Raw genomic sequence first — 72,089 nt, forward strand, 5'->3', positions numbered from 1 at the left:
CATTTCCCACCATACCAAATATCCTGGCGCCACAAAACCTGTCCCTATTGGTCAGAGGCGATGGGGGAAGTTGTTTGAGGAGCCACATGAACCCCTTTCCAGCACTTCATTGGGGGGCTCCTTTTCCCACCATACCAAATATCCTGGTGCCACAAAACCCCTTCCTATTGGTTGTTGGCGAAGGGGGAAAGTTGTTTGAGGGGTCACATGAACCCCCTCAAGGGGCGAGATTTCTTGAAAAAAGGCTGAACTTCCACTGTCAAGATAGTTTTGAGAAGAAATATGTACCATTACTACTACCTCTGTTTCAATTATATGGAAACACATGAATTTTTTTCTGCAGGGATTTACCCCATTCTGGAGCTTCCCTGTAAATGGTGTGGTTGGTTGGTTGTACTGGGACTGCACAAAGAAATCTGTGGTTGGAAATGAGTTGTAGGTGAAGATACTTCTTGCTATAAAGCACTCAGAAAACCTTTTACTGTTGCTGGATTATGGGACTATTTAATTAGTTGTTGGACATGGATGCAAAAAATGGCAGGAAAACTTACCATAGATACTCAGGTATAGTATGTGAAATTTTTGTCAAGTAATCAAGCTCCAATTCTCACTTCACCTTATCTCCAGGTCAATCAGAGGGCAGAGCCTTTCAACTCTGAACAGATTCTTTCTCTGCTAAGCTTAGGCAGGCAGCTGGTTAGTTGCTATAGTTAATTTCCTGGGAGGTTTCAGCCAAAGTTAACCTTTTATTCCCCTCTGTTCCCTTTTGCTGCTTCAACCCGATTTCCTTTTGCAAAGGCTTTGCATTTGGCAGAGGTCTTTTTTTTCAACACCAGGATGGGATCCCCTTTCCATTTGAAGCAACAATTCCCAGGCTACAATTCAATGCAGCATTACTTAAGAATAACACCCATGGAAAGCAGTGGGTCTACTTCTGAGTAAAAAGTACTGCAAATATATGCAGCTGCATCTCTCTGCTATGAATTGAATTGCACACTCTCAGTTATGTGTTATGGGTTGTATGTTGTATGTAGAGCTTCTGGTTTAACACACCAGACACCTTAAAGGTGGATTTGATTCATGTTTCTCCTGCAGTAGTTGCCAAAATCTTTCACTTGCATATGCCTTGGCAATAATAAATTGTACCCTTCATATTAGCAAAATGTTTGTAATAATACAAGCCCTCATCTCCTCTCTATGAAAACCCAGACTTCATGTATTCATCACTGTGTTTTCTCTTTTTATCTGTTTGAGGAAAAGAAGACTTGCAAGAGTTTGCACTGTTTTGCACCAGAAGTGTGCTGAGAAATTCTGGGTGATTGATCACTTTTCATATTATGTTTCAGCTTTTTTACTGTGCTGGTTCTCAATCACTCATTCATACATGAATTGATGACCAAAAACTAGCTGTTGGTGGGGCTTTCAAAGCCAACTAGCTACCTCCCTTGCTGGTCCTTGCAAGGCATTCTGGAGCATGACCTGCCTTTTTCTACCATTATTCCATTCTTTTTCAAGTACTCCTAAAGGTCCTGTTGAGTGCCCCTGGGAGTACATGAATACCAGGTTAGGAACCACTGATTTACTGGTATGTTGTTTACAGTGCACTTACTCTGATAGTGCTTACAAAAAGGTGATGAAGACCAGAATTTAAAAAGAATAAAAATGTATCTTATGATCTTCTACTATGTTTTTTAATAAATTAGAGGCTACAGTTCTTAGGTAACAATTAGTAGTAGGTTATTTTTCAGGATCTGGCCTGGGGTAAAATCAGACAAAACTATAGTCAGACACACCTCTAAGTTTAACCCCCGACTAATCCGAGGGTCATAGAAAATTCCATGATTTTTGGCTCAAAACCTGCCCTTGACTTATCTGTGTGATTGACTTATAGAAGAGTATTTACAGTGCATTAATTCAAGCTTTTCATGAGTTGACCTGCTTTCATAAACTGGAAGGGCTGTGTTGCAATTTCTTTTTGGTAATTTGGTAATTTGGAAAAATCATGACACAAGACTTATCAGGCCCCCAATACAAGTCCTGCTTCTGTCATGCCAGCTGTAAAAGATGATTTCTAACACTTGGGCTTGAAGAAGCACCAAGTTGAATGTGCAATGAGAAGATTTAGGAGATGAGCTTGTTAATTGATAACTGAAAATCAGATGGGATTTGTAAGATCTCATGTTATAATTATTCCATGAAATCAAACAACTTTCCCAACTTTAGCTCTTTAATTTCTACTTCTGGTATATCAAGAATCCACAGATTACAAGAATAAGCTATAAGTAACAGCTGTGAAATTCTAGTGAATAAAACATTATGAGTGATGATCATAGTAACCTGCTCCTCCTTTACTCAGTCCTGTAAACCAGCTACCTTATTATCCATCACTGAAACATTAGGTGTCAGACTATTAACAGAGTTCTGTACCTGATGAATCAATCCTTCAGAGTCTTTCCCATTGGCAAAGCTACAATAGTTGCTCAGACTGCTGACAAAATTGTGGAGATTGTGAAGTTGATCCAAATCTCAGTGAGAGAGTTTAACAGCCATAGGCGAAGGAGTAGCAGGCTGATCCTTTTTAGTTGCTTAAAACAAGCCAAAGACAAATCAACACGCAAGAGCAAGCTAATTAGAGTCAAAAACAAAACAAAGCCAGTATACCCTTTTTGGGAGAAGGGTCCCTTTTTAGGTCCCTTTTTGGGAGAAGGGCGGGATAAAAATAAAGTTTTATTATTATTATTATTATTACCCATTAATCAGATGAAAGAAAGTCTAAATTCAAGCAATTCAAGCACTTAAACAGCTTCAACCATGCAATCCTATTAACCAAAACCTACATCAGTTTTAAAATTTGTTTGAAAACATTTATTTCCTGCCTTATGGCCAGACTCAATGTAGGTAGCAACAGAAGTTTAACAAAAAAAATAAAAATAAAAAGACAACAAGCAGCAATGGGAAGGAAATCTGCACCAAAGAAATTCCCAGGTAGCTACTTTTTCTGAACTGTCAAACAGTTCCCACAGCATCAAAACTTGGCATGAACTTGACCCCAGGTTGCCTCATCTTTGTATCAAACACACACTTCAGGTCCTTTGTAATGTTCTCAGTTTCAGGAGGAGCAGCAACATGATCATCATCATAATTATAGTTTTCTTTTAAATATATATCCTGCCCTTTCCCCTCCAATCAGGCAGGTGCCAAAGATAGTTGTAATATTACTGCTCCATAACTACAGAGGTCTAATATTCTGTAATTATTCTTTAGTAATTAGTGTTTAATATCATTGGTGCATATTTATATGATTCAAAACTAAATGTACTTTATTAGCAACAGGTTATTCTACTGAAGACTTTGCAGCATCAGAGATCCAAACTCTGCTGGAGAAGAGAGGCAAGTTAAGAAAGAAGGCTTTTCCGTGATTCATCTCTTAATTTAAATAGGTAATGTTTAGTTTTCTTTTGGAATACTTTTTTAACAGCTTTGAGTTATTTAAATTTAGGTTGCATGTTAACTGGTTTTCATTTGGTCTATTCCACCATTATGGCAACACAGGAGTGCCCTGGTATCCACGGGGATTCTGTTCTGGAACATGTGTGAATGTTGGGGATCTGAGGATACTGGGGACACCCCTTGAAAAGATAGGGAAAGTAAAGGGGAATGTTAAAAATATTTTTGTTTATCTTAGTGTAGTGAAACCACTATGTTTTCTGGGTTGCAGGCAAACTTTTGAGCACCTGTAGCATCATCCTGGTCTGTACTAGGTTCCTCCTATCCCCAATGTCACCCAGGAATTCATTGCAACTAGTTATTTTTTTTAATTAAATTTAATTTTTAAAAATTTAATTCACCAAACAAATTGTGTTGTATATCATATGAAAGCTCATTAAATGTGCTTTAAAATGAGATAAAACCTAACTCTATGTCTTAACTGCTATCTGATTTGCAGCTCATTAAAAAATCTCTAGCATGTCATTTTTTTTATAAAGTGAAAATTTACATAGCTATAAAATGTCACATAAAAAACACAGACTGCTAAAAATTGGTGTTTTTGCATTACACCATAGGATAAATAAGCATCCAGATTTCATAAACATCTAAGAAGATCAGTCCAAAACAGTGTGATGATTTGATAAGGAATGACCCACAAAACAGTGACATTTTTTTGTGGGAAAAGTCAGTTTTGATGGCAGTCAACAAGAGGCACTTGATGAGGCTGCTGTAAATATAGAACTTTAAGGTGATCCTGATCTGAAGTTGACAGATTGATGGATGTGTCCAGGAGCATCTTTTATCAGTTTTGCTGATGCTTATTCCATCAGTTGCAGCCCACTCTGAAGTCAGGCCACGCATCAATTATCCATGTTCTGAACATGTCCAGACTAAGCTAGTCTAATGCACTTTCTATTGGGCTGTCATTGAAGTTAGTTTAGAAATTTCAGCTGGTATAAAATGCAGCAGCCAAGTCATTGATGGATGTTAGGTGCTTGGAGCGTATCACACAGTCTTGGACCAGCTGTTCTTGCTGGTGGTTCATTTCGGGGCCCAGTTCAAGATTCAGGTTATCATCTTTAAAGCTCATCGTGTTCTATTTGAAGGAATCACATATCCCTCTTTGTTAGAGTGGCCAGTCTGGTAGACCGTGTCAATGCTGAGAACATAGTGTACCTAGATTTCAGCAAAGCATTGTCCCGTATTGTTCTAAGCAAAATGGTACATTTGGGCTAGATGGTGCCACTGGCAGGTGTGTTCACAGCTGGTTGAACAATCTTTCTCAACAAGTGCTAATAAATGGCTCCATGTAAGAGAGAGATTGAATGGGATGCCACAGGGCTCTGTCATTTTTGTAAATGGCCTAGAGCAGGGGTGTCAAACGCAAGGCCTGGGGGCCGGACACGGTTGTTTACTACGGTAATTAACTATGAACTATGAGTAAATTATTCCTTATGAAAAACCTTACCATTTGCAAGGTCTCAATGCATATGGATCTCATTTGGTTTGAATCTGGAAGTGAAATAGCATGTTGTTCCCTAATGGTTAAAAAACATTTTTAAAAAGCAACATTGTTTTTTCAGCCTCCTTTCATTGTGAATGAAAATGAAAACAACAAAATAAAAAAGGAAAAAGAAATAAAAGGGAAATTACATAATACTATGAATAAAAGAAATGCAGACTACAAAACCTACCAAAAATCTTAAAATATTAATAAGCCATCTATAAATAAATCTTTAAGAAAGCTGCCAAATGCCCACAACACATGTCCATCGATAATTGCCTTCTATAGGCCATACGTTCAAGTGTTCATAATGTCAAAAGGTCTTCAGTCCTTAGAAGAATAGTGTGTGTGTGGGGGGCACTTATGCTAACTGGGCACAGGCACTTTCTTCAAATGGGTGCTCCTCTTTTTAGCAGGGGGAGAGTAAACTGGCCCGCCTCACCCCAGCAGTGTCTTTTCTAGTGGCTGTCTGCTGGTGTTCTTTTGCATCTTTTTAGATTGTGAGCCCTTTTGGAACAGGGAGCCATTAGTTATTTCATTTTCTTTTTTGTTCACAACAACAACAACAACAACATCTTTGCCTTCGTTGTTATAAGGGCACAAAGAGTCAATTTCCACTATTCTATAGATAACTTCCATCAGTTAGACAGTTGAAAATGACATCACCTCAAATATTAATGTTTGATATAATACAAACTTAATACAGCTAATAACCTCTTCTTAGAAGAATTATATCTCTATACAAAACCACATCATCTGCCTCACCATAGTTACACACCACAACGATGGAATTTGAACTGGGGAAACTAAGGACTATCCCCTCCCTCATGGCTTTTTAGTGAGGACTCAAAATGTTTCTGTTTCATTTTGTGTGTGTGTGTGTGTGTGTGTGTGTGCATGCATGAGGTATTGTCTATCTGAACCCTGGGGTGTATGGGGTGTTCAGGGAGGGGTAGCACCTCTGGTGTAGGGGCATGTTGTGTCCTTTCTGGGCAGCTTGTCCACCTTTGGTCCCCACCTGTCACTCAGCTCTCACCTGTGGCCTCCAGTAGCTGTAGCATGCGCAGCCGCCACACCCCAGCAACAGCTTTGACAGGCTGGCCAAACCAGGTTGAGCGCCTGCTGAGCTCCCCAGCTGGTTTGAAGTGAAAGTAGAGTGATCACGCTCCACGTCCGCAAAACCAATCCTGGGGATTGCATCATTACCTTTCCCCTGCCCCCGCAGCCTCCCCCCGCCCCCGCAAGGACTTACTGCACTTTTCAAACTCCTGGAGAGTTTGAAAACCGCAGCCTTAACATATGTATAAGTGTCATCAATCCAGTCTTTAAAGAGATAACTCTTAGCTGCCATTAAGAGGGTTTCTTGCAAGTAAACTATTTCAGCATTAAGTCTTACAAGTTATAGAAACCTTTTTAATGTTTGCTAGAATCTTGAAGCCCTTTACATTCCATAAAATCAAACATTTTACATAAATCACAATAGAATAATAAATGATGACACCTACTCCCACTAGAAAAATATAGCCCAATCCAGTTGATACATTAGAAAAAAGAAAAATTAAAAAGAAAATTTTAGGGAAGTGAATGGAGGCCTTTAGACCCTTCCCATTGGCAAAAGTTGCAACAATTGCTCAGACTGCTGTCAGAATTATAGAGATTGTGAAGGTGCTCCAAAAGCTGTTAACAAAACCAAGCGTTTATCCAAACCTCGAATGGGAGAGTCTAGTTTTAATAGCCACAGGAGAAGAAGAAGCAGGCGGCAGCCCAATCCTGAGCTGCCTAGGGTGCGCAACTGCGGCGGTGCTAAAAATGGCTGACGCCACATCCTGCACACCCAAGGCAGCTGCTGGCAGCACTACGGCAGAAGGGGACTTTTGTCTCCTTGCCCCGGGGAAGCGCAGTAGCCCTGCAATGGAGCTACTCGATTCACCACCAACCCAAAGGTTGGTCTTCCTGTCGGGTGGTGAGCCCAACACAGAGGCTTTGGATTCGGTGGAGCGAAGCTCCACAGGTCCCGCCTCCATCCCTCCCTGCTCCTTCCCTCCCCTGGCATGCCTCCCCGCACCCTCTCCCTGCCTCCTGCCTCCCCGTAATGCCTCCTCCCTGTTGAAGGAAATTAAAAATAGTTTCCTCTTTGGGTGGGGGGGGGGAGCAGAGTAGCTTAAGTAGTGGACCCCCCCTTTGGGTATTACCCAAGGGAACCTCCCTCACCTGGCTGACTGCTAATCAATAAAAAAAGACAAAGAGGCAATGGCTTGTTAAAGTTGCAAAAAAGAAGTTATTAACTTACAGTTCCACTGAGTGTGTATTTACCACATCTGATTAGGATCAGAGGTTCAGCTATTAGAGATAGCAAGGCCCTGGAGCTGCCTCGCCCTGCATGCCTTGTGCTCAAGATGGCCTGGGCATGAGACCCCTGTTGTGCACCATCTTAACAGGTTGGTGGTCAGAGGACAAGAGGAAGTGCTCAGAGCAGAAGGGAAGGATAAAGGGTTAGGGCCACACCCCACAAGGATCACAGAGAGAACAGGTAGAAAGGTCAGATTCACTGGGCCATAGCTTGACCCCTTCTGGACAGCATCCTGCCCCCTCTGGACAGCAGACAGAGTTGCACCAACTCCAACACCCCTTCTCAACTCTGGATGCACAAGTCCAGCAGACTTATACTTTCTCGTAGACTCTGGAATTTATCTCTTGCTAGTGGTTTAGTCAGGATGTCTGCTATCATTTCTTGGGTTGGACAGTAGTCCATCCTGACAAGTCCTTTCTTGATCATATCATGCACAAAGTGATTTCTGATATCTATGTGCTTTGTGTGTGCATTTTGGCTTTCTGATTGTGCCAATCTGATACAACTCTGGTTGCCTTCAAACACTTGGATTGGCTTTTGTTCATCTATGCCCAAATCACTTAACAACTGACAAAGCCACATTACTTCTCTGCATGTTTCTGATGCAGACATGTACTCGGCCTCTGTAGAAGAAAGAGAGGTTTGTTTCCTGCTTGCCCATCTTATTGCTCCACCCCCATACAGAGCCACATGTCCACTGGTTGACTTTCGTTCAGCTCTGTCTTCTCCCCAATCTGAGTCAGTGTAGACTACTAATTTAGGCTTTTCACTGGCTGGCAACTTCAGTCTGAAGTCTTGGGTGCCTTCCAGGTACCTTGCAACCCTTTTAACTCCAAGCTAGTCCCATTTTGTAGAAGAATTAGTTTTTCTGCTCAAAAACCCTACAGCAGTAGCAATGTCTGACCTGGTTGTGTTGGACAGGTAAAGCAACTGGCCTATTGCTTCTCTGTATTGTGTATTGTTTGGGAGAGATTCACTTTCATCCTTTTGTTTAAGAAAGTTGGTCTCCATTGGTGTAGCTGTTGGGTGTGCATCTTTGAGTCCTAGTGACTCCAGCAAGTCCAAAATCTTTGTTTTCTGACTGAAAAGAAAACTTCCAACTTACTCTCTGTCCACTTGCATACCCAAGTAATAAGTGACATCTCCTAGCTCCTTAATTTCCATCTCTTTGGGACTTTGTTTCACATGGAAAGGAGGATGACATCCTGGTGTCTTAGAAAACACACCTCTGACAAGCATTGGCAAATTGGACCAAGGTTGCAGCAGCATTTGCAAAATGGAACAAGGCTTGCTCCTCTATTTTGCTCTCACCACCTGGAATGGCTCCAAAGGGAAGGAGGATGGGCTGCTTGTATGGCATGTTTAGGCGCCTGCAAAAACTTAGTGCTGTGATCCCCCTCCTGCTATGCTACTGCCCAGCACCACCAGCTTGGGGGGTACTACCAATGTCACTGCCAAGCTCAGGCAAGGAGACCGGGGGCAGCAAGGCAGGTAGTAAATATACCAGCGGAATCCCTGGCAGAGGCTTACATGCCTGCAAGGAAGGCAATGGACAAATCAGGCTTCTCTCTGCAGTCCCTCTCAGCTTTCAAACCTTTCTTTGATTCTCTAAACAGATATTTTCAGAGGCTAGACACTATAAATATTGAAATTACTGATATTATCTTATACAGGTCTACAATGTGGCTGTTTATGGTGTTCGCATGCTGGATCCCACAGTCTGCAAATATGGAGGAATTAAAAAGAAAGAGACACCTGAATCCTCAAGGATTTATGAATATTGTAAGTTACTTATTCAGATGCATTTTGAAATACTGGTAGTACGTTGCGCTATCATGGGAGAATCTCATGCTTTTCATTCGAACCAATTTTCAGGATGTTTCTCAGAAGGAACTTCATCCCTGCTCAGGTTATTCCAAAGGGGCACATCATTCATAAAGTGTTTGACTCAAGCATCCTTCCACATTCCAGGATCCGGATAACTCACAGAGCTTGAATTCATCGGTGGTACCATAGACAGGGGGCTTAGCTGCATGGACCATACGTTTTGTTTCTCACATCCATCCATTCCTGTGCAGTGGTTCACCATAATGATGAACTAGGCAGTATGCCTTTCACTACAATTGACCGTTTTTCCTTTGGTTGTTTATTGTGGTCTGGACAAGACCAGCATCTCCTAGCAGGGCAATGGCTATTCTCAGCAATCAAAGGGTGATGGTCATTCGACAAGTGGCTTCCTTTTGGTGGCTGTAAATGTAAACTGGGCCTTTGACTTGGCTTTTTCTTTGGAAATAACTTTAGCCCATTCCAACTCCAATAGCTGACCTGAGGCTATTCAGGAAGTGAGGCATTACTCAGTGGAGTTACACTGACTTCTGAAGAAGCCTGCCACAGAGAGTGGGCAAAATGTCAAGGTAGTTCTCATTTTTAGTTGACCTTGACTTTTAACTTGATAAATGTTTGTTTACTTTTGATCTGAAGCTAATTTGGGAGCATTGGAACTGCAGTGGAGATCCTCAGGTTTGAAGTCAGCATAAATGCTCATGGCCTTCAGGTTACACTAATGTTAAAAGAGGTAAAACTGACTTGGGGCCCAATCCTATCCCCCACCAGCACATGTATTGGCAACCTTCAGTCTCGAAAGACTATGGTATTGCGCTCTGAAAGGTGGTTCTGGCACAGCGTCTAGTGTGGCTGAAAAGGCCCACCAGCACAGCACATGCAGTAATGCTGACGGAGCATGTGCTGCGTACTATGGCTGATTGGAGGGCACCAGAAACCCAAGAGAAGTAAGTAAAAAACTATTTACTTACCTCTCCATAGGCTGCCTGGTCTCTAGTGGGTCTCCTTGGACATACATCAACTCTTTTGCTGGTGTACGTCTGATTCCGGAAGGCAGGTCCAGGTCAGGAAGGAAGTTAGGATCTGTGCAGCTACTGCCAAGATTGTTCTCCTCCAGCACAAAACCTCCTCCTCCCACCGTCTGCCCAACCTGCTTCATACCCTGATCTGTCAATGATCTTCCCCTGATTTCCGCATACCACCAACTTGCCAGGAGTGAACAGGGACAAAAGAGGTTCAAATGGCCACTGTAACCACAAGTAGCTTCCATCTGTTTGTTCTGGTGCTGTGGCCCACCAAACAGTGGCCTTCTAGTGGTAAACCCAGAACTTATGCTGATGGATCAAGAGAACTGTCAACATTAGGCCCTATTAAGATTAGGCTGTAAGATATTTTATTAATGTATCTGTCTGCTTTGAATATTCCAACTCCCTTCTAATGCCCACTTTTGGCTAATTAACACCCTCCTTTTCCAAGAACAGCTGTGGTGTGTAAAGAAATGAACAGAACTCTTTATCAGTTGAGTAATTAACAAGCATTTATTGCTACAAACACAGACACTCCTGCAAGTCCTCTTGTCCAGAGGCTTTCCCTCCCCAAAACTCAACATAACTCAGTGGGTGAAGGTCCAAAGTGTCCAGCCCATGTCCAATCCGGTCTAATCTCCAAATCACAGTCCAGTCTTCCTAATTCAGTCTTCTGCAGCAGTCTCTCCTCTCCAGCAGTGTCCTCTCCAGCAGAGTGTCTCCTCCAGCAGGGTCCTGGCAGTTCTCTCTTCTGTGTCCTCCAGCAGAGTCCTGGCAATCCCCTTCTCTCATAGGTATGGGTCGGGTAGCTCTGGGTCAGGGTAGCTCTGTCTGGGTAGTTTTGCTCCTTCTGAAGCTGCCTTTTATCCTTGTATGTCCCATTAAGTCCAAATGCAGCTCAGCTGTGAGCTACCTCCTTAGCTCCTTGTTCAGTCCAAAATAGGCTCAGGTGAGCCATCTCTTCAGTCCATGTCCATTCAAAGTCCCATCAAGGTCAAATGAAGCCCAGGCGTCCATCCAGGTCTCCATTGGCCTTGATTGATTACAGCTGTGGAGCCAGCCCTGCCCTTCCCAGAGCTGTCAAACAGCTGTCAAAACATGGAATTGCTGTCAACACCACATCATCCACCTGATGATCTTCTGATCTTCCATTAAAGTATCAATGCTCTCAAATTTAAGAATTCTATTTTTGTAGGGCATTAATGCTCCATTCAGATACTAACTGCAGCTTAGCAGGGAGAAGGCATGAGGAAATGCATTAGTACTAGTAGACAGTTCTGATAGATAACTTGTTACTATTTCATGATACTTCATAAAAAAATATGAGAACCCTGGGCCAGTCAAGTTGCTTAGCAGTACTCCTGGATACTTTTAGAATCAACGACATTTTTTCCCCCTGCAGAATGAAATTATTAACTATTGGGGATACCCCAGTGAAGAGTATCAAATCGTGACAGCCGATGGCTACTACCTACAAGTAAACAGAATTCCTTATGGAGTGCACAGTCCTGGACAGACAGGTATTTTATGAGGAGGTGAGAGTGTTTGTACAACTGTTTGAGTGTACTATTCATATGATTGATCTACTCTTATTTCAGGGCAGGAAGGGCTGCAGTGTCACTTCTCTTCATCCCAGCCCGCAGGGGTGTGAATGTGTGTTTGCATTGAATGAGAGGAGTGATTGGGAGGCTTTTTTCATTCAAGAGAGAATTGTGAGGAAAGGATTTCAGTTTGTGAACCACTGTGGGTTCCCCTTCTCCTCCTGTGATTCTCTTATTGGGCCAGCCTGGCATATAATTTGTGTTCAGGGAAATGAAAAACCCATTCAGAGTCATCAGAGTAACTACAGGACAGTTGCTTCCCTCTGTAAGATTCTGAATGTCCACATGAACAGGACCACATGAGCGTACATGAAGTTAGCCTTAGCTGTGCTTGTGCTGCAGTGATGTCGTCAGGGGAGGCAGGAGTGGCAGAGCCACACTGAACCCAACAAGAAAGAAAAAGCCCAAGGACCAAGCAAGTAAATAGAAAAAATGCCTTGCCTTTCTGCTCCACTCCTTTCTTTTTGAGCCTAGTCAATGAGTTAAGCAGCACGTATGCACACATTACAATACAAAGGGAAGCAGCCAGCAGTTTTGCTACAATCATGGCTGGCTTCCAATGAAAAAAAGGCAGCCTGCAGGGGTGTGTGTGTGTGTGTGTGTGTGTGTGTGTGTGTGTGTGTCTGTCTGTCTGTCTGTCTTGGTTTCATTGTGGCTGAATGAGAGGGGAGGGGAGTGACTGAGAGAAGTTTCTTCACGCAAAAGAGAACTGTGAGAAAAGGATTGCAGTCTTGTGAACCACTGTTGGTTCCCCTACTCCTGTGATTTTTTTTATTGGGGCAGCTGGGCATATGATCTATGTTCACTAAAATGAAAAGCCCATTCAAAATTATCAGAGCATTCTGATATATAGTCTTTATATATAAGAATACCCCCCCTCAAAATTGGATCACACGATGCAATTAACTGCATGTCTAGTATGGTTTTTAGATTTAATGGCAGCATTCTGTTGTGAAATATTTTTGAGTGCTGCTGCAAGAGGAAGTGGCACCGTTGTCTCCCTGCCCGAGCATGCTGTCCCTGTTGGGGACGATTGTCAGGTAGTCAGGGTGGAATGCGCGTGGGTTGTGAGAGGAACAGTGGAGTGTTTGGGAGGGGCTGGAGAAGAATGCTGGGCAGAACAGTGCTGTCTGTATCAACAAGGTGGATATAGACAGCAAGGGGTTATGCTGCTGTCGTCATTCCCCCCCCCCCAGCAATGTAGCTGGTGCAGATCCAAGGTGACCCATTGGCTGAATGGACGCTTACCCCAGGATAAGGGATCCTCCAATATTTCTATGACTGGCCCCCACAGAGGATGCAGCACGTTGTATTGGCAGTGGGGTGTGGGGGTAATTTAGGATTGTGCTGCCGAAGATGTACAGGTCCAGAATACACCTCCCAGGTGCCACCTTGTTGTCAAGGCAAAATGACTAACCTCAGATTCCACAGTTTCTGTTTCTCTTCCAGGGAATCGGCCAGCTGTATTATTGGTACATGGTGCGCTGAATGAGGGCAGGTGGTTGATTGCAAATCTCCCCAGCAACAGTCTGGCCTTTTTCCTAGCAGATGCTGGCTATGATGTCTGGATTCTAAATTGCAGAGGGACCACCTGGTCTAGAAGGAACCGGTATCTGTCTATTGATCAGGAACAATTTTGGAATTTCAGGTAAGCCCAGGAAACAGTTCACAGTTTGAATAGATGGGAAACAAATTTTGATGAAGGGGCACCTTTGCCTTCTACCCCTCTGCAGTTTTATTCCATGAGTCCAGTAACTATTAACTCATTGCAGTGAGGTTTTCATAAACATAGAGACTCACTTCATAAAGTGAACTTCAAATCAAAAACTTTTCAGAGCTTCCAAATAAATGGCCATCAAGAAGGTCAAGTGCGCCTTTACTGATTACAAAAAGAGAAAATGGCAAATGTGTTAGTCATTTGAAAAAGATTTACAATGTTGATTGCCTACCTAGTGTGAATCCTGAATTGTTGTTATCCATACTTACTGATAAACCCATTCCAGCATTCTTCTTAGTTGGTAACTTTCAGTCTCGAAATACTATGGTATCGCGCTCTGAATGGTGGTTCTGGCACAGCATCTAGTGTGGCTGAAAAGGCCGATTCGGGAGTGACAATCCCTTCCACACCGGGAGCAACTGCAGTCTGTCCCTGGTCTGTCTCCCTGGCCTTCCTTCTTTGCCTCATTGCCTCAGTCTGTTGGCCAAGTGTCTCTTCAAACTGGAAGAGGCCATGCTGTACAGCCTGCCTCCAAGCGGGCCGCTCAGAGGCCAGGGTTTCCCACCTGTTGAGGTCCATTCCTAAGGCCTTCAGATCCCTCTTGCAGATGTCCTTGTATCACAGTTGTGGTCTACCTGTAGGGCGCTTTCCCTGCATGAATTCTCCATAGAGGAGATCCTTTGGGATCTGGCCATCATCCATTCTCACGACATGACCGAGCCAACGCAGGTGTCACTGTTTCAGCAGTGCATACATGCTAGGGATTCCAGCTCGTTTCAGGACTGAGTTGTTTGGAACTTTGTCCTGCCAGGTGATGCCGAGGATGCGTCGGAAGCAGCGCATGTGGAAAGCGTTCTGTTTCCTCTCCTGTTGTGAGCGAAGAGTCCATGACTCGCTGCAGTACAGAAGTGTAGTCAGAATGCAAGCTCTGTAGACCTGGATCTTGGTATGTTCTGTCAGCTTCTTGTTGGACCAGACTCTCTTTGTGAGTCTGGAAAACATGGTAGCTGCTTTACTGATGCATTTGTTTAGCTCGGTATCGAGAGAAAGAGTGTCGGAGATCATTGAACCAAGGTACACAAAGTCATGGACAACCTCCAGTTCATGTGCAGAGATTGTAATGCAGGGAGGTGAGTCCACATCCTGAACCATGACCTGTGTTTTCTTTAGGCTGATAGTCAGTCCAAAATCTTGGCAGGCCTTGCTAAAACGAATCATGAGCTGCTGGAGATCTTTGGCAGAGTGGGTAGTGATTGCTGCATCGTCGGCAAAGAGGAAGTCACGAAGACATTTCAGCTGGAATTTGGACTTTGCTCTCAGTCTGGAGAGGTTGAAGAGCTTTCCATCTGATCTGGTCCGGAGATAGATGCCTTCTGTTGCAGTTCCAAAGGCCTGCTTCAGCAGGACAGCGAAGAAAATCCCAAACAAGGTTGGCGCAAGAACACAGCCCTGCTTCACTCCGCTTCAGATGTCAAAGGGGTCTGATGTGGAGCCATCGAAGAAAACAGTGCCCTTCGTGTCCTTGTGGAAAGATCTGATGATGCTGAGGAGCCTGGGTGGACATCCGATCTTGGGGAGAATCTTGAAGAGGCTGTCCCTGCTGACCAGGTCGAAAGCCTTCGTGAGATCTATGAAGGCTATAAAGAGTGGCTGTCGTTGTTCCCTGCATTTCTCTTGCAGTTGTCTAAGGGAGAATACCATATCAGTGGTGGACCTATTGGCTTGGAATCCACACTGCGATTCTGGATAAATGCTCTCTGCAAGTACCTGGAGCCTCTTTAGTGCAACTTGGGCAAACAGCTTTCCTACAACGCTAAGGAGAGAGATGCCGGAGTAGTTGTTGCAGTCACCCCTGTCGCCTTTGTTCTTGTACAGCGTGATGCTGTTTGCATCCCTCATGTCCTGTGGTACTCCACCTTCTCACCAGCAGAGGATTTCATGCAGCTCATTGGTGATGATCTCTTTGCAGCACTTTAGGACTTCAGCAGGGATGCTGTCTTTCCTAGGTGCCTTGCCAAAGGCGAGGGAGTCCAGGGCCACATGACGTTCCTCTAGGGTTGGTTCACTGTCAAGCTCCTCCAACACAGGCAGGCAGTCGATGTTGTTCAGCGCTTCCTCGGTCACTGCATTTTCTTGGGAATATAGCTCAGAGTAGTGCTGCACCCAGCGTTCCATCTGCTGCGCCTGATCCTGGATGACCTCGCCTGCGGCAGACTTCAGAGGGGCAATTTTCTTCTGTGTTGGATCTAGGGCCTGCTTGATACCATCATACATCTCCTTGATGTTGCCCGTGTCAGCTGCTATCTGTGTCTGGGATCAGAGCTGGAGCCAGTAGTCGTTAGCACATCTCCTGGCAGTCTGCTGGACTTTGCTGCGAGCAGCTCGGAGGACCTGCAGGTTGCGCTCACTGGGACAGGCCTTGTGTGCTGCTTGAGCTCTCCTCTTTTCCTCAATGACTGGTGTCAACTCCTCAGAGTAGGCTTCAAACCAGTCTGCCATCTTGTTGCTCTTCTTGCCAAATATGGACAAGGCGGTGTTATAAAAAGCATTCTTGAAATGTTCCCATCTATTGGATGCATCTGCATCGGCCAGGCCTGGAAGAGATTCCTCAAGCGCTTGTGCAAATTCCTCCACTTTTCTCTGATCCCGGATCTTGCTGGGATCAGTGCAAGGTCTTCCTTCCTTTTTCGTGTGATACAGTCGCTTTGTTTGCAGTTTCACTCTGCTGCACACCAGGGAGTGGTCAGTGTCGCAGGCAGCACCCTGATAACTGCGTGTGATCTTGATGCTGGGAAGGCTGTAGCATCTGGTGAGAATCAGGTCGAGCTGGTGCCAGTGCTTTGATCTTGGGTATCTCCAAGAGACTCTATGTTGGGGCTTCGTGTTGAAGAACGTGTTGCTGACACAGAGATCATGATGACAAATTCCAGCATTATAGACAAAATTAATAATTCAAAAACCTGGTTGAACAATCAGATCAAATAATATGACTTCAAATTCATGTTTCTTGCTTTGGAGGTTAAAATTGTGGATATTAGGAAAAGAGTCTTAAGCAAGCAAGTGCTCATTCATAAGTAGCAATGGTGCAAAGTTTCTGAGTGGGAGAAAGTGGAGTGGAATTCTATCATGATACCTACATTCCAAGCCTGGACAAAGCTTCTGCTTTCCCTTTTCTTTCCTCTTAAACCTGGTGGTTGAAGTTCTGCATGACAGCCACAAGGTGGAGGTGAACTACAACCTTTCCCATTTCTTTCCATATTCACTGTCACATGGTGTTGCAGAATTACTGCTCCTCCCTCCCCCCCCCCGGTAAAAAAAATCCCCCTCCTTACCACAATAATATTTTTACACACACAGGGTAAACTGTCAAAGTATCAGGTGTCCTCTTTCCCACCAATCCGCATATGTCATAACATTTCGGTTCCATAGTTTTTTCCCCCCATCTCTTTGGTTACTATCATTTAAAAAACAAATTTTCTGAAAATTGTGTTTGGTTTCACGTGTGCTTGTAGGAAAGATATCCAATATTGCACACTCAAATAAATGAATTTTCCCCAATCTACATGGCTTGCTAAGAAGACATGAGGTGATCTCAAGGAAGAGGTGGTATTCCCCCGCAGGATACCGGGCCTTTCCCCGCAGGATACAGCAGGTACCACATTGACGCCATTGCATAGCCGTATGGGGAGTTAGGTAGGATTGGTCTGTGTGTTAGTCTGCATTCAACAGATCTAATGGGTGAAGGTGAACTAACCAATCTTTTGATGGTTGCGAAGAGGTAGGCAGGTCAGGCGCTAGAACAGTCCTGTGCTAGATGCTCACACACTTCAGACATGTAGCAGAACATTTTTTCAAGTGTTATGGCTGCCAGGAGGCAGCCTTAAAATGCTATACGTCTGTAGGCTAATAGCACTCTGTTTAAGGGAGAAGAATTTCACCCTGATAAGCTTTAAAACTTGTAAATGGGTGCAGGAGCGTGGGGCTGTGTAGGGGATTCCCTGGTTTATGCTATCCGTGGAGGGGGATTTCCAAGTGGAAACATTATCAAGCCCTGTTCCAAGTACTCTTATACCAGTGCTACTCAAAGTTGTGGTCTGTAAGCCATTGGCTACAAGTTTGCTGCAAATTTCCAAGAAAGACACAATAGTAATAATAGAGCCAGTGGCGTAGCTAATGAACATGTAGCCTGGTGCAGAGCTCAAAATGATGCCCCGGAAGTGATGTCACAACTGGAAGTGACATAACATTAGGACCTTTTAAAAAGTGCAAGTTGGGGGGAAACCTGCCTCCTCCGCCCCAGCAGTTCACCACACACTTGATCTGCTGGGATCAAAGAAGATTTTGTAGCCCCCCTCCATGACAAAATCAAATTTAATTAAGTAAATAAATAAAAAGTGTGCCCCCTAGTGGTTAGAGACACTGTGTTGGGTTGAAGAGAGATTGTTATTCTTCCACTGCTAAATATAAGAGGAGCAACACTTGAAAAAGTGCCTCTTTACCAGTTAGCAGGAGTAGCTGTGTTATGATACATGGAAATGAGAGCTGCCTCATATTAACACCTTAGTGGTTCCATGCAGTATCATAACAACATCTCATTTGGTCTCAGAACAATCAGTTTCATGAGTCAGTTTTGAGTCAAGAAAATCCACTTTTTGTTCCATAAGGCAGTTGCGTTTTCATTTTCTGGTTAATTGGCCATAACTTTTGATAGAATACATATATTCAAATGGGGTTTATTTCATTGTGCTCTGCTTTAAATTACCTTTCCAATGATGTATAACGTAATGGTATTATTCATACATACCAAATTTTTTCACAATTTTGGCCACTGGTGTCAAGCTGAGCTTGTCTCCCCTCCTAAATCTTGTTGCCTGGTGTGACTGCTATCCCCTGCACCCCCTTAGCTACACCATGGAATAGAGTACAGATCTGTTTCTGCAACTTTGGAACAGAGCAACTATCGAGCAACTTTGGGGGGGGCAAACGTTGCTTGTCTCTTTCACATTAAGAGAAAAAATTGCTGGCCCCCCACATCAGATAGTGGGGGAAGCACTGCCCTATACTGTGGTATTTGTGTAGGAAACCCAAATATGGTATTTGCTAGGAAATATCTTGATTCTGTTTTGTTTGTTTGTGTATGGCAGTTTTCATGAAATGGGGATATATGATGTTCCAGCAACAATCAACTTTATTCTGCAGAAAACTAAGCAAGATGCATTATATTATGTGGGCCACTCCCAGGGTGCTACAATAGGTAAGTTGACAGGAACAGAATGAAATGTGCTTCACTTTTAAATCCTTTCTGAAGTCTCGGGGCCAATCCTAAGCTTTGCACGCCAGCTCACTGAAAGGCACATTTGCAGGCCCTAGTGCCAGTGCTCCACTGGTGCTAGCCCAATGCTGGCCGACGCTGGACTAGCACTGGTAGAGCACTGGAGCTCCAGCGCTTGGCAGTTGCACAGACCTCTGAGCATCAGAGAGGTAGGTAGGGGCATGGGAAAAGGCAGGGAGGAGGCATTCCTGGATGGGGGGAGGCAGAGGGAGGGCGATGATAGGGTGGGAGGAGGAGTTCCAGGGGAGGGAGCAGGGCGGGACAGGAGGAGCTTTGCTCCACTGAATCCACAGCCTCCGTGTTTGGCTGGCTGCCCGACACAGAGGCTGTGAATTCTACGCCGACCTTCGGGTTGACGTAGAATTGAGTAGCCCCATTGTGGGGCTACTCGCTTTACCTGGGGTAAGGGGACAAAAGTCCTTTTGTCTCAAGGAGGAGGCAGCAGCTGCCTGGAGCATGCTGGATGTGACAGCAGCCATTTTTGGCACCGCTGCAGTCCCACGTGCCGGGTAGCTCAGGATTCAGCTGCTCATCTCTGGGCCGGAGGGCAGAACAGATCTTTGGAAAAATAGGCTGAAAATGAGTTCATAGAGCATGTCACAAGTGGAGCACAAAAGGAAAGTACAGGGCTTGGCTGCATCCAGGGCTGCATCTTGGCCGAACGTGATCCACCTCCTCCCCTTGCTCTGGAGAGGGAGAAGGAAGCCCAAGGTCTGAAATCTCTGAGAGAGGAACTCTCCCCACAGCTAGCACTTGACCCTGGAGACAAAAGCCAGGGCTTCAAGGGGAGCACAACAGGATTGGGCAGAGCTTCCTTCCCCCCCATGTTCTGCCTATACACTTTGTTAAGATCTGAATAGGTCTGCAGTGAGAAGAATGCTCAGCAGCCATTTTAGGACAGCCTCGCCTTATTTATCTCTGTACAGCAATGCCTTGACTTTCATCCAGTAGACTTTCATGGCTTTGCTTTTCCAGCCCTTTTCAATTATAACCACATTTACAATTTCATCCACATGCTTTCCTCTTTTGTATGATTTCATCCAACCTTCCACACTGTTTATCAACATCTTAGATTTGTTTTTATTTTATCTCTGTTTATTTAGGATTTGCATGCATTAGCATGTGTCATATGGGTAGTTAGTTACATTTTTTTGCCAGCCAAGATAAATTTGCATCCTTAATAAGGCTATGCTCTGATATTCATCCAGCTTTGACTTTCATCTATACTCTGGTCTCTAACCAGATGAGAATGCCAGTTCCTGGTGTAGTCCTGGTGAACTTAGGGTTCTGTGAGTTCCCTTCATAGAACGATATTGTAAAAGTCCCATTCAAAATTGGTGTTTACTGTGAGTCTGCTCATGTAAACTGCCTTGAATGCTGTGTAAAAAACAGAAGGACGTATAAAAATACTTTTAAAAAATAAGTGAATGAGGTTTAGCTCTATCTATTTACTCTTAGTTATCATGTGGAATGTGACCTAGCCTAGATTTTTATCCTCTTCAAGACATGAGAACCATCAAACTCTTCTTGCTCTTTGACTCACGGCCATGTGTTATTTGGGCAGCCGAATCCTAAAGGCACATTGTGCCAGAGCACCCCCCCCCCGCACACACACACACACCGGCTGTCAAGTATTGCAAATGTGCTGTAAGGCACATTTGCGCTGATCAAGAGCCAGCAGTGACAGCACAATGATGTGCACTGGCCTGCTGGCATCAGGTCTAGTCTCTGCACTGGCCAGCACAGAGGGTGGGAGAGGGTGGAGGGAGGGTGGAACAGAGGTGGAGAGGGGTGTTTCTGGGCCAGGGTAGAGCGAAACTGGGGGAAGATCGGGCCCAGGAAGGGGGTGGGATCAGCAGTATATGCCATATCCTAACCCCCATCCCTGGTCCAAACAGAACTACAGGGCTCCTTGGATAAACAGCTGGTCTGACTAGCCCCATAAGGCAGGCTGTGGTATTATAGGGGGTAAGGGGAAAAATATCCTCTTACCCTGAAGTGATTTCCCACTGCTTTTAACCTATGTTGGATGCAGCACAGGCCATTGCATATTACCCAATTTATATTTTATTTTCAGACAAAAGTTCATGAAAACAATGGTCCGCTGGATCCTGAACTCAGTGTTGAGTCAAAAGGCCTGACTCTGTGAGACTCTTCATGTCAGACATTCTGGCTCAACATGGAGTCTCTCAAGTCTTTGTTGGCAAAATAGCCATTGCAGACTTGAGAAGCCCTATTGTGGGGCTTGGGGTTTCCCCAAGGAAAGAGGACAAAAGTCCTCCCCCCCCCCCAGAAGACCTCTGGCAGCTACTGCAGGGCCATAGGATGCAGCAGTAGCTGCTTTAGTTCTGCGATTTGTAGGAAAATCACGGTTTGTAGGAATAATACCATCAAGTTAGATACCATTCGATAAGTAATTTACAACAGAATGGAATGAAACCAACCTCTTTGAAATCTCTCTATTCTATCAAAAGGTATGGCCCAAAAACCAATGGGGGCAGGATGATGGTTCATTACCATGCCCATCACCCAGGTTGCTGCCCCACTCACTGCATGGGGGGAGGCAGTGGCGTAGCTAATTATCGTCTAGCCCGGTGCCAAATTCAAAATGTTGCCCCGGAATTGATGTCACAACAGGAAGTGACAACACACCCAGGCTTTTAAAAAAGTGAAAATTGGGAGGAACCCACCTTTTCCCCCCAGCAGCTCACCACCCACTTGCTCTGCTGCCTACCCCCAGTCAGTGGCATAACTAAGGCATCTATCTGCTACCTGGGGTCAAAGAAGATTTGTACCCACCTAGACAAAATCAAAATTAATTAAGTAAATAAATAAAAAGTGTGTCTCTTATCAATCAAGACACTGTGCTGGGGTAAAGAGGGATGGTTATTCTCCCCTTGCTAAATATAAGAGGGGCACCACTTGAAAATGTGCCTTTTACCCATTTAGCAGGGATAACTGTATTATGATACATGGAAATGAGAGCTGACTCATATTAACACCTTATTGGTTTCATGCTGTATCATGATAACATGTCATTGCAACATGTCAATAACATAATAACAAGCCATTGCCTCTCAGAACAATCAGTTTCATAGGTCAGTTTTCAGATAAGAAAATCCACTTTTTATTCCATAAGGCAGTTGTGTTTTCATTTTATGGTCAATTGGTCATAACTTTTGATAGAATCCAGATATCCCAATGCCGTTTGTTGCATTGCATTCAGCATAAAATTACCTTTCCAGTGATATATAACATGATGGTATAATTCATACACACCAAGATTTTCACAATTTTGGTCACTAGTGTCAAGCTGAGCTTGTTGCCCCCCTAAAGCTTGATGCCCAGTGCAACTGCTACCCCCTGCACCCCTTTAGCTATGCCACTGGGAGAAGGTCCATCATGGGGGTGACGCGCTGGCCTCCCACACCGGGTGATGCAAACCCCAGTGATGCCACTGGGTGCCACTGCACCCGACAGGGACACTGCCTTTAAGATTGGACTGTAAATCCCACCCCCCTGCCAATGCAACCGCACCACCAGTTCTAACTCTTCACTGCTGAATGGGTCTACTCGTACCCATGCAAGTGATTTTGCTGGTGCAGGTCCAAGTGGATCCTAGAAGATGGATTTAGACCAAGAAGGGAGATAGGCTATGGTTGGCACCTCTATCGTCAATACTGCCACCAGTACTGCTCCTTCTTGGTCTTGACACAACACCACCCTGCCCTAGTCTCTGATCATTCTGCCTCCTCCTCACTGTGTTCCTCTCACGCCCTTCTCCCACCCACCCTCATACTCACTAGTATTGGAACTTGTTGGAAGTTCACTGGCTTGCGGTCACAGCCACAAGTCACTTGCAGTGACAGCCAACCTGTCTGGCATTCACCTTTTGCAATAGCCATGCTGGGATATCAGACCATGATTCCTACTGTATAGCAGCCCGATGGGATTGGGCCCTAAGCTGCAGGCTTTCTGACATGCTTAAACCTCTCTTGCTGCTAGGATCCCTGGGATTTGTAGTTTTAATTCCTCCTGTCCTAATAAATGTGGGGAATAGAACTAAAGGCTTCCATGAAAATGGCAAATCCTAGCATTCTTCATTGTGAGAGAAAGCTCTGACCTTGCTCTTTAAAAGGCATTTCAGAGAACTCATAAGAAAGCTACAGTCCAGTCACCTGCCATGCTGAAATATGCAACCATGCAATGGATGCTATGATGGGGGGGGGGACAGACACACAGATGGGACACAATCAGGAGGTCTGTGAAGGGTAAGGGAAACTTACTTCTGTGTAAGCCTCCTGATGGCCTATGAGGCTGCAATCCTAACCACACTTTCCTGAGAGTAAGCGCCGTTGAACAAAATAGGACTTATTTCTGAGTAGACCTGGTTAGGATTGTGCCCTGTGTCTCCTTACATCAATGCTAGCTCTATAGCTGGTATAAGTCTAAGGAGAAGAAAGGGGGAAACTGAAGAAGAAGAAAGAACTGTTTGAAGGTGAGGGGGACAGTTTCTTGGTGCAAGTTGCTGCCACCAGCATCGACCCCTCATCCCCGTTCCACCCCTGCTCTGCCCCTAAAAAAACTGCTCCAAAACTCTCCCTGCGCTCCCCCTACACACTCACAAGACTCTCCCGCTGCCTTGGAGCAGTCTGTGGCAGCATGGTTTCGGTGCTGCTGCCTCTTGGCAGTGGTAACTTGAACCGTCTGAACTGGCCTAGTGGCAAAGCCCCCCATGTGCCACTGCGGCACCTTTTGTGACAGCAGGACAATCACTCCACTGCCTCAAACAGCCCATGGTGTTGGGTTACCAGTCTCAGAAACATTGGGCCCCTCAGAGCTGATTTGGGCAGTTTTCATACATCTCTCCTTGTACCTGTTCACCAGCTTATTCATTTTCAGAGATCAGGCTCTCCGAGGTTTTATGCTGCAGGACAAGCAGAAACCTCTGGTGACACATGTTGGGAAAGAAGGTGCAGTGGTGAGAAACGGTTTGCCTGTTGCTTCCTGTCTGTTAAGCCACTCTCATGTGCATAAATCCTATGTTGACAAAAGAATCAGTGGGTCTTGCGACCTGCAGAGATCAAACTATTCTTATTAGTAGTAAACAATTTGTATAACTCTGTTGAACAAAAGCATTTTCAGAGTGACCTTTGCAGAAAAATAAATCAAAAGATGGTTCCCTTTTGGTCAGAGCTAAGTCTTCTGTCGAGGCATGTGGACATTCTTCCCTATAAAAAAACACAAAAACAGAATACATAGGAAGAAGAGACCAAAAAAGATAGATCAGACTGACAAACAACAGGACATCTTATTATGGGGATTTATTTGCAGGTATCCAAAACCTGAATACAGTACAGGTAAAAAGCGTTAATACATGCAAACCAGTGCAAGTATGCCCCTCCCATTTGAAGTCCTACAGGTTCTCTCATTTAGGTTTCTGAATTTTGTTCTCTTTTACAGGCATCATTGCATTTTCCATCATGCCACAGCTGACTCAAAAGGTCAAACTTTTCATCAGCTGTTCTCCTGGCTACACGTTAGTGGGTACCAAAGGCATTTTTGGCCTCATACTGGCACTTCCTAGAGACGTACAAATAGTGAGTATTTCTTATATAATGTTATTCTTGTACAAACATATCATTCCAATATTTCCCTCCCTACCCATTCATTTAATCTTTTCCGATATTACAAGTGGGTAATTGCTGGTGACATCCAATCTTTGTTTCACCACATTTCACCACTACCGTGTCCTGTATGCACAGTTAAGAACCTGTTGATGTCCCTGAACATGCGAGGGAGTTCAGAGGCTTCTTGAGATAGATCAGACCCTGCCAATCCCACCCCCCCAATACCATCTTTGTGTTATGGGAGGGCTAAATGAGACCATTTCAGTCAAGCAAGAAAGGTGTCTGAGGAAAACCTTGGCTTCCAAATAAGCAGGCTTTAATCTAAGGCAGAAAAATCCTTGGACAGAACCTTGATGTTTCCTTGTGATTCAGGGCTACTGGTTAGATTGGTTTCTAAAGATTCTGCATGTTTAATTCCCAGGCTATGTTTGGGACGAAAGAATTATGTGTACTCAGTAACCGCATTAAAGACATCAATGCCAAGTTGTGCAGCTATCCAGGATTAGACCAACTTTGCATCCAGTTGATCTTCACAGCAACAGGATTTAATGAAAACAACTTAAATGTGGTAGGTGGACTCTATGTTCTTATTTATGTATGTTGCTTAACAGCCCGAAATGTTGCTGAACAGCCCGAAATGTTGCTGTTCCCAGTGGTACTTTATAAACTTCAAGAAGAATTGCACACTGGGGAAAACTAATTTGTGTGCAGGGATCCTAAGGGCAGGATGAGGGACATGAGAGTGAAAAGTGCAAAAAAAAGCAAAAGGGGAGAAGTTACAAAACTCAGAACAAAAAACAGTGCCAAGTGAAGCTCTCCCACTCACTCAGTGCAGCTCATCTTACTGCACTTATTTGCTGACCTCTCACTCCTGGATGGACCCTCAGAGTAAGCCACTGTTGGAAAGAAAAGGATGAGGAGTGGAAGAGAAAGAAACACTTTAGAAGTAAAAGGGGCATAAAGAATAAAGGGGAAGAAAGGGCTTAGGAAAACTGGGATATCTCAATGGGGCCAGGGTTAACAAAATGAGGGTTGAAGGTGTATGCAAGGGGAAAAAAGGGAGGAGAGTTGGAGGATTACTGGAATAGGAAGACAGAAAAGTACTGCAATTCTGACCATGCTGAATGTTTTTGATGAAAGAACAGATCTCTGTGGTCAGAACCCAAGGCCTCCAAACAAGGGGTGAGCCTGGAGGCAGGCTGTGAATCACTTCCCCCGCTTTCCCAGTGGGAAACTAGTCATTTTGGTGTTGCTGCAGCCTTGGGCACCGGGCAGCTCAGGATTGGGCTGTTAGAGGCCTATGGGATCCTTTGTGGGGTGAGCTAATCAAAGCCCCTTTCGTTGTTACTTAATGGTGCTTGACGGGTGCTGATTTTCATTTCCCCCTTTGCAGTGGTGTAGCTAAGTCATTTGACACCCCGGGCCCATAAAATTTTGACACCTCCCCATACAACAAAATTAGTGAATTAAATATTTTTCATATTTTTATACCACCCTTTCTCTAAGGCGCTCAGGGTGGTGTGCAAGGTTCCTCCCCTTCTTTTGTCCTCATAACAACCCTCTGAGGTAGGTGAGGCTAAGAGATAGTAATAGTCATGGCATGAAATGAATAATAATAATGGCCAGAAAATAAATGCAGTGAATATTTCCCACAGGCAATGGATGAACATCAGTGCCCTCCCTTGCTATTGCTCCCCTGCACATAGTACTCAGTGACATACTTTCTGCATTGAATTACACATCAAATGATATATAACGTGGCAGTATTATTCCGAAAAACCACAATTCCCAAAATTTTGGTCACTAATGATGTCACCCCCTTGAGGGTGTCACCTTACTAACACCTCATTGGTTCCACGCTGTATCATAATAACATCTCATTGGCTCTTCAAACAATCAGTCTCATTGTTTCATAATGAGTTAAGGCAATCTACTTTATTACATAAGACAGTTGCATTTTGTTTTCTGGTTTTTTGGCCATTATTTTTGTTAGAAAGGAGATATTTCATTACATTTTTTTCATTGCATTCTGCTGTAAATTATACATCAAATGATATATAACATGATGGTATTATTCCTAACAAATGTGATTTTTGCAATTTTGTTCACTAGTGGTATCATTCCCCCCTGAGGGTGCCACCCGGGGTGGCCCACCCCTTGCCCTTTCTGTCTATGCCATTGCCCTTTTGGGCTTCCCCTAAAACAGTTCAACAATAAAATGAATGTGCAGATAAGCAAGCACACTCTCTCATACTCATACTGGGAGGAGGAATGTTCATGGTTCTGGAATTGTTGGTAGATGGGGATATGTTTGATGCAGTTATGTATGAAGGAGGCCCAAAGCGGATCTCAGAGTTCCCCTAAAACAGGTCAACACATACACAAGCACACTCTCATACACAGAAAGGAGGAAGGTCTGAAACACTAAGCCTGTCATTGATTTGACTGCACATGAGACAGATGAGGAAAGATAGAGGGGAACTGTGGGTCTATAATGAGGCTGTGTCAATGACCAAGGTTGCCATTCTGCACCTGCTGAGTCTGTGTGTGATGTGTTGCCACAGGACAAGGAAGCCAAGACCAAGTGAGCCTCCTGAGTAAAATGCTGAAGAGACCTAAGAATCAAGTCTTAACTACCCAATCTTAATTTGCTCTGAAACTGGCTATCCAGCACACGTCCTTGCTCCAGCATGCTTGGCTTGAGAATATAATAATTATTATTAACAGTATTTATATACCGCTTTTCAACAAAAACGTTCACAAAGCGGTTTACAGAGAAAAATCAAATAACTAATGGCTCCCTGTCCCAAAAGGGCTCACAAGGGGATTGGACAAGTTTCTGGAGGAAAAATCCATTAAGGGGTACAAGCCATGATGTGTATGCGCAACCTCCTGATTTTAGAAATGGGCTATGTCAGAATGCCAGATGCAAGGGAGGGCACCAGGATGAGGTCTCTTGTTATCAGGTGTGCTCCCTGGGGCATTTGGTGGGCTGCTGTTAGATACAGGAAGCTGGACTAGATGGGCCTATGGCCTGATCCAGTGGGGCTGTTCTTATGTTCAATCTAAAATGAATAGTTACGAACATGCTTTACAGCATCTTGGCAACACTCTTGGGCCAGTGCAGGAGGCTTGTGCCGGCTCAGTACAACTCCAGGATTATGTTCCACAAAACTTAGGCCATGGCCTTAATCCTAGGAGGGATGCAGAGTAAGAGAGCCAGAGCTGCTTTCCCCATGGGAGAGAGTCAGACCACAAAGTTCAACTGACTAGCCTGTGTTGGAGCAGAGGCTTCAGTTGTGCTTGGGGAATTGACAAGGATGGGTGAAAAGGGAAGGGCAAGCAGGGGTTGCTTGCTGGCTGGTGCTCTTGGATGGCAGCTGGAATGGAGGGGGAGGGCTTCACAAAGCACCAGACAAACAATGGGAAAGGAAGGAGACAAGGAATGAAGAGTACAAAAGTCTTGTGCCCTGGTTTTCTATAGATTTTTGTCCCATAGAATCCTATGGGATTCTTTGGGGGTAAGCTAATCAAAGCCCCTTTATTACTGAATGGTCACCAAACTGGTGCTGCCTTTGTCTTTCTCATCCAGGTGCAGGTGTGGTATCTAGTTCAGGAGGTCCATTGGCTTGTTAACATGCTTTCTAATTTGGGTTTAAACTTGAGGTTGGTGAGGACAGTTAGACTTGGCAATCTTTCCTTGTTTTGCTAGTCATGTCTTTCCCAAAGCTGGGAGCCTGGAGGAGTTGACTGTGGTCACATGGGAAAAGTTGCATTTACTAATTTTGAAGCAGGTGAGGTGAACCCCACTTGAATTTTGGTGCATGTGCTTCCCACACTGCCCCCCCCCCCCCACACACACACCTTTTGGCTGAGGCATTATATTAAATTCAGGGAATTTATAACTCAAGAGGCCAAAATGCAGCGGCACAGCACTCTTAGCTATCCTCTTTGGGAAGAGCGAAGGGGGAAACGAGGACAAAGAGGTGGTGGCAGTTCTATCAAGGTGCCTTAAGAGTGAGGAGTGGGGTTTGCAGTGAATTCCCAAATACAGCTTTCCTGGGAGAGGCAGCACAGGAGAGGCACAGAGCTGGGCGATCAGGTTTACTTTGTAGTTCCTGTACCTCAATGGGCCAAGCAAGGAAATCTCTTCCGCAGGGTAGATATTCTTGGCATCTCCCTTTGTATTTTTCTTCTCAGAGTCGAGCAGATGTGTATGGTGGAATAGCACCTGATTTTACTTCTGTGAAGACAGGACTTCATTGGAGCCAGGTAGGATTTCCTGAATGTATTCTCTATAGTTATAATCCAAAAGTCACTACTTGACTGAACATTCAGTTTCTGTTATATGTGTGTCAACAGCTCAAACTTTTCTAGCAAGATACGTTTTAATCTTTTCAAACCTCAAATATCAAATGTGATCTTAACTAGTTTTTAAATGCTTTTGTAGAGGCTCTTTTATTCCAACCAGAAGGATACAAATTTTATAGTAGAAAATCATCATTCTACAAATTCCTGAACTTTGAATTGTCACCAACCACAGTTCCTATATATGCAAATCTATCCTGCGTCTCATGTGCCATTATAGAGCTCTTCTTTTGGAAGGAGCATTACTTTGATGCAAGCTGGGAGGAGGCTTGACAGGGTAGACCAGCTGTTTACTCCATAGGCTGCATCAACTCAGGAAGAACTCATGATCCGGGAACAGCCAGGCACACTGCAGGGGACTTGGCATAGCAGCAGTGTGCTGAACTTAGGGCCAGCCAGAGGTGGGTGATGGAAGAGGTCAGGAAGAGTCATGGGAATTCCCTCAGAGCTTGTGAAAGGTGAAGGATTATGCTTGGAGTTGAAAACTCAAATATAAAATGTCTCAAACTGTCATAATAACGATCAAGCAATCTGCAATATCCTATCTTTCTGTTTCAACTGAAAATGCCCGCAGCTTACATAGGGAAGAAAAGGTGATGGCTCCTTGGGTCCAGGGCACTGTGAGAGAAGGGCAAGAGGTTATTGACAAAGGCCACTCCACACTCAGTCCCCAAGCAATGTTGAAACAAGAGCATCACAAGCTGTCAGTTTAATCTGAGTGACCAGGAAGGTGCAAAGGGGGGGGGGTCGGTCGGTTTAGCCTCTCCCCTCTCAGCACTCAGAAGACATTGAGAAAGGAGAATCCAAACCACTCCAATGGCCCCAGTGCACATGCGTGTGGAAGCACATATGCAATAGAGGCACCATGGGCAGCACAAGGTTTTGTCTGAGGATTCCCCGGAATCACTAACACTGAAAAGAGAACTAATGTCTTCAAAACTCTTGAACTAGTTAAACTTTAACCAAGAAAATACACTGTGTGTGTCACTGTAAGCCTACACATGTCTACTCATGAATTCCCTGAGTTCAATGGAACTTACTTCCAGATATGTGTGTATAGAAGTGCAAACTACGGTATGATCTTTGAAATGGCTTTTTAGAGACCCCAGTATTTTGGCAAAGCTCCCACACATTTTATACAAGGGATTCTGATTATTCAGTTTTCCATATAATTAATTTGAATATGAGCAACCCTACTTCAAAGTTAGAATTATGACAATTCCACAGATTGTAATCTGAGTATGTCCTGTTCCTCTTTCTAGGTACTCAAATCAAAACAATTTAAGTATTTTGACTATGGATCCAAGAACAAGGAATTTTATAACACGGTAAGGAAAATGAGGAAATAATTTGGAAGTGAGTAATTTGGTCTGGTCTTTAAGAGGTCTCAGTCAAATATGGGCTGTGATAGATGCTGGCCAAGTTGGGCACTTTGCTGCCCCACGGACAATCCCTTCCGCTTACTTCTGTGCCTCTCCCACGATGGCTTCCATCCACCCCAATTCTTTTCCAACAAGGAATCTTAGAATGGATAACAAACCAGCACATGGTAGAAAATCCCCATCCCTTAAGAAAGAGAGAGATGACTTCACTGAAAAGGTCAGTTTTCTTATAAAAGAATACCTATAGAACTATCGCATACAAAGAAATCCTGCCTTATGGTAGTGGTTGCTTGTAATGCAGAGTGTATTTGAAGCATCTGATGAAGTCAGGAGAAAAGGGCCATCTCAAAGGAAAGGATTTTGAGGAGCCCCTGCTCTTCCACCCCACCTGCTAAATGCTAGAGACAGAGAGATAGGAAAAGGGGGAAGAGTGGCAAAGAGGAAAAACAAAGGGTTTCTTCATGAAATTAGCCTGGTGTCCAGTTTAAATGTGTGAGTTCTGGTTGAAACAGTTCATCCTGACAGGCTGGCATCCATATATGCTGGCATGTAAAGTGGATGCTTGTGTTACTTGGCAGAAACATCTATACTGACATTAATAAGGGTGTAATATAGGCATTAATATGGTCACCTCCTGATTAATCTTTCTCTAAGCAGCAGTTTCTCTAGCAGTTGAACCAGGGATTCTAGTCTCTTGCTACACCCCCCCCTCCCCACCAATGCCACAGCCCCAGGAAATAGCATTTTAACTCCATGTCCTGAATATTCCAGGCACTTTAACCAAGCCATTCTTCCCAATATGTACAGTGAGGATCTTGGGGGGGGGGGATGTCATCAGATAGTTCTTAATATCAACATAAAATCACTCCCATTGCTTGCCATGGGAGCCCCACCAGAAGGCTCATAATTTAAAAATTTAATGAGCAGAAGCAAGGCACCAGCAAGGAGGAAATGGTAAAGATGCCTTGCTGTGATAAATAGGGAGAGTTGTCCTCCCACTAAATATAAAAGAATTCATGCTTAAAATGTGCCCCTTTGTCCAGTTAATAAGGGTACTCTCTCTTTTTCTTAAAATTGTTATATGACAGAAAACTCTGCTTACAGACTTCTAATAATTAAAACAGCAGAATTGCAGTCAATTCTCATTATCCACTATGGTTAGGTTACAGGAAACCCTAGTGGATACTGAATTAGCAGATAATAAATCATTCAGCCTATGGAGAAAATTGAGGGTTTCAGGGGACCCTCTTCACCACATACTCTATGAACTTTATGAACCTGAATCTCACCTTGAAGTCTATTGGGCTGTGCCCTGACAGCCCAATCCTATCCACGCTTTCCTGGGAGTTGACTCTAATGGGGCTTACTTCTGCACAGACATGCATAGGATTGGACTGTGAGTCCTTTATGGTGCTTTCAGGCAAGTGCCAGGGGACAGGTCCTCTGGGCAGGCAAGAACCGGTTACTTTGAGCTATGTAGGGTTCAATTTCCAGACAGACCTCTGGAATGGAAAGGGCATGTATGTTGAGTCTTAGCATAAATGGCTGGAATATAACACTTCAGGGCCAGATATTACAAATCCAAGAGTACTGTGGTGTTTGAAAAGTAAGGGCTGATATGGAATTGATCGGTGAAACTTGTTTTCATATTTTTAATTTGTTTTTTCAACAGACCACACCTCCATTTTATAAAATAGAAGATATGATTGTGCCAACAGCTGTATGGTATGGAGGACATGACATTATTGCAACCAAAGAAGATATTGAACTGTTACTCCCTCGCATCCCTCATTTAGTTTACCAAAAGTATATTCCCTCTTGGAATCATGTAGATTTCATCTGGGGTCTTGATACTCCAGAGCTTCTGTATCATGATATGCTTCTTCTGATGCAGCAGTACAAATAAGACTGCATATCATTTTGAAGTATGTGGGATATATTGTATTTTAAAAATCTGATAGATCTTGTGTCTTTAGAAATGGTTTTCTAAATCTTTTCTTAAACTATTTATATTGTTACTATTTGTAGCTCACCAACTAGTCTTTTTGGTTGCACAGGCACTATTGGTGGGGATATGATGTCGTTGAACATCATAGAGAGACATTAACCCAGGCATTGCCCAGATGGGAATTGGGTCTACTTTGTATCTTGCTTTTGTTGTTCTTCAAAAGATACGAAGGATGTGATCTTAAGGAAGCTCCAGGTGTTTCTCATGGATTTCAAATATATATTTTCCTTTCTACTTTGTGTTAGGAATCATGTTTTATAAAAGCCAATTTAATTAAACATGTCTCTGGTGAGATGATTAAACATAACACAATGACCAGAATCCATCACAGAGTTCTGTACATTAAACTGGCGTAAACAATGGGCTCATTTCTTCCTCGGCAGTTTTAAATTCCATCAATTTCAGCAGGACAGATTTGCAGCCCAATCCTATCTGGAGCCAGCCTGCATGGTGCAAGGATGCTGAGACAGCCTGCGCTGCATCCCATGGCTGGGAAATATTTACATATTTCCTCTGCTGCTCTCTGATATCCTATGGGCCTACTCAGGTCTACGTCAGCTATTTCACTGAAATGGATCTAAACTGCTGCAGGGATGTGTCAGGCCCAGATTAGGGCTCTGGATCTCACATTTGCCACTACTGCCAAGATCTGCCCCATGCCACCCATGCCCCAGTCTGATCCTCACTCAAATCTGCCCCAATTCACCTCTACCCCCAATGAGCTATGACACCTGTGTGATATGCTGGCTGATCAAGAGCTCCACCAGAGATATCACAAGAATAGGATTGAGCCATCTAGCATTCATCTAATCTCATCATTAAAATCACTTGGACTTAAAAGTGTTGGGGCATCAGAGCAACTGATATAAGGAAAGTAAACTGTGTAAATGTGTGAAATGAAACTTGCAAGCTGAATATCACCCACCTTAAATGAAACTATGGTAAAGTGTCTATAAGTTCACACATACGAAAGGTCGTAGTTTCTACACACGCCAGAGGACTTGAGTTAGCCTTACACCATGTTCTAGGCCTGTGGTTCTCAAATGTTTCAGCAAGGGTCCCACTTTTGAGAATGCCAATCTGTCTGGGACCCACCAGAAGTAATGTCATCAGCCTGGAAGTAATGTCATGGCCAGAATTGACATCAAATAGGAAGCCCTCATTGTGATACCATAGCCAGAAGTGATGTCATCAAGCAGGAAATGAGATCTTCCTTTAATAAAGTCAACACCACAGGGTCGAGGCGCAAGTGTTGACTGTAATAAAGTGAGAGTATCTCACGGCATTTTATTAGCTTTTATTGGGTTATTTCTCAACCATTTTCCAATAGCAAAGTGTAAGAAAAAAAGCCAATTTACAACCTTGACACAACAAAATAATATCCTGAACTGCAGGGTTGCCAGAACAAATATTATGCAATGGTCAGCTTGGAAGGATGTCAGTATCTCAGCTTATCAGAGTCACAGGAAGCCACAATTTCATGAACTGGAAACCTAAAGAAATGAAAGCAAACAGCTTATCAGAGCCACACTGGCAAGCAAGGACTTCCTGCTGCACCAATTCCAAGTCAGGCTTACGAAACTGTGTCTTGAGCATCAGGGCCTAGGAGAGTGGAGTAAAGGGGATAATTTGTACCCAGGCCAAGTGTCAAAAAGGGGGCTCAGAAGCCAAAGGAGGGGGCCCAGAAATTTTCTGGGATCTTACATTTTCCTATCGTTGCCCACATGGGATGCTGGGGATATTACCATGAACTTGCGGCTGCAGCTACTGCAGCGATTGGCAAGCCATATGTGCTGGGCCAAGGAATGCATACATGACACTCCTTAAGCCTGACCTGTAAGGCACGTTTGTGCCTCCTCAAGAGGAAGCTGGGCCGGCACTTCGAGCAGTACCAGCCTGCTGAGGCTGACATAAGCCTTCACGCCAGCTTTATTTGATGCACCCCCCAAATAAATGCACCAGACTGCGGCTTGGGTTTAAACTGGGCCACTTTATTGATCTTTAACATTACAGCAGGGTGACTGGGGTAGTTGACTAAAGACACCCAGTCCTAAGTCATGCGGGGTCGCTAATAGGGGGAAACGAACCTAGTTTTCTACCTGCCCCAAGGTCAAAGGGCAAAACCGCCCGACTCGAGGCTGTCACCAGATCAACGGCCGAGGACAGCCTGTCAACGTCGCCCAAATGGATAAAACAGCAGGACTGGAGGCCCGCAGGTCAAGCCTGCCAGGCGTGCCAGTCCAGTCAAAGGGGCTTGCCAGCCAGCCTCTTTGAGCCGGGAAAGCATCATGTGAGCGGTACTGGCTCACCCCTTGACCTTGCTGTCTTAGACGGACACCGGGGTGTGTCTGCCTACTGTGACCCTGATGCCACAAGGAAAGACAGCCTACTGCTTGTTGTTCCTGTCCCCACGAAGGAGGAAATGCTTCAAACCCTGCTGTAAATCGGTCAAAAACATATCATAGCCCAAAGGGGACAGATGAACCCCGTCGCTGCGGAAAAGGGCAGGGCTAGACCACACAATATTGGGATAAGGAATGACGGACCCGCCCAAAGCCACAGCGACCCTCCCCAGGTAATCACTAAGGCAGCGTCGGGCAGCATCCACATGATGCATGCTACGCACTCCCTTCCACACCCTCCTGGGAAGCAGGTCAGACCACAGGATCGAAGCCCCGGGGAACCAGCTGCGGCTGGTGAGAAAATCGCTACGGGCCTGCAGCCTCAAGGACAGGGTTGTCCTCTGACAGAGGTCATTTTCTCCCAAATGCACTATGATTACCTGGGGAGGCGGATGGGTAGACACAAACTCATAGATCATGGGCAGGAAGTGCCCCCAGCACATGCCTCTTCGGGCCAGCCAGACCACGTTGGTGTGACCAGCCAGGCCCAGCTGAGACCCGAAGCTGGTGGACATCGCGTGCTTCCTGGCCCAAAAAACGATAGAATGCCTGATGACTAAAGTCTGAACAAGCTGCGGTTGAGGTGGACCTGTCGAGGCAAAAGGAACAGTAAGGAGTGGAACCGTGCCTTATAGATAAATAGCACAACAACTTGACTTCATGATCAAAAATCATGGCCGAAGCCAGGGGAATCCCCCTCCGGAAGGCATGAATGCTAGCCCCGCAGGACTATGAACCCACTGGCCCAACATCCCCCTAGGGCCAACACAGGGGAGCCGACGGGGCTCCCCCAACACAGGACCCATAGGCCCAAAGGCAACAGCCTCAGAGAAACCCTCTTAGGGGGAAGAGGGAGTCCCCACATGTGAACTACTGGGATCTGCCGAACAGCTGAGCATGCATCCCACATAACAAGCCGAAGGCCAATCAGGCAGAAAAGCCTACTGCGGAAAGTAACATTAGGCCACGAAATTGGCTCACTCCATGCACTTACTTCAGATAGTAATGATAGGCGCCAGAGCGCCACCTGCCAATCCTCTGGATGACAGGGGTGGGCAAACCAAGTTGTGCCGCTAAGGAGGCAGCACCAATACGGAATGAATGGAGCCCATACTGTTCAGGCGACAGCCCCATCTGCTCAATAGCCCGTTTAAACAACTGTTTAAACTGGTAAAGAGTGAGAGGCGTTAAATCCCCGTGTCGAAAAAGACAGCCGGGACCCGGGGGGGCCATTGCCCGATACACCGTAAGGGCATGAACAGGGCACAAACGGACGTTCGGTGACCGGCGGAGAAGCACGGTTTGCCCCCTACCCAGCTGGTCATTCTTGGAATGGCGAAGGTGCAGGCGAGCTGCATCGCCCAGGATTTCACAGTCACCCCACTGCATGGTTCACTCCATGGAAGCTGCCCTTGAAGGGGCGAGAAGCTCACTAACATGGAATGCCCCGAAAAAGAAGACGATGGACACCGTGCGAAATAAGCAAATCTCAAATTGAGAAGAGCACAATAAGCCAAATTCGATATAGAGTCCATGCAACAAGGTGGCTGTGATTGGCCTACACCGATCCGGAAGCGGGGGGTTGCCTTTTTTGAAACCCTCAAGCATCTTGCGGACTCTAAAATCCGCAGCTGGATCCTTAGTTCTGGATGCCTTGGCGGCAAAAGATATGGCCGCCAGGTAAACGGACATGGTCCGGACTGAGATTGCGGTCCTTAAAGGTCAATAGAAAACGCATAACAGCCTCGGGCGGAGAGGCCATGGAAAGGGCAGGAGCCGCATCCCTGCAAAAAGAGGTAAATTCCTGAGTCTTACTGCGGTAACTAGCCTGACTGGAAGGAGCTAGAGATGCCCAAATGGCCTCCTGAGCTCGGACGAACCAAGGCTCCACAGCCAGCTGGGCATGGGATCTGGGTCCTGCGCCGCTTCCAGGGCCAGCTGCCAAAAACTTTCCCCCTGCAAACGAGAGAGGGCGTTGGCAATACCATTGTCAAGCCCCGGCACATGCCTGGCAGTAAAAATTGCATTAATCGAGAGGCACTGTCGAACAAACACCCGAACCAGGCGCATGACCCTACCCGATTTGGAAGTCTGCCAATTAATGATGTGCACCACAGAGAGATTATCACACCAGAACAGAATAGCGGAGTCTCTAAAAATGTCAGCCGAAATAAAAACCGCCACCACTATCAGGAATAATTCCAAAAAGGTCAAATCCTTGGTGATCCCCGTTGCCGTCCAGGAAGGCGGCCAGACGGCGGAGCACCAGCGCCCCCTAAAGTAGAGGCCAAAGCCTAAACCCCCCGCGGTGTCAGACTGAACCTGTAGTTCTGCCTCCAGCAACTTCTGGCTTCTCCAAAATGAGACACCGTTGAAATGCCGCATGAAGTCAGACCACATGCCCATATCAGCACGCGTGGGGGCCGTAATACGAGTTCTGTGACGTGGATGTCGCAAGCCCTTTGTGGCATCACACAGACGCTGGAGGAAGGCCCTGCCCGGGGCGATAACATGGCAAGCAAAATTTAAATGACCAATTAATACTTGGAGGTCCCGCAACATGATCTTGCGGGCTGCGCAAGCGGCGTCCAGCAGATCGCGAAGCTTAACCAGTTTGGCGAGGGGGAGACGGCTCTGCTGCAGTACAGAGTCAAGCTCCACCCCCAAAAAAGTAAGGCAAGTGGTGGGACCCTCGGTTTTCTCATGGGCTAAGGGAACCCCAAGTTCCATACACAGCTCGACAAAGGCAGCCAAGCCATCTGGACAGACGGTGGTGTCGTGCGGGCCTATAAACAAAAAATCATCCAGATAGTGGGCGGAGTAAACAGGGCGTGCCCTGTCATGAACCGCCCACTCTAAGAATGAACTGAAGCTTTCGAAGGCAGCACAGGAGACTGAGCAGCCCATAGGCAATGCCCGGTCAACATAATACGCCCCCTCAAAATAAAAACCCAACTGGCAAAAATTGTTGGGATGAACCGGCAACAGGCGGAAAGCAGACTGAATGTCTGCCTTTGCCATAAGGGCAGCGGGGCTGCAGGCTCGAACCAAGGCGACAGCCTGGTCAAGGGACGTGTACCTAACTGAACAAAGGTCGTGCGGGATCCTATCGTTCACCGACAGGCCTTTGGGGTACGATAGATGATGGATTAACCTAAATTCACCCGGAGCTTTTTAGGGCACAAGACCTAAGGGAGAAACCTGAAGGTTGGGAAATGGTGGTGCCGCAAACGGGCCGGCTACACAGCCCGCAGTGACTTCCTTGGTGATCTTTCTCCTAACCACCTCTTCCATCCCACGGACTGAGCGAAGATTCTTGGCCCAGGTGGGATGAGAAGGAGGGGGTGCAGGAATCCGGAAACCATCGGAAAAACCTTCCCAAAGATATTGGGCCATCGGCCGGTTGGGATAACGATCAAGCAGGCGGCCGAGGGAGGAAAGCCTAATTGGGGTTGGGCCCCTTTGAAGGGGCTGCGGGAGGGGCACCGCCTCTTGGCCCGCCCCCGGCCAGACCTCTGGCCCGGGACCTAGCCCAGCCGAGCTTGGGACAACTGGACACTGCGTGCTTGGCCCCACATTGGACACACAAATGGGAGAAGGAGCAGTTTGGACGGCTACAGCAGCCCGCAGCATTGAATTCGTAACAGGTGCGAGGGTATTGAACCCCCTGCGCACCCTGAGGTGCTCGGGGTAGCTCAGACCGATTCCTAGCGATCAAATGACCACTGTCTGAATGGTCACCTGTTGTGGGTCTCGAAGGGATGACCAACTGCGCCCAAAGCTCCCACTGCGGGACATGCCAGTCTAGCGAGGGATTGTGAGAGGATTTAAGGCGAAAGTGCTCATCATAGGAACACCAGGCAGGGCCTGAATAATCACGAAATGCCCTGTGGATGATATCGAGATACTTGAAAAGTGAAGGCGCCTTGTTAGGATACATTTGAAGGACGACTGAGGTATAAATTATGAAGCCATTAAGCCAGTTCGTCCAGTTCTTGTCAATTTTCCTGCGCCTTACTAATTCCTGGTCCCTAAGGGGCTCACCGAGCCTCGGGGCAGGCTCCGGCTCCACCTGTAACAGACTAAATATATCAACGAACTCCCCCCACCAAATTCGTCCCTTGACCGAAAGGGCCAGGTGCCCACCCAGCGGCAAGGCAATATCGCCATAAGAAATCCGGGGGCACTCACTGGGTTCAGCCACCAGGCTCGGAAGGATCTGGGTGCCCTGAGGTGCCAAACTGCTGCCCTTGAACAAAGGGAAGCACCTGGCCCGGTGTAAAGGGAGCATTGAAAGGTCTACTGGGACTTCCAGTGGGCAGGGCAACTGGACCAGCAAAGCCATAGGACCCAGGGGGCCAAGGAGAACCAGGACTGCCGTAAGGCAAAGGCACCTGAGGGGGCCACCAGAAACTCCCAAATGGGTAATTAAATGCCTGTACGTTGGGGTGGTCGGGTGAACCACCTTCCACATCCCAAACCGGCGTAAATGGATCTTGTTCTGACCCTTCTATCTCACCTGCACACCCCTTGGCCACTGTTGCCTTGCCCCGGGCAGATGTCTCAGTGTCAACAGCCGCTGGAACCCCGGAGCCCACCGACGACTCCTCGTCTGAGACCCTCTGAGCCGCCGGGACTCTACCTTTTTTAGTAGAAGACAAGATAGTGTTAAGGCAGGAACCACGCCCTGGGCGGTCAAAACTGCTTTGAGATCCCCCGATGCCATAAGCCCCACCCCCATCGCCCTTACCCACCCTACGCATAGCCATCTCTTTCTGGTGGGCCTCAAGGCGGGCTACTAACGCCTTAAGTTCACCTAGATCCCTTCCTTCATCATCTGACGAAGAAGACTTGGCAGGTGTGGGGGGTGGGCGTTTCGACGCCTTGCCGCACCGCTTCTGAGGGCGCTTAGGCATGATGAGTGACTAGCACTGCAAGGAATGTTTTTTTTTTTTAATATATAGGTCCCAGATGCCCCTTCAGCAGGCCAATAAGGTCCGAACCCCCAGGGAATACAACTTCCTAACTATTATTATTATTATTATTATTATTATTATTATTATTATTATTATTATTTCAGTTTGAATTATTATTTTTTGTTGTTGGGGGGTACTCCCAGTGAGAAGGGAACCGGGGGGGCTAAGGAAACCAAGCAGGGGGGCAGCAACGGTGGGCCAACACACACCCCCGCCTGCAGAGCCAGCCGCAGCCAGGCTAAAAGGAGCGGGCTGCCAGCAAAATGGCGCCCGAGTGCCACAAAATGGCGGCCAGGCGGTAAGATGGCACCCGAGCATTATTGCACGCTGGCCCCAAGGCGGGAAAATGCGCCGCAGTGCCCCACAGGCGCCCCCCGCCCTGGCCAGCGGTGGGCACGGAAGGGCCCCCACGAAGCCAAAAAGGTGGCAGCGGGCGGCCCGCTTGGCGCGCGATGGCACGTGCAAAGGTGGGCTTGCTGCGCGAGAGCACGCGCGCCCCCAAGGAGGCATGTGTCACCCCGCGCTGCCGCTGTCACCCCGCAGGGGATCAAACGGCACCACCAGCGACCCCCAATATGCAGGGGAAGCAGGACACCCGCCCACGCCTGGAACGGAGCCCCCGCAGCTGCAGGGGCAGCCGCAAGCGCCGCGCGCCCGCAGCACCAGACAGGTGCGGGAACGGAGCGAGCCTCCTGGGCGCCGCATGCCTGCCGCGCCTGCCCAGGGTAACCCCTGGTGCCCACGGGGCGGAAAGGCGCCCGCTACTCCCTGTCCCGATGCCCGGGCAGGGAAGAGAGGCGAGGTCCGGAGCCGGGTGAACTGCAGCCACTCCTGTCACCGCTGACTCCTGGACTGAAGGCTGGGTCGGGCAGCCGCCTGTCTCCAGCCTCTTGTTCCCGCCCAGAACAATGGGCGGGCCAATAAGAACAAGCCTCCAGCCTGGCAGCATCAGGGTGGGGGCGTGGTAATAGCCGTTAGCACTGAAAGCGCTAACGGTCCTTTATTTTAACCTATGCTTTTTGTTGCTTATCACCAAAAAGCTAAAACTGCAAAGTCCTTCACTGTTTGACTTCACAGCATGCACTAGGTAAATTCTTTTCTCTTTTTTTCTCCCCAAGGCTTCTTGTCCTGGCTCTGCAATTGTGTTTACTGCCTCTCATTAGGCACTTCACATCTCTTTGTTACCCAATGAAGGCTGAGGGCCCAATCCTAATTAGTTTTCCAGAGCCACTGCAGCCATGCCAATGGGGCATAGGTACCTTGTGGTGGGGGGCAGTAATGGAGGCCTCCTCAAAGGAAGAGAACATGTGTTCCCTTACCTCAGGGCTTCATCCTGGCTGCATTGTTGCTGAAAACTTGGTAAGGATTGGGCTGTGAGATAAAGAGCTATTCAAGCCTAATGGAACATAATGGCTGAGCTGTTGCAGGCCCAACTCAATGTAAAAAAGAGGTTTTTCCCCAGTTATTTACATGTCACCAAAGGTCATGTACCACCCCTACCTAGGAGGCTTTTTTTTTTTTTTTTTTTATTGAAGACTTCTGTGTCCTAAGACAGGGGTGTCAAACATAAGGCCCATGGAGCCTTTTCATCTGGGCCACATGGGCTTTACCTTGTCTCCTGGCAGCCTCCAGCAGCACACAAACAGATGTAGCAGCAACAACCATTTCTGCGATAGCAATTGGTCATCCCGGCTAGCAGGGGCTGCTGAGGAGGAAGAAATGACAGCCCAGCAACTGCAGCAGCCAGTGCAGGGGGGGAGGGGGAGATGTGTACAGAATGCCAGTAATGGAACAACATGCTTCAGCTCAGCCCTCCTCCAGTCTTAGCAAAGAGGTGAGGGGAGGTTTGAAGGTAATGGGCACAAGGCAGGGCAGAGGAGGAGGAGGAAATGACACTTCTAGCAGTGGTGTTGCTAGGGTCACCCAGTGCAGAATGTCAGTGTGTCACACCCCATGCAGTGGGTGGGGCAACACCCCAGGTAGTGGGCGTGGTGATGTACCATCACTCTGCCCCCACTAATTTTGGCTGTACCTTTTGAAAAAACAAAGATAGAACACATTCTGCATGAAATTACACATTGATTGATATATAACATGATGGTATTATTCCTCCAAACTGTGATTTTGGTCACTAGTGGTGTCACTAGACGCTGTTCCAGAACCACCTTTCAGAGTGAGATACCATAGTCTTTCGAGACTGAAGGTTGCCAACAACTGGTGTCACACCACCCCCCCGGGAGTCAACTTACTAACACCTTATTGCAGCAGTTCTCAAACATTTAGCACTGGGACCCACCTTTTAGAATGACAATCTGTCTAAGACCCACCAGAAGTGATGTCATGGTGGAAGTGACACCATCAGGCAAATAAATAAGTATAAATAATTAAAGTAAAACAAATAAATAAGCAGAAGCCAGCCTTGTTCCACCAAGTGAATTTCCTCTGTAACCTGCCTGCAATACCCCCCTGTCATGAATATGTACATGTTAGGCCTAGGTTGGCAGTAGAAGCCTGAACCAAACTAAGTCAGTAACGGAGAGGTGGCTAGCAGTTCCTAGCTGCAAGAATGTGAGTAAGCAAACAAAAAGATTGTTGTCTCTCCTTTGCTGGCCAGAAAGGACCGACAACAAGAATTACAACTCATTGGAATGTTTAACACCTCAGTAGACTGAGAGGCGCCAGATCAAGCGGAATGGAATGCAGCTATGGATCTCCAGTTGGGAGGGGTAAAGAACTATGAGGAGCTAGCAACCAGGCCAACTTTAAGAAGGTTCTCTCCTCAAAAGCTTCTGATTGGACAGTCAAAATAAGTATGAAGTCACTTCAGTCCTATTAGCATGAGAAGTATAATAATGAGGCCCAAGGGAAACTCCCCCCAAAATCAGTAAGTTTTTCAGCCCTACCCAATGCCCAGTTGAATTTAAGAACTTCTGTTTAAATCAGATCACTGTCAGGATCCACCTGGCTTTCAAGTCTCAAAAAAGTTCACCTTATCAACTGGAGCCTCTGTTTTCATCCTTCTTAGTGGGGGGGACGGGACTGCCTTCTGGAGCTTTTATTGACCTCCAGTTCCATCAGATCAGGACCATTCTGGTGGCTTCACATTCCCTTTTGCCTGACCTGACACCCAGCTAAGGCACGTTTGCTTACTTGCAAGTTAACTCGACCGTGAGGCTTAATTTTGCTTTCCATAGGGGTCAATACATTCATCTGCTTGGAGGGAGGGACTTCCTTCTCATGTTTTTTTTGGGGCTTCATTTATTTGATCAGGACCATTCTTGTGTCATTGGATTCCTCTCAGCCTGCCCTTTCCGAGGAATGAAGGCAAGTTTGTCTACTCATGAATAAATGCACAATACCGCTCAGTTTCACTTTCCATAGGGCTCCATGCATTTTTGGTTCTCCAGTTTTTTTGGCCATAACTTTTAATAGAAAGGAGATATTTCACTCTGGTTATTTGCATTGGATTCTGCTGGAAATTCCATATCCAAAAGTATATGACATGATGGTATTGCTCCTAACCATTACGATTTTAGTGTGTCACCCACCCAGTGCGCATCACCCCCCTGTGCGTGTCACCCAGTGCATCCCGCACCCCTCCCCGCAATGCCAATGACTTCTAGTAGCATCCAAGGCACAAGTGAAGGGTACTGAGTAAAAAACAGCAAAAGGGGAATGCTATTTCAGCAGCTAGCACAACTTGCAATAAAGGGCATTCGGGGGATTCAAGGGTCAGGGATTCAACTGCTCCTTGAGGCTTGTACTGACTGAAGAATTATTGGGCTTGGAAGAGAAGCAGCAGGCTGTATTACAAGCCTGCAAAACACCTAATCTTGCTGTCACTGCAGCCAGAAAACAATGGTTTTGTTTTGTTTTTTCTTCAACACGGAACTCCTTATTCCAAGAACCCCACATTGGGGCCTTCCTCTGCCATATCCTGTAACAGCTAAGCAGTGTGCTCAGTAAAACAATTTTTGTTAAAGATATTTGGGGGGGGGGGTGAGGTCAGCTTCTCTATGATTTAGATAAGAATCTATACATCAGCACCCTGGATAGTACTGCAAAAAAGATGATGTCCTTTCCAACTAGTATTGCTCATTTGAAGCTCCTCTTTTTCAGGTATATGGAAACACATGATTTTTTTCTGCAGGGATTTACCCCATTCTGGAGCTTCCCTTAAAATGTTGCTAAAACATGGGAGTTGGTGTGGTTGGTTGGTTGCATTGGGAGCGCACAAAGAACTCTGTGGTTGGGTAGGAGGTCTGGCTCAGTTGGTACAGCTGCCGCCTTGTATGCCTGAAGATCTGAGGCTGCCAGTTCGAAACAACTGGAAGTACCCGAGAACTGACGACACACTGATAGGGTGACCCTCAGTGGCAGAGAGGAGTTGCCATCAAGTGGAGCATGGGAGGTGAAGGAACAGGGTGAGACCAGATCGGGAAGGAAAGCAGCTGGAACAAGGAGATGTATGAAAGACTAGAACTTTTCAATTGTAAAAATCCCTATGGGGGTTTAGAACAGTCTGCCTATGTAAACCGCCTTGGATTAAAATCTGAGGAGAAATCTGACGATCAAAGAAAGGCGGTTAGTTAGTTAGTTAGTTAGTTAGTTAGTTAGTTAGTTAGTTAGTTAGTTAGTTAGTTAGTTAGTTAGTTAGTTAGTTGTAGGTGAAGATACTTCTTGCTATAATGCACTCAGAAAACCTTTTGCTGTTGCTGGATTATGGGACTTTTTAATTAGTTGTTGGACAAGGATGCAAAAAATGGCAGGAAAACTTACATTAATTCAAGCTTTTTGTGAGTTGACCTGCTTTCATAAACTGGAAAGGCTGTGTTGCAATTTCTTTTGGAAAAATCATGACACAAGACTTATCAGGCCCCCAATTCAAGTCCTGCTTCTGTCATGCCAGCTGTAAAAGATGATTTCTAACACTTGGGCTTGAAGAAGCTCCAAGTTGAATGTGCAATGAGAAGATTTAAGAGATGAGCTTGTTAATTGATAACTGAAAATCAGATGCGATTTGTAAGATCTCATGTTATAATTATTCCATGAAATCAAACAACTTCCCCAACTTTATCTGTTTAATTTCTACTTCTGGTATATCAAAAATCCACACATTACAAGAATGAGCTATAAGTAACAGCTGTGAAATTCTAGTGAATAAAACATTATGAGCTATGATCATAGTAACCTCCTCCTCCTTTACTCAGTCCTGTAAACCAGCTACCTTATTATCCATCACTGAAACATTAGATGTCAGACTGTTAACAGAGCTTTGTACCTGATGAATCAGTCCCTCAAAGTCCTTCCCATTGGCAAAGCTACAATAGTTGCTCAGACTGCTGACAGAATTGTGGAGATTGTGAAGTTGATCCAAATCTCAGTGAGAGAGTTTAACAGCCATAGGAGAAGGTGTAGCAGGCTGATCCTTTTCAGTTGCTTAAAACAAGCCAAAGACAAATCAACATGCAAGAGCAAGCTAATTAGAGTCAAAAACCAAACAAAGCCAGTATACCCATTAATCAGATGAAAGAAAGTCTAAATTCAAGCAATTCAAGCACTTAAACAGCTTCAACCATGTAATCCTATTAACCAAAACATCAGTTTTAAAATTTGTTTGAAAACATTTATTTCCTGCCTTATGGCCAGACTCAATGTAGGTAGCAACAGAAGTTTAACAAAAAAATAAAAATAAAAAGACAATAAGCAGCGATGGGAAGGAAATCTGCACCAAAGAAATTCCCAGGTAGCTACTTTTTCTGAACAGTACTTTTCTTTTGTCAAACAGTTCCCACAGCATCAAAGCTTGGCATTAACTTGACCCCAGTTTGCCTCATCTTTGTATCAAACACACACTTCAGGTCCTGTGTAATGTTCTCAGATTCAGGAGGAGCAACATGATCATCATAATAACTATAGTTTTCTTTTAGATATATATCCTGCCCTTTCCCCTCCAAGCAGGCAGGTGTCAAAGATAGTTGTAATATTACCCCCTCACCCGCAATAAAGACACAAGACTTCGGCTTGGATAAAAATGGGCCACTTTATTAAACATTAGCTGCAGCAGGGCAATAACACTGAATATCAATCTTGCGGGGCCATATGGGGGAAACGGTCCTAGCCGTCTGCCTCCCCCTACATTCTCATTGGGCGTAAACCTGGCTCGAGGCCTCAGCCAACAAGCGCCAGCTGAGGTCTTTCAACACCACACCCAGAGGAGGCAAGGCAGCCGGACTTCAGGCTAGCTGGCCGAGCCACGCCATCCTGCCAGTCCAGGCCAGGGGTTCGCCTGCCTGCCTCCTGGAGCGGTTCAGACTTAGCCCTCACCCTGCTGCCTTGGATAGACACCGAGACAAGTCCCTACCTACCCAGCCCCGCACGTACCCTGCCCACACTGGGAGTGACCAACCCAGGTTATCCTAAAAACCGCACCGCCTGTTCGCCAGTCTGAGGTAGGCGAAAAAACGGCCAACCAAGGTCCAATCAGGCTGACAGCAAAAAATTCCTACCCGGCCCTCGGAAGCGACCAGCTAATCCCAGACTGGTTAATAGTGTGGGCGGGCGGGGTTGCCAGCCAGGAGCGCTTTGAGCCCACCCAGAGCGCAAGCTCCGCATTTAGGGCTCTGGTCCCGCCTCCCCAGCCATGAAAACCAATCACAGCTCAAGCCTCAGCCCTGTGCACGAGGCAGGGAGGGGGCAATCGGCTGCTAGGGCCTGATTGGCGCTAATAGCTTTTACTGATCCATAACTACAGAGGTCTAATATTCTGTAATTATTATTTAGTAATTAAAAGGGTTTAATATCATTGGTGCATATTTATATACTTCAAAACTAAATGTACTTTATTAGCAACAGTTTATTCTACTGAAGACTTCACAGCATCAGAGATCCAAACTCTGCTGGAGAGGAGAGGCAAGTTAAGAAAGAAGGCTTTTCTGTGATGCAACTCTTAATTTAAATAGGTAATGTTTGGTTTTCTTTTTGAATACATTTTAACAGCTTGTATTTTATGTGGTCCCATTTACAAGAAGCTTACTAGTATATTAAAAAGTATATTTTAGTAAGAGTCACAGTACAATCCTGTGCACTTACACGTTCCATTGACTTTAGTGGGAACTGCCCCCAGGGAAACACCTAAGATTGCAGTCTAAGACATGGTTACTTGCATGGATTAAACAAAGTTTGAGATCACAATTAAGTGCTCACTTTCTTTTGAAATTGGTAGGATTAAGTCAGTACATGGCAAAGTGAGATGAAAACCTTGTTTATTTGCTTTAGGCTGTATATACAGAACTAATTTGCCAGAAAGCATATTAACTGGTTTTCATTTGGTCTATTCCACCAGTATGGCAACACTGGAGTGCCCTGGTATCCACGGGGATTCCGTTCTGGAACACATGCGGATGTTGGGATCTGAGGATACTGGGGACACCCTTTGAAAAGATAGGGAAAGGAAAGGGGAATGTTAAAAATATTTTTGTTTATCTTAGTGTAGTGAAACCATTATGTTTTCTGGTTGCAGGCAAACTTTTGAGCACCTGTAGCATCATCCTGGTCTCTACTAGGCTCCTCCTATCCCCAATGTCACTCAGGAATTCATTGCAACTAGTAAATTTTTTTTAATTAAATTAAATTTTAAAAAATTTAATTTACTAAACAAATTGTGTTGTATATCATATGAAAGCTCATTAAATGTGCTTTAAAATGAGATAAAACCTAACTCTATGTCTCAACTGCTATCTGATTTACAGCTCATTAAAAAATCTCTAGCATGTCATTTTTTTTATAAAGTGAAAATTTACATTGCTATAAAATGTCACATAAAAAACACAGACTGCTAAAAATTGGTGTTTTTGCATTACACTGTAGGATAAATAAGCATCCAGATTTCATAAAAATCTAAAAAGGTCAGTCCAAAACAGTGTGATGATTTGATAAGGAATGACCCACAAAACAGTGACATTTTCTGTGAGAAATGTCAGTTTTGATGGAGGGCAACAAGAGACACTTGATGAGGCTGCCCTCCTCCTGAAAATGTAAATACAGAACTTTAAGGTGGTCCTGATCTGAAGCTGACAGATTGATGGAAGTGTCCAGGAGCATCATTTATCAGTTTTGCTGATGCTTATTCTATCAGTTGCAGCCCACTCTGGAGAAGTCAGGCCACGGTTCAATATCCATGTTCTGAATATGTCCAGACTAAACTACTCTAATGCACTTTCTATTCGGCTGTCATTGAAGTTAGTTTAGAAACTTCAGCTGGTACAAAATGCAGCAGCCAGGTCATTGATGGATGTGAGCTGCTTGGAGCGAATCACACTGTCTTGGACCAGCTGTTCTTGCTGGTGGTTCATTTCGGGGCCCAGTTCAAGATTCAGGTTATCATCTTTAAAGCTCATCGTGGTCTATAACCCTTCTATTTGAAGGAATCACATATCCTTCTTTGTTACTGGTCTGGTAGACCGTGTCAATGCTGAGGACATAGTGTACCTAGATTTCAGCAAAGCATTTGATAATATCTCCCATGACATTGTCCTGTATCCTTCTAAGCAAAATCATACATTTGGGCTAGATGGTACCACTGGCAGGTGTGTTCACAGCTGGTTGAACAACCTTTCCCAACAAGTACTAATAAATGGCTCCATGTAAGAGAGAGATTGAATGGGCTGCCACAGGGCTCTGTCATTTTTGTAAATAGCCTAGATGATGAGATAGAAGAGATACTTACAAATTAGCAGATGACAAAATGCTGGGGGGCAGGGCCGGAATACCTAGCTCTCTGCAAGACTGAATCAGGATCTAAAGTAATCTTGACAGGTTTGATCATTTGGCTCATACTAACAAGATGAAGGTCAGCTGAGAACAATGTAAGGTTCTGCACAGAGATCCAAAGAAAACCAGAGGCAGATCTATTGGATGGAGAAAACTTGACTTGGAAGCAGTATGTATGAAAGGGAATAAGTACCTGAGTATATTACTGAACATTCCAAGCCTCAGGGAGTGCTGTGGAGGGGAGTGCTTTGCACTTACTTTTAACTAGGTAGGGCTGCTGGAGGCTGCAGGGGGTGTGGGGAGTCCTGCACAGCCCTCCACAGCACTCCCTGAGACTTGAAATGTTCAGTAAAGGCAGGCACAAAGCACCTCCTGCAAAATGGAAATGCTTTGCACCTGCTTTTACTGAAAATTCCAAGCCCTGGGTAGAGCTGCGCAGGTCTCCCCACACCTCCTGCAGCCTCCAGCAGCCCTACCTAGTTAAAAGTGCAAAGCACTCCCCTTAAGGATACAATCAAGTAGTCCTTTAGTCAGTCCATTAGTCAGGAAGTCAGTCAGAGTATCCAGGGCAAAGGGCAAAGTCAATAAGGCAAGTCACAATCCAAGGTCACATTCCAGGTAAGTCAGTCAGAGTGTCAAAGTCAATAAGCCAAGTCACAGTCTGAGGTCATATTCCAAAGTCAATAAGCCAAGTCACAGTCTGAGGTCATATTCCAAAGTCAATAAGACCAGTCAGTCTCATCTCCAACCCACACCAAACTCTCCCTTCATCAGGTGCTTTTATGCCTGAGGGCACTATTGCCTTCAAGTGGCTGCAGCTGTGCAGTACACTCTGCTGGATGCCCAGGCCTTACCCTTAAAGGGGCCACTGCTAATACCACATCTACCTGCTCGCCAGATCTTCTGTGATTTCAATGCAGACCTCACCTACTCCTGCACCCACTGCTCACTGCACTAGTGCTGGTGGGATGGCAGAGGCTTTCCCATTGGTGGATTTGGAACCTGCACTGTCACCATATGCCTTACAGCACATTTGAAACACTCTGCACGGTGAGAGTCAGTGTCTGGAAGGGTCCATTAAGCTCAGCTGAGGGATTAGCCTGCTGGGGGTGGAGCCTACAAGCCTGCTGACCTGCTGGGGGACTGACTGATTGATTGCTCTTCTCCTCCTTCTCCTCTTTGGCAGGTATACTATTTCACTGCAGGGCTTGCCAGAGGCATGAGCCTTTGGCACAACCTGAAGGGCAAGAGCCAAAGTGCTCTTTGCCCAGGGGCTGGTGGCACTCTTCCCAGTCTCTGACAAGGCTCCCAAGACGGTCAGCAGCTATCTCCTGAGTTTCCCTCATCACTTCGCATCCAAGGCTCTGGAGGAAGATGACTGCCAGCTAACATTTCCACAATAGAAAAATGTCTTAATGCTCCCCCAGTTTACAATCGTTAGGACGTGGGTCTCCACAATTTTTACATCCCCTTTCAACAAGGATTCCTTAGCAAGGTTCTACTGCTTTTATTGACCTTTATGTCCTACAGACTGAGGACTTTAGATTTAATTATTTATAGTCCTTGTGGCATATGCCAGATTCCAGCAAGTTATTTCTTCAATTGGAAACAAAGAGAAAAATTATTATGGGACTGAAAAGTTCTCACTCCCTTGAGGGTGCGGAGGAAGAAAAGTTATCTCCGGCAACTAAGCAATATAAGATTAAAGATTTCTTTGTATTAACAAAGATGCCATTAAAGGAGCAGAGTAATCCAGATTATTTGGAGGCTGCATGTACAAATGAGAGCCCTTTAAGGCAACCCTCTCCTAAAGTTACACAGGAAGGTAGCTGCTTATTATGTGTGAGAAATGCTAATAATCTGAAGGGAAACCAGAATTTCCTCATGGCTGAGATACTTCAAGCAATATCTACTCAACTTGGCTGCAGGACAGGGACAAAAATTTACAGCCAGAGAATCAGTTGAATGCCCAGACAAGTAGTAGAGAGACTGGATTTATAAATAGAAGAGCTACCCCTACGACACAGCCTGGTGGTCATTTTACACAGACAACCTTTGAGAAAGATTATGTTGCCCTTAAGTTGGATATAAACAGTTTAGTTATTTATATCTCCCCTTTCCGGGAGAGATGTATAGACTGGTCCTCCAAATGGAAGGCCAGGCAGCATCTTGCATTCCTTCTCAGGAAGACCCCTGCTGCGATAGATCTTTATAAGCTGGAAAGGTTGCCCAACATGAGACATCAGGAGCATTTCCTTCTTCATTTTTGGACAACCAAAATCCCAAGGTAGCTTCTTGCACAGGCCTCCGAGTTATCCGGCTTTGGGATTAAGGTGCATCATCACTTTAGAGATTCTGTATTACTTAAGCTTGAGCTAACTCTGTGAAGCAAGGTGAGGGTGCCAAGGAGGCTATTAAAGCTCAGAAGGGCATCCCTGTGGTGAAAACTCAAGCACCATGTTTACTAGATCAACCTACGCCAACAAATCTGCCCACGCCAATGGCATTGACTAATGTAAAATCAGTAAGCTTCCCTATTGTCTTGAGCCAGACACAGTGGCATCACTAAGAATTGCATCACCCGGTGCCGGAGGCCTGTGCGTCACCCCATGTAGTGGGCAGGGCAACACCCCAGGTGGGTGTGGTGATGTACCATTGCCCTGCCCCCACCAGTTTTTTGGTTGTAGCTTTTGTTAGAACACAGATATTTCAATGTGGTTTGTTTCATTGCATTCTGCATGAAAGTACGCATTGATTGATATATAACATGATGGTCTTATTCCTCCAAATTCTGATTTTAATGATTTTGAAAATTTGTAGAGTCTCTCTCTCTCTCTCTCTCTCTCTCTCACACACACACACACACACACACACACACACACATGGAACTGATGTCATGGCCAGAAGTGACATCATCAAGCAAATTAAAATAATTATAAATAATTAAATTAAAATGAAATAATTAAACAAGGTGGAGTCAGTCCTGTTCCACCAAGTGAATCTACTCTGAAGTAAGTCCTATCGTGGTCAATGGGGCTTACTCTCAGGAACGTGTGGGTAGGATTGCAGCCTGTGAGCCCAATCCTATGCATGTCTACTCTGAAGTAAGTCCCATAGTGGTCAATGGAGCTTACTCTGTAGTCTGCCTGCAATAACAACCCCCAAAAAAGAATCAGTGAGCTCTTCAGCCCTCCCAGTGCTCAGTTTAAAGTTATTCTATTTCAGGCATATCAGTACAAAGACCCTCCTGACTTTGCAAGTGCAAAATAGAAAACTTTCCCCTTACCATTCAAGCCTCTTTTTTGTTCTTTTGGGGGGGGGGGGAAAGGAGGCTGCCTTCTGGACCAGCTCCATCAGATCAGGACCCTTCCGGTGTCCTCACATTCCCCTTTCCCTGGCCTGACCACCAGCCAAGGCACGCCTGCCTACTCACAAGTAAACGCGATGTGAGACTGCTTTGCTTTCCATAGGGCTCCATAGACTGGGAGGCAGGAACCTCCTTCTCCAGTGTTTTTGGGGGCTGCACTCATTGGATGAGGACCATTCTGACATCCTTGGAGCTTCTCAGCCTGCCTTGAGTAAGTCAGCCTACTTGCGAGTAAACACAGTCACGTGGCTTTATTTCGGGCTCAGACTCGCAGCTGGGAGGGAGGAGCTTCTCCGGTGTTTTTTTTGGGCTGCATTCATTGGATTGGGACCATTCTGGTGTTGTATTCCTCTCAGCCTGTCCTTTCCAATGGATTATGGCAAGTACACCTACTCACGAGTAAACACACGATACAGCTCACTTTCCATAGAGCTCCATGCATTTTTTCCTTCTGGTTTGTTGGCCATAACTTTTGAATGAAAGGAGCTATTTCAATTCTGTGTTTTGCACTGCACTCTGCAGGCCATTCCACATCCAATGGTATATGGCATGATGTGGTAGCTCCTAACCCGCAAAGTTAGCATATCCTCCCTCAGGGCGCGTCACCCCCCCCCAGCGCATCACCTGGTGCAGCCCGCACTCCCTGCACTCATCTAGTAACACCAGTGGCCAGACATCCCTCTTAATCCCTAACAAACCATTAGAACAATTACAGAGGAGTGTTTCCACACCTGGCCTGTCAGAAGATGAGATGGATGCCAAGCTCCTGTCTTCATTTTGACATTTGCCTTCTAATGAACAAGATGTTATGATTACAAGACTAGAATCTTTGGTTTGTGCCTTGAAAGATATTAAACAGTCATCTATTGCTAATGCCCTTTCAGCTATCTCCAGATTCTCTGGCCAAAACTTGTCAGAGGTGATTCCAAAGAACAAGGGTCTGCCCTCCTTGAAGAGGCCTTGTCACCCACTAGAACCAACAGTTATAGTTAAAAGGGCTTCCTTGTGGTCCAACGTGAGTGTTCCTATGGACAACCTTGGTCTAGGCGCAATAACTGCAGACTGTAATTCAAACCAGCAGTCAGCTGAGGCAGGCTTGGCCTGACTACACAAGGATAAGTCTGCATTGGACCGAATGAAATTTTTGTTAATTGCTTCTTGGAACATTGCAGGCTGGACACGCTGTAAAAGCCAGGACGTTTCTTTTTTTTCATCAAAACTATGACATAGTTTTACTTCAAGAAACATGGACAGATAAAGAACTTAGGGCTAATGGTTACCATTCTTTTAGTGTTGGGGCTACTCTGGGGGTAGGGCCAGGGAAGTTGAAGGAGGGTTTGGGGATCTTGGTCTCCACCTCTTTAAATATCATATGCACCCCTTAGATAATTAGGCTATGTCTATTAGCTTCAAATTGGGAGCCCAAACAGTACTGGTGGTGAATGTCTATCTTACCCCACAACAAGCAAGAGTTCACATTAATAAGTCCTGGGCCAACTTGGAACGATATATTGAAGATCTAATCTCTGTTAATTCAGTAGATATGGTTCTCTTGGGGGGGGGGGATTTAATGCCTGCACTGGTGCAAATGGCCATCCCTTTAATAGGATGGCCAAGGGTCAAATAGCAATCCAGGGCAATGAACACACTTATTTATATCTTCCAAGTCTTTCAAAAGATAGCAAGGTAAATTTTGCTGGTACTCGATTGCTTGCTATGGCTCAAAATCTCAACCTTCATATCTTAAATGGGGCCATGATAGGAGACTATCCTGGGGAATTTACTTTTATGGCAGGAGCAAGGTGCAGTACCATTGATTATTTTTCGGTCTGCAACAGTTTACTTCCCTGTGTTGAAAGTTTGCAGGTTCTTCCTGATCTTGATAGCGATCATTTCCCTTTCTCCTGAAAGTGGCCCCACCATCTCAGTCAGTACACCTTAAAGGTCAGTATAGAGCAGCCATTAATACATTGAAAAGGGCCAACTGTCACGTTAAATGGTCTACCCGACTGGAACATAAGGCAAGTGCCTTTTTGGCTGACAAGAGTATGATAACATGTCAGAGTTCTGTAATGAATAGCTTTGAGGGTAATGATTTCCTCTTCCCTTATGAACAAATCATACAGGGATGGAATTATATAAGTGCGCCAGTGATTGGTTCACAGGTTTACCAGTCATGTAGGCAGTCTAAAAGATGGTTTGATGAAGAATGTATTCAAGCTAAGCAGGCATTTACTTCTGCCTACCAGACTTATCGCACTGTCCCTGGTTCTGATACTCCTTCTTTTCACCAACATATTTTGACCCTTAAGAAATCCTATAAGAATATAGTGACCAAGAAGAGGAAAGCAGATGTTCAGGCATCATGGGAGCAGCTCATTCATGCAGCTAAGGAGGAAAATCAAGTCCATTTCTGGAAATTGATTTCCAATTTTTCCTTCAAAGAATTCTCTCCTCTAGATTCCCTTATTCCAGCTAGTGCTTGGAAGCATTATTTTTATGAACTGTATGCTGATTCTTATTGTAAAGCCACTTCATATGAGTTTAATGACATGCCCCAATGGCCTCCAGTTCCCATAGATGAAGTTATTTCATTAATCAATCAACTCAAAAGAGGCAAAGTCTTTTAATCAATCCCTCCTGAATTGATTAAAAACTATGTGGATTGGTGGGCTCCATTTTTAGCCTCTTTATTTACCATAATTGACTCCACAGGATGCATTCCTGATGGCTGGAGGCAGGCTGTCATAGTCCCGATTTTCAAGAAGGGTAAGAGGGAGGACCCTGCCAGCTACCGTCTGATAAGCTTGCTGAGTATTATCAGCACGCTTTACGCTGGCAATCTTCTAGAGAAGCTTAAATGTTGGGCTGATCAAGAAAACCTAATTGCAGAGGAACAGGCTGGTTTCAGGGAGGGCAGGGCCACAAATAGACACACTATAATCATGCAGCATCTGCTGGAGAAATAGTCTGGTTCCCTCTGCGCAGCATTTATTGATTTAAAATCTACTTTTGACTCTATTTCTAGAGTCGAACTGTGGGAGAAGCTGGAGGGTTTGTCCACTGATAGCAGATTATTATTTCTAATCTGTGCTTTATATTCCAACACATCACTTAAGGTGAGATGTTCCAGGTATGGACATCTCTCAAATGCTATTCCAACTTATAAGGGTGTAAAGCAGGGTTGTGTTATTGCCCCCCTTTTATTTAACATCTATATAAATGACTTGGTGGATCACCTGAGCTCTCCCAACTTCCATCCTCCAGCTTTAGCTAACTGTAAGATATCTGTCCTACTGTACGCGGACGATAGAGTTATCCTTTCAAGGACCCCAGTGGGACTTAGAAGGGCTCTTAATAGTTTTAGTCTTTTCTGTGAAGAAAACCAGCTGGTTATTAATTACCAGAAAACCAAGATTATATCCTTTGGCAAGAGACCTAAGAGCAGGCTCTGGAGTATTAATGGCCATAAGATAGAGCAGGTGAGTTCCTATAAATATCTGGGTGTAATGCTGCACTCCACTGGAACTAGAACTGCTCATCACGAATCTGTGGCTGCGGCTGGTCAGAAGTCTGCAAGTGCAATAACCAAGTTCTTTCGTGTTAAAGGTGGCCATTATATTCCGGCAGCAATTAGATTATATCTTGCAAAGGTCTTGCCCCAACTTTTGTATGGAACAATTCTTGGTCCCTCTTCTTCTTTCTTTGTCTCACTTGAACGTGTCCAATCCAAATTTTTAAGATCTATATTTCAAGTGTCCAGCTATGTGTCTAATGCAAGCTTACATCTTGATTCCGGCCTGCTAAAGGTCGAGGCCAGGATTGCCTTAGCATCCATTTATTTGTGGCTCAATCTAAATTTTAACACCCAAGGCCTAACATCTTTGGTTTTAATTGATAATTTTCAATCTACCTGGCTCAAGGCGGTACACACAAAGCTGAGACAATTGGGGTTTTCACCAGAGATTGTTCTGGCAATGGATTTGATTCAGGCAAGAGTGACTATAAAACAGAGACTGAGGGACATCGAATGACAAGAAGATGTCAGCAGATCTCCAGATTTTCTTGCCTCTGACAACACAAGGTGTATAGCTGCCCCAGCCACTTATCTTTCATTATTAGAGCTTCCTGGGCAGAGGAGAGCTTTCTTCCTAGCTAGGTGGAGAGCTCTTCCTTTGGCATTTGTTGGGGGCTGTTTCAGAAAGATCCCCATCTCTGAAAGACTGTGTCCTTGTGGTTCAGGGGAGGTTGAGACACTTGAACATGTCATGTTCTGTTGCCCATTTTATCAGGGGATGCGAGATAAGTTTATTATTCCCCTGAGCAGAAAATTCTTGGGCTTGTCACAAACAGAAGTGGCCAAGAAACTTCTTTCAGGTGCTAATTCTCAGCTTTTAAGACCAACTGCAAGTTTTTTGGCTGCTGCTTACAAAACCCGGATGAGCATTATTAATAATGAGAAGAAATTTTAATTGCTACTCCTTATTTACTATGATGACTATTTTATTGTATTTTAATGTTGCATTTTAATGCTGAATGTATTTTAATGTTGAAATTTTAAATTCTTCCTGTTGTAGGGTGGTACTGTGTGTTTGTTTTTGCTGGTCTTTGACCGTAACAATAAAATACCAAACACTCTGCACTGCAATACTCTGCACTAGTGGAGTGCATGCTCTGCTGGCACAATCAGACGATAGGATTGTGCTATTGGTTTTATGCTTGGACTTAATTCTCCCCCACCTAACCACAATTACCATAGATACTCAAAGGTGAGAAATTTCTGCCAATAAATCAAGCTTAGATCATCTCCTCACCTTATCTGTGAGGTCACACAGGGGTCAGGCAAGTTCTGGCACCTGGAGAAGGTAGAGGACAATGCAGAGATAACACAGGCCTACGAAACTGAGGGTCAGAAAAGTTTATCTCAAACTTTATGGTGGTTTGATATGAATTTGGGGTGCTGATTCCAAAAATGGCATCTGTTTTGCCCTATCATGTCTAGTTTTGGAGATATAGTATAGCCTCATTAGTGAATGGTTCAAGCAGCTTCCTCATGAGAAAGCCATGGTGTAGGCTTCCTCATGAGGAAGTTGCTTGAACCATTCACTAAAGAGGCTATGCTGTGTCTCCAAAACTAGACGTGATAGGGCAAAACGGATGCCATTTTTGGAATCGGCAGTCCAAATATACCCAGGAATTGGTGTAACATTTAAGGAAGCCAAATGTGTGTTGGCCTGTGTAATTAGAGGTCCATTAATCTCCATGGCAACCTCCCTGGCAAACTGCAGCCAAAGTTAACCTTTTATTCTCCTCCTGAGAAAAAAGTAAGCCAGGACTCAAGGCTTCCATTTAAATCAAGTGAACCTCCTTCTCTTCAGCTGACCCTTCTGCACTCATTTTGCAAATGTGTGGCAGAGGTCTGGTTTTTCGAACACCAGGATGTAATCCTCCATCCTCCTTTGTTTCCATCTGAAACAAAGTTCCAGGCGGCAGTTCAGTGCACCATTACTTAAGAATAACACCCAGAAAAAGCAATGGGGTCTACTTCTGAGTAAATCAGGCTGTAACTATGTGTAGCTGCACTTGCTCATGCTCATTCCTTGTTGCTTGTCTCTATGCTGTGAACTGATTGCATATTCCTAGTTATGTGTTATAAGTTGTATGTTATATGTAGAGCCTCTGACTTAACATACCAGGCACCTTAAAGAAGGATTTGGTTCTACTGGTATGTTATTTACAGTGCACATATTCTGACAGTTTTACAGAAAATTGTGAAGGCCAGAATTTAAAAGTTAATGATTAAAAATGTATCTTATGATCTTTTACTATTTTTTAAATAGAGACTGTACAGTTCTTAGGTAACAATTACCGGTAGGTTATTTTTCAGAATCTGGCCTCGGGTAAGAGTCAGTCATCAAAGTAGTGGGAATCCTCTTTTCCAACAATTCACACCTATCATTACATTTCTGTTCATAGTTTTCCCCCCATCTCTTTGATTATTATCATTTTTTATTTTTTCCCCCCGAAAATTGTGTTTGGTTTCACATATGCTTGTGGGAAAGAAATCCGACGTTGCACACACAAATAAATGAATTTCCCCCAGTCCACATAGCTAGCTAAAAAGACATGGGGTGACCTCAAGAAAGAGATGGTATTCAGACTGCAGAATTCTGCAGACTCCAGAATTCTGAAGGATGGATGAAAGAGCTAGAGTGCAGAGCAGTCAGCACTTTTCATTCAAAATATTTATTTTGTGAAAATGGAAAGGGAGACCTACATATCAATGCATATGAATGCTTTTGACAAAGCAAACTCATGACTAAGTGTTTTCAGTCATTGCAATTCATAGTTTGAGTTAGAGAATTCTGCTCTCATTGGTATCTAGGCTTCTAGCGGGAGTAGAATTATTACCAGAACAGCTCAAGGGCCTGCTGCTCTCTGGAATGTTCCAGAATGATCAGAGTTGTCAAACATATGACCCATGAGCCAGATGCAGCCTGCAGAACCTCTTCGGGTGGCCCGCAGAGTTCCATGGCCGCCCTCACTCCCTCCAAATGCAACCGAAGGGTGTTCTGAGAGCCAACTAGTGGACTAGCATTCTTGAGGGGGATACCCATTGCCATCTCCCAGGAAAATCCAGACCACTGGTTGTGTCCAGAAGCCTTCTGGGGTTCAGAGAGGCTGCACACAACATGATGTTTTCAGACCCTCAGAAGGCCTTCTAAAGCCCTAAGAAACTGGATATGGCATTTTAAGGCCCTCTGGAGGTCTTATAAGGCCTTCTGAGGGTCGGAAAGGCTGCACGTGCCTTTGGAAGGCCTTCTAAGGGGCTTAAAACGTCACTTCTATTTTCTCTGAGAAACTGGAAGTGGTGTTTTAAGACCATCCAGAAGCCTTAGAAGGCCTTCTGAGGGCCAGAGTATTTTCAGGATTGCCACTGCTCCAGTGTCATATACCCTCGTAGTGGAGGAAGGAGGGTGAACTTTAAATGTTGTGTTTGCATTGAAAAGAACAAGGTATTTTATATATATAAGGAAAGCAAAAATAGCTTTCCTTAGCCCATGGACAATATATGGTATTTGTTGAGGAAAAAAGTCTATGACAGGGTCAGATAGCAGAAGTATTTTGTTTAATGTGTCACTGTTTCACACTACAGTCCTCCCTGAGCCAGCTCTGAATGTTGCAAACGTGTCATAAGGGGCTGCAGGGGTAGTTGTGGAAGAGGGTGGTAGGATGGCGGCAGGAGGCAGGGAGAGGGTATTATGGGGTGGGTGGAATGAGGGAAGATCAGGTCCAGGAGGGGGCTGAGATTGGTGGCTGTAACCTCCAGCCACCTCCTCAGCTGCATAGGATGCAGCCATGAAACTTGCCTGCTGTAGGCCATTTTTCTATTGAGCTGCCTGTAAATGCACTAAGATAGAGTGCTTGTTCCTGTATTCTTTCCACAGGACAATAAACCTGTCACCTTGCCCTGTAAGTGGAAACATCATCAAGTCCTGTTCCACATACCCTGTACCAGTGCTATTCAAGGTGGTGGTTCGCAAAGCATCAGCTACCAGTTCACTGCAAATTTCCAAGAAAGAAACAATAATAATAATAGGGTACAGATAGGTTTCCAGTCCCTGGGGAGAAAAAAATGCACAGTAAGGAAAAAAATGGCCGGTTATTCACATTAGATAGCTTGAGAAGCACTGTCTTATTTGTGTATTATTGGAAAACTTCTCAACTCCATTTTATCAATGTATGTATTGTATTTTAGTTTTCATGAAATGGGGATATATGATGTTCCAGCAACTATGAACTATGAACCCCTGCTAATTGGGTAAGAGGCACTTTTTCAAGTGGGTGCTCCTCTTTTTTTTTTAGCAGGGGGAGAGTAACTAGCCCACCTCACCCCAGCAGTGTCTGTTCTAGTGGCTGTCTGCTGGTATTCTTTTGCATCTTTTTAGATTGTGAGCCCTTTTGGGACAGGGAGCCATTTAGTTATTTGATTTTTCTCTGTAAACCGAAACGACTTGCGGAACGAATTAATTTCGTTTTGAGAGGCACCACTGTATATTAGACTTGATGATACCATAGTATGTGACTGCATTTGGGGAAATGTTACAGAACTGTACTTTTAACAAGCTACTATGTATATTCTTTAAACGATGATAGTAAGTGGGACTTACTCCTGGGTAAGTGTGGACAGAATTGCAGCCTAGGATTGTTAAAAATTATCCTGCTTGATGATGTCACTTCTGGTCATGACATTACTTCCGGTGGATCCTGACAGCTTCTCATTCTAAAAAGTGAGTCCCAGTGCTAAATGTTTGGGTAACTGGGTTAATGTGTGCTAACTGGGTCAGAGGCACTTTTTCAAGTGGGTGCTCCTCTTTTATTTAGCAAAGGGAGAGTAACTGGCTGTCCTTACCCCAGCAGTGTCTTTTCTAGTGGCTGTCTGCTGGTGATCTTTTGCATCTTTTTAGATTGTGAGCCCTTTTGGGACAATGAGCCAATAGTTTTGATTTTTCTCTGTAAACTGTTTTGTGAACTTTTTGTTGAAAAGCGGTATATAAATACTGTTAAGAATAATAACCACTGATCTACACATTTTGATCATATCTGAATAGGTCTGTATTGAGAAGAAAAGAAAGATCAGCAGCCATTTTGGGGAAGGCAGATGAAGTTCCTGTTCACAGGAAAGCCCTGTGAGCTTTTATTTGTCTTCATTTCTATTTATGTGATTTTTATCTTCTTCAAGATGTGGCCTAGACTTTTATCCTCTACAAGATGTGAGAAACCTCCTAATTCTTCTTGCTCTTTGATTCATGGCCATCTGATATTCTTAGGCTGCAATTCTATACAAAAGCATTCTTTTCTAGGAGTGAACCCTCACTGAAAACAATTGAATTTACATTTGAATAGACATGCCTAGCATTGAACAGTCATGCTGCTTCATATGTTATCTATTATGAGGTATCATGGACATAAGAGGCAGTTCACAGTAACCATTTTCTCTGAGATATTTATTAAACTATTTTTAATTACAAAATTGATTATCCCAAGGTCATTGATGGCTCTTTCAGATAATACATATTACCATATTTATGTTTTATTTTCAGATGAAAGCTCCTGAAAGCAATGTTAGAGAAATCCAAGGCTGATCTTAACCACTGGTCATTGATAGAGAGGCATCAAGAGTTGACCAGGTTAAGCACCAACTGTGGGTTCATAGGGATTTCAGTAGAGGTGACATGAGCCTAACGTGCAGAATATTTGTAGTGGTGCCACTGAATTTCAGGACTGCGGGAGTGGAGATAAATTCCTTCAGAAAGAGCCGTGCTCAATTCTTCTTGGCAGTTTAACTCAGCTCAAATACAGTTTAGCTTGGCACTGACCATTCTAAGGGCGCAATCCTATCTTGTGCCAGAACAGGCAAGCCAGAAGGCTTGCACTATATCCAGCACACGATAGGTGCCCAAAGTGGCTCAGTCAGAGGTAAGGGGAAACCTCCGGGTAAGCCACATGGCCCCTATGGGTCTCCTCGGTCTTTCACCACCTCCTGAGGAGAGTGGAGCAGCTTGAAGCGCTCCGGGCTCCCTGGGAACAGGGGTTGGGATCTGGTATAACTGCCAGGTTCCAGCCTCGCTTCCTGCTCCCCACCCACCCACTCCAGGACTGCCCATCCTCTCCCCGCCCCAGAACACCTCCCTCCCACCTCCTCCCCGCTTCCTCCTCACCTCCTTTCCACCCACCCCAGAGTCTTGCATTAGCCCAGCTGGGCCGACGCAAGGCTCGCCATGCCACACAAGCCACCATGGAGGCTGGATTCAGCCTCTGTGTACCAGTGCACCTCCATGCTGCACTACCAGACCATGGGTGCACCATGCTTTGCTACCAGACCATTGGTTCCAGCTGTTCAGCAGCCAAATAGGACTGAGCTTCAAATAGGGGCTTTCCAGCATGCGCTGCTGCTGGATATCTGAGATGTGCAGCTTTAATTCTTTCTATCCTAATAACTTGAGCTGTGAGGAATAGAAGTAAAGGTCCCAATGAAAATTGCAAATCCTAGCATTTCTCATTGTGGGTAAAAGCTCTGATCTTGCTTTTGAAAAGGAGAGAGAGAGAGAACTTTCAGAGCATTTCAGAGAACTAATGGGAAAGCTACAGCCCAATGTTATTACCCACCATGCTGAAGTATGCAGCCACTTCACAGAGGTGTTCCATGCTATAATGGGGGGAGGGGACACAATCAGTAGGTCTGTGAAACTTACCTCTGTGTGGGCCTCCTGATGGCCTCTGGGTTTCCTTGGATTGCTGCCAGCTGTCACCAAGATCCTCCTCCTTCATCCCCCTGCCCTCCCCCTCCCCACCCACGAAACCCTCTTTCTGCCAACATACAAGCTTTGGCATGGTCCAGGGCCCACAGCAGCATGGTTCCAATGCTGTTGCCTTTTGGCACTGGCTGCTTGAACCAGCCCAGAGGCAATGCCTTCTCTGTGCCTTTGCAGCACCTTTTGTGACAGTAGGACAATCATTTCACTGCCTTAAACAACCTGTGGCATTGGACTGTCAGTCTCAGAAACATTTGGCCCCTTCAGAACTAAGGACCCAATCCTATCCAACTTTCCAGTGCTGATGGAACTGAAATGCAGCCCCAAGGTGAAGGAACAAATGTTCCCATACATTGAGGAGGCTTCCATGACTGCCTCCCCACCACAGGATGCAGCACGTGTCCCATTGGCATGGCTGCACCGGCACTGGAAAATTGGATAGGATTGAGCCCTACGTTGGGCAGTTTTCATCCATCTTTTGTTGTACCTGTTGAACCTTTTCAAAAGCTTATTCATTCTTAGGGATCAGGCTTTCTGTGGTTTTATGCTGCAGGACAAGCAGAAACTTCTGGTGACACATGTTGGGAAGAAGGTGCAGTGGTGAGAAACAGTTTGCCTGTTGCTCACTGTCTGTTAAGCCCCTGCATAGAGCTTATGTTGACAAAAGAATCAGTGGCTCTTGTGAACAGTAGAGATCAAATTTTTCTTATTATTAGTAAAACATTTTATATAGCAGCGTAAACCAAAAATGTTTAAGGAGCAACCCATGCAGAAAAAGAAATAAAAAGATGGTTCCCTGTGGATCAGAGCTCAGTCCTATGTTGAGGCATGTGGACATTCTCCCCCACAATAAACCACAAAACTGAATACAGAGGATGAAGACACCAGGAAAGAAGGATCCAATTTCACAAACAACAAGCAGGGACACTAATCTCATTACAGGGATTTATTTTCAGGTGCCCAAAACCTGAATTTGGTACAGTTGGTGTTACCACAATGAAGATGTAACACAGTACAGGTGAGAGGTGTTAATATATGCAAGTGCTCCCCTCCCATTTAAAATCCTACAGGTTGTCTGAGTTTTCTGAATTTTATTCTCTTTTACAGCCTCATTGCCTTTTCAGTCATTCCGCAGCTGGCTCAAAAGGTCAAACTCTTCATCAGCTTTGCTCCTGCCTACACTTTGGTGGACTCCAAAGGCCTTTTTGCACTGCTGCTGTCACTTCCTGAAGAAGTGCTAAAGGTCAGTATTTCTCTTATGTTGCTATTGTACAAACTCAACATTCCAGTATTTTTTTTCTGACATTAGAGGTGGGCAATTGCTGCTGATGTTCCATTACATTTAGTCCCTCTAGTGGCTGGCTGAGATCTATACCGATGCTGGGAGATTGGAATATATATAATTTAAATATAAATTATAACTTAAATATAAATTAAAGTTCATTAAATTTAAAACAGAACAGAAACTAAAAAGTTGGTGATTTGTGTCATAGGCTGCTTGACGCTTTTTCAAAATCCATTCCTCTTCTTCCTGTGCAAGTCAATTTTGTCCTCTGCTCCCCTCCTCCTTCCACCCCCACCCACTTATCGAACTCTCAGACAGTAAAGTCTAGAGAGAGTTGAGACAGACAAGAAACAGTCTTAGAAATTAGTTTGGAAATAAGCAGATATAAGTTATCAATCAGGGTACTTTGACACTCAGTTATGTATACCTACTCGGAGATAGATACTGTATTCAGTGGGGCTTATGCTCAGGAAAGTGTGCATAGGATTGAAGCTTCACAGCCCAACCCCATACTTTTCTGCATTATAGATGCAGCTGCACCAAAACGGATTTCTGTTTCTGATGGCCATAAAGCACATATTGCCAATGGAATACTAATTCTGCCTGCAGTAGCACTGCATAGAATTTGGGCATCGGTCTAAAGGATGGTGTGTGTGTGTGTGTGTGTGTTTAAGGACCTAGCTACACATTTCTTCTGATTGTGCTCCCCTCCCCAGCATGCTATTTTAGATAGGAAAAAAGGAATTTTTTTTTCCTGTTTAAAATAGTACTCAGAATGTGCAATTGGGAATAGAATTGAAGCAGGATCAAAGTTTCCAACTCCCAGTCATCTGTGGTTCAACCCACCCCCACACCCGTCTGTGGTTTTTATTTATTATTATTATTATTATTTGGCTCCATCTGGTCTGTATTTAAAAATAATACTGTGACCCTCCCCTCCTTATCCACAGGGATTTTGTTCCAGATCCCCAGCACAGATAAGGAACTGCACAGATCCTGGGATTCACTCCCAAAGCTTGCGCAATTATTTACGTGGGTGGAGCCTCTAGAGCAGTAGTTCTCAAACTTTCTCAAACCATGACATTGCTAAAATATAAAAACTGTTGTTGAAATATGAGTCAGAATATGAACAGGTTAAAGAATGTATGATTCAATGGGTCAAAAAAGTGGGGTGTGTTATTTTAATGAAACAATGGAAAAAGATATGGTCTACTCTAAAAGAATGAAATTTACGTTGAATATGAATTTTAAAGGAGACTTTTACAAAATGATGTACAGGTGGTATATGACGCCACTGAGATTAGCATTCTTTGTTGCCTCTTCTTCTGGTTGTATCCCCTTAATAAATATTGCATTTCTGCCTGTATCTGAGACTGTGGTCTCTCCTAAATGCCCGTTTGGAGTGTGCCATGAGACAGCAGTCCAAGATCCTTTCATACATGCATGTTTGGATATGTATATTGGTGCACTTCTATAAGTCACTGAGTAAGTGGGGTAACAGATTAAGGGCCCAAACTTAAGGGCCCTTAAGCCTAAGGGCCGCCACCAACCCAGACCTTGCAGCTCCACTGACAAAGCACATGCTGCAGGCTATGGGTGTGTGTGTGTCAAGACAGCTCAGGAAATGTAAATACATTTTTGAGGTGCACTGTGAGAGTGTACATGTGTGATGAAGAGGAGTCAACATATGCCATACCCCAAGTGCCTCTCAGACAATATAAATGCCCCTAATGCCACAAAACGTTACAACAAAGACAGAACTGGTAATGAGTAACCCCGTGGGGAATAATAGAAATTTTTTTTAAAAAATGTATGCCAAGATATTTATTTAACACTTGTTGTCTTATCTTCTCAGATATATAAAATATTTACCTCCCACATTGCAGCTGAATCCCCTCCCCATTTTGGCCTCTCCTTTGGTGAAGTAGTGCTGTCATCCACAGCTGACCTGGATCCAGTGTGCACACCAAGATCCTGTGTCTCCCCCCCCCCCCATTGACTAGGACCCAGACCCAGGGGTCTCTTTAGATACACTCCAGGAAAACGGCTTGAATAGTCCCAAAGGATACCCATTGGAGGTCAAGCTGCCTACAGAGAAGCAAGTAAAAAGGAGAAAAACCACAGGAATTACACAGTTGATCTCTGGCATGCACTATGTGTACAGGATAGAGACTACAAATTTATTTCTCATTCATGACACACTTCCAGTTGGTGGCGATGTTTCTAGCCTCATTGATGGTCAATCACTGGTTTCTGGTAAGAAAGAGCTAATAAAAGAAAATACGGGGGGGGGCAGAGGGGGCTTTGTATCCGTGGATCTCATATCCATAGTTTCAGTTAATTGCAGAATGCAAGTGCCCCCCAACCCTTCAGAGATGAGGGGAGCTGTGCTTCCCCAGCCCTCATAATGCCTTTTAAAGGCATGAAAACCTCACTTCCAGTTTTGCCAAAAAACCCAAAGCAACATTTTTTCACTTGTGATTGTCGGTTTGAGGCCCGCAGAGGCCATGGGCAGACCAACACAGCCTCTGCAGGGGTCAGAAGACTCTTCAGGGGTGAAAAGAGCACAGTTCCCCTCGCTTCTGGTGGGTGAGGGGGCATTCCTTGTATCCGTGGATTCAGGTACCCGCGGGAGTTTCTGGAACAGAACCCCCATGAATACAGTTGCATGCCTGTAAACTAATGGAAGGAAATTATGCTGAATTGAAATAAATTTGTAGTCCTTATCCTATCAGCATACTGTATGCCAGGGATCAACTAAACCTAATTCTGCCATCTAAACTTTAAGTGTTGCTTTTACCAATGAACATGTTCTATGTGGAGAGATAGTTTGATCTAAATTAGGATCCAATATATCATTAAAATGTTCAACAAACAGGCATAAGATATATTTAACAGTTAATCCATTTTTTTTACCAGAGTTGTGTTCCGGCAACAGTGATAAGAGGTGGGTTTTAAAAAAAGCCCCCAAAACTGCCCCCACCAATTCTTCTTAATTTTTTTTCTGTGTGAAGTGGAGAAATGAAAGTATTTCAGAATTTTTTGCAGCATGTCCAGGACATCCACTTTCATGTATCAGGAGGGCAACAATCACTGTTTTAGGAAAACTGAGGCACTGGAATTATTTGCAGTGTGTCCCCCCCCCCCCCCCCGTAATGAAAAATGAAACTTTGGCCCACTGTTTATAGTAAGGGAAGAGACTTTGGAGTCCACTTGGTTTGCAGTTCCTCAGATGAGGTAAATACCATTCATTCAACCATATTCAGTTCATTACGGGTTACAAGTCATAGTAGGTATGTGTATGCTCTTGGTTTTAGAGGCAAGCTGCCTCTGATTGCCAGAAGCAGGGGAGGGCACCAGGACACAGGTTGTGTCTGTTGTCTTGTGTGCTCCCTGGGGCATTTGGTGGGCCACTGTGAGATACAGGAAGCTGGACTAGATGGGCCCTTGGCCTGATCCAGCGGGGCTCTTCTTATGTTCTATTTCTTCACTTTTCATAATTCCCTCTTGTTTCTTGGGGGAATTGTGCTGTTACAAACCAGTCTCACAGTTTCAGGGGTTGTTTTGTCTCTGGTCTCAGTGAGAAGGTATTTATTACCGCTGTGGTTATGTAAAGACAATACCTGAGTCACTGAGAGCAATCAGGGTGTTTTTACTGCTTTTTTATGCTGCTTGTTCTTAGCAACACTGAATGTGCCTGTTAGGAAAAATGCTGATTAGCCAGGTTTGATTGATAGCTCACTGTTAGCAGAAATCATACTTCAGTCAGCAGGAAATTCTTTTTTATCCTCTGTTTTTTGTTGCTTATAACAAAACATCTGTACAAAAATTGCAAAATCCTTCACTGCTTGACTTCACAGCACAATCTAGGTAGATTCCTCCCCAAGGCTTCTGTTTCCAGCTTTGTAAATGTGGTTATTGTCTATCATTAGGTGCTTCACACATGTTTGTTACCCAAAGAAGGCTGATATAAAGAGCTATTCAAGCCTCATGGAACATAGTGGCTGAGCTGTTGTAGACCCAAAGAAATGTTAAAAAAATTTTTCCCCCCAACTAATAACAAGTCACCTATAGGTCATGTAGCACTACTACTAGAGAGATTTCTTTCTTTCTTTCTTTCTTTCTTTCTTTCTTTCTTTCTTTCTTTCTTTCTTTCTTTCTTTCTTTCTTTCTTTCTTTCTTTCTTTCAACTGAAGACTTCTGTCTCCAGGTTCCTAAGAGGTTTGTTTTTGGAAGGTAGCTAACTGGCTTTATTGCAACCTACAAAACACCTCAGCTGCTGTTTTAGCAGCTAGCTCAATTTGAAATAAAGTGCATTCATAATAAATAAAATGGGGATGGAAGTTAAGTAGCAGGTTGTATTACAACACCTAATCTTGCTGTTGCTGCAGCCAGATCACTAGGACACTCCTTACTCCAGGAGCCCCACACTGAGGCCTTCCACTGCAACATCCTATAACAGTTAAGCTGTGCACTCAGTAAAACCTGGTTTTATATATGTATTTTAGAGAGTCTCCTGGGTAAGGTCAGCTTCTGCCTATGATTTAGAGAAAAATATGCCAGAACCCTGGACAAGACTGCAAGAAAAACAACACCTTTTCCCACTGGTGTTGTGCATTTGCAGTACCTTTATTTCAATTATATGGAAAAACCTTGAATTTTTTCTGCAGGCATTTACCTCCCTCTGGAATGTCTTTGAAAATGTTGCAAAAACGCACCATTGGCACTGTTGCGCAAACACACCTGTGGTTGGAAATGGGTTTTGATCAAGATAGTGATGAAACATGTGTCCCTTGAACTCAGTTACTTACATCTGTAAGATAGGCATCATTTACCCAATTCTTACATAAGTAACTCTTATCAGCTGCCATCAAATGGGGTTTTTTGCAAGACTATCTTAGCTTTAAGGAACTAATAAAGAACTAATAAATAACTTTTTAATATTTGCTAGGATCTTGAAGGCCCATTACATTCAATAAAATCAAATGTAAATAACAATAAACTAATGTATTGTCTTGCCCATTCCAATATTTAAAAAACTTTGGAAAACAATCATAATAAAAAGGGAGGGAATCAACAGTAAAAAAAAAACCCAGAGAAAGCCCTCTAAGATTCCAGGTAAGCTGGTCACATGCTTCCTTCTTTTGAAGTCATAAAAGAGAAAAAAAACTGCTCGCTATGGCAACTTAAAAAAATTGTTAATCTACACTTAAAATTCCATGTTTAGATTCCGGGTGAATTGGCTTTAAGCCCAGAACAGTGAAGAAAGATTAGCCGCAAACAGAAACAACATGCTCATTAACTCTTCTGTATATTGTTGGAAGATAGCATATAGAAAAAAATGCTTATAGAAAAATTTCCATTGATGCTCTAATGTCATCCTCATTACTGATATACAATTAATTAATATTGTATATTAATACAATATAATTGTATTATTATACAATAATATAATTGTATTGGGACATACAGCTACTGCAGGGGACTGCAGGACTGCAGAATTCTGTTTTTGTGTTCACAGGGCACTTTCCATTCTAGTGTGAGCCTAAATACGATACTAATCTCCTACAATGATTTTCTATATTTCAAAGATTTTATTATGTTTGGTTTTTTGTTTACTGTATCTAGCTGCCAACACCAGGCAGGCAGGTAGATCTGAGCTCTGCATTGGGAAGATTGGTAGACCTGGACTCCAAAGACTATTCCAGCTGTTGCCACTTTCCCTCTGCCTGTTTTGACCCCATTCTGCCCACCGCCATTGCTATCCCCCACTCTGTTTCACCCCTCCCTCTTTGGGAAGGGGCCCAAAAGAAACTTTGTACCCCCTGATAACATTTTTCTCAGAGGTTCTGTTGTGACCTTAACCTCAGCCTCTGGTATATTAGGAATTCATGGGTCACCAGAATGAGCTGCATATTCCAGATAAGAAATTCTTTGGGATAAAACATTTTGAGAGACCATCACGGTATCCTCCTTATTGTTTACTCAGAGCCCAATCCTGAATTTGACGCACTGGCTTACCACCTAATGTCAGGCTCTAACGCCGAGCGAGCAGCAGAGAGGAAAGTGGGGAGCGGGGCGAAGCGGGGAGGATGCATTCCGGGGAGGGGCAAGGCAATCAGAGGGTGCGCAGAGGGCGGGGAGGAGGCATGTCAGGGTGAGGGGAGGCAGGGAGAGGGTGGGGGAGGTGTGCCAGGGGAGGGAGTGGAGAGGGAGGGAGGGAGGGAGGGAGGGAGGCGGAATCGGTAGAGGTCAGGGGAGGAGGTCTGGTCTAGAGGGCTGAGCCTCCGTTTGCCTGAAGAGAACATCCGAAGGTTGCCAGTTCGAGGCCACCAGCACCATGAATGGCAAGACATTGAAGCAGCTGCCAAGCCCAGCTGAGTTATTCCACCTGCTCTTGAAGAGATGAAGGAGCTGCTTGTCAGCCTGCGTGGGAGGAATCTGGAGGCCAGAAAGTGATAACAGACCATAAAAGATCCATCTGAAATGTTGTGGTTCTTGAAAGATAGAACCTTTCTTCAATTGTAAAAATCCCTACGGGGATTTAGAACAGCCTGTCCATGTAAACCGCCTTGAATTAAAGTCTGAGGAGAAAACTGATGACCAAGAAGGGCGGTATATAAATGTCTGTATTATTATTATTATTATTATTATTATTATTATTATTAGAGCCACGCTCCTCTGGATCCTGAGCCTTCGTGTCAGGCTCAGCACCCAAAACGAAGGCTCTTACCTCACTGCCAACCAAAAGGTTGGCAGTGAATTGAGTAGCCCCATTGTGGGGCTACTCCCTTTACCCTGGGGAAGGGGACAAAAGTCTCCTGAGGTGCCACCTGTGGCTGCCATAAGTGAGCAGGATGTGGTGGCAGTTGTTTTCGGTGCCGCCGCAACTGTACGCCCCGAGGGCTCAGGATTGGGCTCTCAGTCCTGTAAACCTGCTATCGTATCATCCAGCTCTGAAACATTAGATGTCAGAATGTTTTTGTTATTGAATGTTGAATCAATCCTTCAAAGGCTGCCCATCTGCAACAAGTTGCAACATTTTGTCAGACTGCTGCCAAAATTGTAGAGATTGTGATCTGAAAGCTATTAACAAAGCAAGGAGTTTATCCAGATCTCCAGTGGGAGAATTTAACAACAGTAGAAGGAGGAGCAGGCTTATCCTTTTTAGAGCACAGTCCTGAGATTGCGCTGGGTCACCATATATCCCTTAATCAGAAGAAAGAAGGTCTAAATCTGAGCATATGAAATGAAATGATAAAAACAGCACTGAAAAAGTTTCAACTATGCTGGGGTGGCCAACCTTTCAGCTTTAGGGCTCCTGGACCTTTAACAATTGTGTAGAGGGGGGAATTTCAGCAGGTGCAACTTGTTATTTCACATATCTCACAGATGAGAAGCTGCACCTACTGAAATTGCCTGCTCTACACAATTCTGCAACATCAGAGATCCAAATGCTACTAGAGAAGAAGGGCAAGGTAAGAAAGAAGACTTTTCTGCGATTCATCTCTTAATTTAATTAGGTAGTGTTAAGCTTTGTTTTGGAATATTTTCTTAACAGCTTTTATTTTTAGGTGGTCCCATTGACAAGGAGCTTATTAGTATTTAATAAAGTATATTTTACTAAGAGTGACAGCACAATCCTATTCAAGTCCCTCAATGGGACCTACTCCCAGGGAAACACATAAGACTGTAGTCTAAGACAGGGTTACTTTCACGGATTAAACAAGGTTTGAGATCACAATTAAATGCTCACTTTCTTCTGAAATTGGTAGGATTTAGTCAGTATTTAGCAAAGTGAGAAGAAAAGCTTGTTTAAGGTTAGGCTGCACTTACGAGAACAATTTGCCAGACAGCGTGTTTATTGGTTTTCATTTGGTGGCCTGTTCCACCAGTACAGCAATATTTAGGGTCACCTGTGCAAGAGGTCACCTGTGCCTTTTGTGCTTGTATGGTCTTGGATGCCAAAAGAAGGTGAATGGAGACACTATTCAAAGTAACAAGGTTGTGTGAGGAAAGCCTGGACCTGCTTCAGCTTCCAGAATCTATCTTTTAACCTCATTAACCAACATAAAGCAATTCAGACATTAGTAGGTCTTAGGTGAGGGGGTCTCCAAACTGTGGCCTGTGGGCCGCTTGTAGCCCCAGGGGACCCCCAATCTGGCCCGCATGGACCCCTTGGTCTCTGAGAAGCCTCTGGCCTGGTAGAGACCTCCACCTGCACTCGCTGGCCTGATGCAACTACTATCTGCGCAAGGGCTGAGTGCTTTAACCTTTGTGCAAGCCACAGGCTGAAAGTCCAACCTCTTGTGAGACCTGCAGAGCTGCAAGTGGGCGGGAGAGCAGCATGGGGGAGCTCTAACAAGGTTGCTGCTTCACACCCTCCGCCATTGCTGCCCACGTGCTCACTTGCAGGGCTGCAGCCAGTGAGCCCATCGACCAAGCAGGAGCCGGAGAGCAGCACAAGGGAGCCCTCCAACGCAGCACCTCCATGTATCTCCCCACGTGTGCAGCCTTTCTCCCTGGGCAGGAGGTGTGCTTTCCAGCTTCTTTCACTCCCCTTCCCCCCCTTCTGGATTTGTCTCCCGGTTTGATGAAATGAAATTCCATGAGTTTTTATCAAAGAAGAATATTAGTATTAAAGTTCTCATGCATTTTGTGTGAAAGTCTTTAAGTTCTTGTGTCCTCTCTAGTGTATCATAAGCTTAGTAAAATTCATTCAT

The 72,089-nt window shown here is 44.8% G+C and overlaps 1 protein-coding gene across 1 annotated transcript; it reads left to right on the plus strand.

Moving 5' to 3' along the window:
• The first annotated feature begins 9,023 nt into the window (after positions 1–9,023).
• On the plus strand, positions 9,024–32,146 carry LOC136644425 (lipase member M-like). Its single transcript, XM_066620298.1, has 9 exons — positions 9,024–9,125; positions 11,613–11,730; positions 13,261–13,459; positions 18,673–18,782; positions 24,324–24,460; positions 24,912–25,058; positions 28,691–28,762; positions 30,121–30,186; positions 31,913–32,146. Exons 1-9 carry the CDS (start codon positions 9,024–9,026, stop codon positions 32,144–32,146), a joined length of 1,185 nt encoding a protein of 394 aa, XP_066476395.1.
• The last annotated feature ends 39,943 nt before the right edge of the window (positions 32,147–72,089 follow it).

The sequence above is a fragment of the Tiliqua scincoides genome, chromosome 3, assembly GCF_035046505.1.
Source record: "Tiliqua scincoides isolate rTilSci1 chromosome 3, rTilSci1.hap2, whole genome shotgun sequence".
Taxonomy (NCBI): domain Eukaryota; kingdom Metazoa; phylum Chordata; class Lepidosauria; order Squamata; family Scincidae; genus Tiliqua; species Tiliqua scincoides.

Coding starts and splice junctions, on each gene's coding strand:
- LOC136644425 (XM_066620298.1), top strand. CDS start 9,024: ATGTGGCTGTTTATGGTGTTCGCATGCTGGATCCCACAGTCTGCAAAT. Junction 11,731..13,260: donor GCACAGTCCTGGACAGACAG/GTATTTTATGAG, acceptor TTTCTCTTCCAG/GGAATCGGCCAGCTGTATTA. Junction 30,187..31,912: donor ACAAGGAATTTTATAACACG/GTAAGGAAAATG, acceptor TTTTTTCAACAG/ACCACACCTCCATTTTATAA.